The sequence below is a fragment of the Suricata suricatta genome, chromosome 1 (assembly GCF_006229205.1).
Source record: "Suricata suricatta isolate VVHF042 chromosome 1, meerkat_22Aug2017_6uvM2_HiC, whole genome shotgun sequence".
In the NCBI taxonomy this organism is placed as follows: domain Eukaryota; kingdom Metazoa; phylum Chordata; class Mammalia; order Carnivora; family Herpestidae; genus Suricata; species Suricata suricatta.
In genome coordinates this window covers 26,796,009-26,868,097 of record NC_043700.1, presented here as the reverse complement: position 1 = coordinate 26,868,097, position 72,089 = coordinate 26,796,009, and the positions used below count along the sequence as shown (strand labels likewise).

Below are 72,089 nucleotides of genomic sequence, written 5' to 3'. Positions count from 1 at the left end.
GTTTATGTCAGATCTGCAAAAACTTGACCTATCGGACCTGGAAATTAGTAAGTTGAGAAAACCAAAAATGCACCATGTGAGTGCCTTTGTGTATTTTAGTATTTTATTGATAAAGTTTTATTATCTACTTAAACCATGAGATAACATTTGCATGGAAACCTGTATGCCTCAGAACCTTTATTATTGCTCAGATGACATTGAAAAGGTCATTCCTCTATGCTGACATTTAAAGTAAAAGCTCCACTTTACATGTATGAAAATACAGACCAAAAAAATAATAAAATCGGAACTTTCTAGGACAAACTGGTATCCTATGCCAGGGTGGCATAATAGATAAACCCATGCCTAGTCTTAATGGATTTTTAATTCCAGCATCTGCACTAAGAATTGCAGCATTAGGACAAGTAAAGCTGCCAACCTCATGAGGGCAGAGGGCTGTTTCTCCCAAGCCAGAGATAAAGTCAATATTGGGGCAGTGTGCAAATTTGCAAATTTTGCCTAACCCACGCGTAACCTTAAATTTAAAAAGAGAAGATCAAAATAAATGTAGTAAGATGCCTCAAGCAACAACCCTTGATCTCAAATAGAGAATGAGCAAGCCTGTCAATCGTGGGCCTGATGACTGAAGTTACATTCCCATGCCGCTGTAGTTCCTTATTTTACTAAGAGCATACCTCCAGTAATTTTGCCTCAAAGAGTTATTAAATCCTGCCTAACTTCTCCTATCAGAAAATAAAGTTGACGAAATGGAGCTAGTATGAGCGCTAGGCTGGCATCCCCATGACTATCTTAAACAAACACAATATTTACTAAAATCTCCAAAGATATTTCTACTGTGTATTTTTGTAACTACCTTTCCAGGATGCCATTTTATGAAAACTGGCAAATAAATGTGTGGCAAAATAATTCCAGGTCTTCTTTAATCAAAAAAAAAGAGAGAGGGTAGGTAGGTCTATGAATGTTTTAGAGTCTCTTTACTTCTGCGGTAATATTTTGCCTGTTAATTAAGAGAAAAATTAATTCTAATTTTATGAAAGGATAAAGGGTAAATTGCTTTTGGGAAATCTCTGCTTTTTAATCTACATGAAACATCTCTCATTTTTATTCCTACAGCCACCAGATTTATGTATTATTGTTCACCATTATGTTTGTCCCACCTAAAAAAATTATTCTCACAAAATTTATCAAGTTTTTTGTATGAAATTATTTTTAAAACTCAGCCTTAAATAAAATGAATACACTTTGAAAGTTTGGTTCATTTATGAATATAATGTAGTCTCTCCCTCTTTATTATTTAAGCTTTTTTAAAGTTACAAAATTATGTTTGTCTTTAGTTTTAGCAGCATTATTTTGGTGAGTTGTGTTTTCTGTTTCTAAATACTAATTTCCCTTAGAGAGCATAAGCTCAAGGGGTCATCTGTAAACCCATGAATGAAAGACTTCCAATAAAGCTCCATATGTTCTCCATCGAGGAACATCTTTTGAAATAAATTTCATGTACATTAAAAACCTACTCTACTCATCTTAGGGAACTAATTTATCTCATCAGAAAGTGTGTTGAGGGGCACCTGGGTGGTTCAGTTGGTTAAGCCTCCGACTTCGGCTCAGGTCAGATCTCAAGTTCGTGGGTTCCAGCCCCGCGTCAGGCTCTGTGCTGACAGCTAGCTCAGAGCCTGGAGCCTGCTTCCGGTTCTGTGTCTCCTTTTCTCTCTGCCCCTCCGTCTCTCATGCTCTGTCTCTCTCTGTATCAAAAATAAAAATAAAACATTAAAAATATTTTTTTAAAAGTGTGTTGAGTTTGAAAATGACCAATAATAATAACCTTATCCTTATTTTTAAAAGAGTCAATCTAGGGGTGCCTAGGTGGCTCAGTGGGTTGAGCATCCAACTATGGCTCAGGTCGTGATCTTACTGCTCATGGGTTCAAGCCTCACGTTGGGCTCTGTGCTGACAGCTCAGAACCCCTAGGGTACTTCAGATTCTGTGTCTCCCTCTCTCTCTGCCCCTCCTCTGCTCGCACTCTGACTCTGTCTCTCTCTCTCTCAAAAATAAATAAACATTTAAAAAATTCGTAAGCTAATCTATAACCTATATCATTTCAGATTTGTCTTCTTTGTGCCATTTTTTAAACCATTGAAGTAGGTGCATACTGAGTTCACATTAAGACTAAAGTCACTTTTTTTACCCTCCACTTTATACATGGAGAAGTACAAAGACTCCTAGAAAGTAACTAGAAAATAAGTAATACAATTCACACAAAAACAAATGAGTGGTAGTTCATAAGACTGAGTAAACCATATAATGCAGTGAGCAAACATTATACATATTCTCCCCAAATTGGTCTCAGATTCTATGAAGGGTAGCTAAAGCCTACACGTCTTGCAGTGCAAAATGTGTGCCATCATAAAAAACTTAACAGAAGACCAGACCTTGAAAAGAAAAAGGACTCTGAATGAAAGGATTGGCCCTCAGTTTGGGGTATGAAGAAATTCAGTTTTGTTCATTCTGACTAAATACACAAGAGATTCCTTTTAAACAAGGTCATAAAGAAAACATCTTGAGCATAAGGTATCCTGTGAAGAAAATTAATTTATAACTAAAAATAAAGTGTTATCCCCATTGAGTAGGACTGAAATTTTGCTGTAAAATTTTTTTAATGTTTTTATTTATTTTTGAGACAGAGAGAGAGACAGACAGTGTGAGCAGGGGAGGGTCAGAGAGAGAGACACACACAGAATCCATAGACAGGCTCCAGGCTCTGAGCCAGCTGTCAGCACAGAGCCTGATGCAGGACTTGAACCCATGAACCATGAGATCATGACCTGAGCCAAAGTCCAATGGCTACCTGACTAAGCCACCCAGGCACCCCTGAAATTTTGTTTTATACTCTTTAAATTATTTAATGATAAGCATGTATTACTTTATCATTTTAAAAATGATTTTGGGGAGTTCCTGGGTGGCTCAGTCAGATTAAGCGTCTGACTTCCACTCAGGTCATGATCTCATGGTTCATGCGTTGGACCCCTGCGTCGGGCTTTGTGCTGACAGCTCAGAGCTTGGAGCCTGTCTTTGTATTCTGTGTCACCTTCTCTCTCTACCCCTCCCCTGCTCACACTCTGTCTCTCTCTGTCTCTCAAAAATGAATAAATGTTAAAAAAAATTTTAATGATTTTTTTAGGGTCACTTGGGTGGTTCAGTCGGTTGTGGGTCTGACTTTCAATTTTAGCTCTGGCCATGATCCCAGGATTGTGGGATCAAGCCCTGCATCAGGCTCTGTGCTGAGTGTGGGGCTTGCTTAAGAGTTGCGCTCTCTCTTTTTTTCTCTCTCTCTCTCCTGCTCTGTCCCTTTTCCCTGCTTATGTGTGCTATCTCTCTCTTAAAAAAGATGAAATAATAATTAAATAAAAATAAAAATGATTTTTTAGAGGAAGGAAACAAATGCATTTAGCATTTAGAATACCTACAGCAACTGGTTGCATATTCTCTTTCTAGTAGGAAAATCTGCTTATAGAATCTAATTAACGCCAGGGCGTCGCCTGACAAGTATAAGATCTGCTAAAAGGAAATACTAATGAGCATTAATCATGTTATGATGGAGCTCCATAAAGAAACGGAAATAATCACACTAGCTCATCAGAGCAGTCACCCCAAGTCAGAGATGGAGATCACTAACACATCCTTGTGTTTTGTATCTTTTTTTTTCAATTCCATATGACACCATCTTTCAGTGTGAAAATGTTATTGCTTATCAATATAATTAAGCAACATATTTTATTTATATCACTTTGGGTTCCTTAATGATATAATCTCATGTTATCATTATCATTCATCATTAAGCATTATCATTATTTATATATCATGTAGTCATTATGTATTACATCATTATATAAAGTATATCATGATTACTAATGTAGTCATCATTACTAGTAATAATTAGCTATATTTGGCATTATTCATTCATTATCATAATGTCATTCATCGTTAGTGAAAGTTTCATATACAACAGATACTCCTCTGGTTGTGACCTTTCTTGATAGAGATTTTGGAAACATCCCAAATCAGCAGTAGCACTGAATGAAAGGTCAAAACCCTCCTTCCTTGGCCACATGGCAGAACCTGTCCGTAGGTCATGGCATTCTTTCCAGCAGACCACATACATCTCTGGATTCTTTTTCAACTCAGCACCCCCAGGAGCCACTACCAGTTGACTGGGCTTAGCATACAAGGTTGGCATATTTGCCACCCTGCCTTTGATGTCTCACAAACATAAAGAAGCCATCTGTATTTGTCTGGGTTTTCAAGAAGCAGATTCCAAGATAGGATTACATGTGAGGTGCACGGGGGGCTCAGTCAGTTGAGCATCCATCCAACTCTTGATTTTGGCTCAGGTCATGATCCCACAGTTTATGAGTTCGAGCCCCAAGTTGGACTCTGACTTGACAGTGGTGGAGCCTGCTTGGGATTCTCTTTCCCTCTCTCTCTGCCCCTCCCCACACATGTTCACATGCTCTCTCTGTCTCCCCCTGCCCCCAAAATAAAATAAATAAATAAAATTTCAAAGATGAGATTAGATGTAACAATAGATTCATTAGAGGAAATACCACTGAGGGAAAATGGAGGAGTTGGAGGAGCCATCAGACCGTTATGCAGGTCTGCACCCAGGGATGGAGAAGACAGAAGAAACGAGGGACAGAGAGAGGGAGGGAATGAGGGAGGGAGGGAGGGAGAGAGGGAGGAAAGAAGTTACTTCTTAGACTTCAGCACAGTTCTAAGATAATTTCAGCCAAACAGTGGGTCCTTGAGCCAAAGTCACCCTTCAGAGGAAGCCAGCGTCTTACAGGCATGGGCATGCTTACTAGCCTTGCCATGCTTGGTCATCAGGTCATCAGCTGAGAGCCACCTAGGTGAAGCACAACCTTAGTGTAAACATGGTCATGGATTTCAGAGCATGGTGGCTGGTCTGTGGGTCAATTATGCTCGCTGAGGTAGGAAATCTGAGAGAAGCATGTTCAGGGCCACCACAGGCACTGTATGCACTGCACAGACTTATATGTCCACCTAAGTTAGAGGGCCATCCTCTCCATGGTCCCCACAGGCCTCTCTTCCTAAGGAAAAACTCTAGAAAGAGAAGTTAGGGAATAAAGTGATCGCAAGTGGAACTTCTCTTCCTCCTCCACCATCCATTCTAAATTACCCCTTACCTTGACAGGACTCAGTGGTTTGCCCAATGGCATGACTGAGACCTTCATTCCTAAGGAATCTGATTTCTTCAGATTGCTGTGGTTGCTGCATGGGTCCATCAGCAGTTACAGTGATGCAAGGAAGTACCAGGAGGCTGCCTGAGTGGAACATGCACACATACCTTCCTCCCTACATCCATGGTTTATAGCATCATTATCTCCTCCTAACCATCAGGGCTAATCACCCCTGCCCAGTTGGTGACTTCTCTCCTAACCTGCTGATTCCTAAGCATAGGGAGTCCACAGTGTCCTGGCAGCAGCTATAACTTGAAGTTCAATGGATCCTGGCTGTGTCCTTTGCCAAGAATATGCCCCATTTGGGTACTAGAACCTTCAAACTGCGAAGCCCAGAGGTGCAGGGATAGGAGGCCCAAAACCCAGTGGGTCATTAGTATTGATGGTAAGTGAAGCCACTCCTGCTTCTTCCACACCCTTGATTCCCAGTTTTATGTATTGTTCCTACTGAGTGCACAGCACTATATAGAGGCCCCTGATTTAATGCACACACTGCCTCTTGATGGATGGCATCCCATGCTTTCAGAGTATTGCCACACGTTGGCCCTTCTGCTGTGTCTTTAGAAAGCTATTTCTGCATTCCATGAAACTGGCTCTCTCTAGATGGTGTGCTAGTCATGGTTGGATCATAGGCCCACTCTGTCCACCTCCACTGGGAAGTGGTTCTCCTGGTTGAATGCCTCTGTCTTTGCTAAGCGGCTACTCTGTTCATTGTGCTCATTGTGAAGTGGCCAGTGGCAATCTGACTCATGTCGGTTGGCTGAGTCATTTTATCTTCTTGGTTATTCAGGATGCCTTCTGGTGGATATTAACCTGTAAAACAAATCTCTTCACAATTCACGTCCACTCCCATGTGTCCATCCACATGCCTCTACCCCAGACTTTTGTGTTCCAACCTTTCAGTTCTTTGCCTTTTAGGCCCCTGGCCAGAGAGTCAAGCTGATGACCACTGTCCAGGAATTGTAAATATTTTCACCTCAGGCCACTTCTTCCATACAAAGGGGATGACAAAGTGCACTGCCTACAACTCTACCTGCTGGAAAGATTTTCCCCCTCCACTGGTCCTTTCAAGGCCACCCCACCCATTTTCAGCTTGTACCCATATATCTAGCCCTTTCATCCTAAGCCAAACTCAAGCTTTTTCTTTCTCCTTCAGCTGGTTTTATGAGAATCCTCATGTGTCCATAGATGTGAGATGGGAGAGGGATGCTGATGCATCTGTTGAGGGTGCTAAGGATAAGGGATTAAGGATAAGGATAATATTCGTACAATATTCTCATGATCTCCGGTCCTCTGCCAGCTTGATCATACCTATATCATTTCCATCTCTTGATGAACTACTTGAGGCCCATCCAACTTCATGACTTGGAGGGTTCAACAGAACCCAAATAATGAAGGGCAGTTCTGTACCCATAGTTCACAACCATCATCTTCACCAGTACCCTAGCCCTCCAATATATGTTTCTCAAAAAGTATCAAATTTTCTACCAGTTGACCTGGTCTTATTCCAGAATTCCAGGAGCCTGCACTGGGATTCTCCCACGGGGGTTTGCCAAAAGCTCTCTCTCTTCCCACTGCATCCTTCTCAATACTAACACTTCCAAAGCCATAGGATCTGCTGATTTGTATGAACCAAACAAGTATCGGGGCTGCTATACTTGCTACAGAGCATTTTCTGCTCTGAACCCTACTCAAAGCTGGCAGTTTTCCATGCCACACAGTATATGGGCAAGAGCAATATTCTTATGTGTGGAATGTATTGTCTCCAGAGCTCCAAAAAGCTAACCAGGTGCTAAGCCTTCTCTATATTATATGGACAAAAGGTGCACCAATATGTCTTTTAATTTAGAAAAATTATCTTGGCATGCTTTTGATAGTTGGGCCCCCTAAAAACCACCAACGTGGCAGGAGCCTGATTACCCAGAGGGTACATAATGGAGCTCCGACTCTTCCTCATAGCCTCCCTATTCCTTCTGCTGATCATAGGGACCAGTGAGGAATGTGACTTGCACTGCAGCCTGGTCCTGTGGCAGAATCCTTTCCTGAGAGCAACTCAAAAATTTCTGCACTGAATGTTGTCATTATGTTTTCAAGACTTCTAAGAAGTACCTTAGCAGTGAATTTGCCCCTTTCCCTGAGGTTCTTGCCAACATGTAAAACCTTAGATCCTGAGGAAGTTAAATTTCAGTCTCTTTATCAAGCACTCTCAAAATACAGTCCAACATATGCGTCCCTGGATCTTGCTTGTACGTGCTAGATAATTCTTGTAGCTCTTCTGGTGCATAGTCTTTTTCCTCCTTTATCACGCTTAGCATGTACCTATCTAGGCTATGCTGGGACTGATCTTCAGTTATCAGACAGGGCGGAGGTGAGGGCAGCTATGGAGGGGAGCCTGTGTTCCTTGTGAGGAAGAGGTCTCTGCAGCATCTTCTAGTGTGTCTGAAGTGCTGGCTCTTACCAGGGCAGGAGGGGATACCTCTGCAAGCCTAAAGGATCTAGTAGGGTAGGGGTGGAGAAGAGAATCCTGCAGAGACCATATACTCAGGAGCATCCACCTACATGTCCCTCAGAGTCCCAGGTTTCCCCAACCAACACCTTAACGTTAATATAACAGATCTGTCTTGGCTGAACATTCAAACATCTGGAGGTCTTTGCAATTCTCTTTGATTTTCAGTCTGTTCAACTGGGTCTGTTTCCCACCCTAGAGGAGGTAAGAGCCTCTTTGTAATCTACCAAAGAGACCCTCTGGCTCTCACACTTAGCCATTAACTATTTATTAATGGCCATGAGCCTCTCATTCCCCTCCTGCTGGCATCAATATAACTTAGATGTAATCAGCCAACTGCGCTGTCTTTGAGAACATTGTTCTTACCATTGCTTTCAAATGCCTGAATCATCACATCTGCCACAGCTTTCCTCTCAGCCAGGACATTTCCCTAGATCACTATCAATGAAATATTTAGCATTTGAATCATCACTTTATGCTAGGACTGTCCTTACCCCACCTATCAGTCAGGTTAACATCCACTTTGCCCACTGGGAGATTGGTGGGTTGGTCCCAAATTGCAGTCTTTGTTGGATCATTCTTGGTACTCATTGTGTTGGTTCAGGTCAAATGATAAGCAGAAGCTAGCATAGAATTAGATAAGTTTAGGGTCGCCTGGGTGACTCAGTCATTTAAGCGTCTGACTTCGGCTCAGGTCATGATCTCACAGTCTGTGGGATTCTATCTCCCTCCCTTCCTGCCCCTCCCCACTCACTCTCTGTCTCTCTCTCTCTCAACATAAAAAATAAAGACATAAAAAAAGAATTAGATAAGTTTAAGAGATTTATTGGGGCAAATGCTGGTGAAGGAAAACGGGGAGTTGGAGGAAGTTGGGAGATCCTTCAGGCCAATGTTAATTCTGCCCCTTTCCAACAAAGAAGGAAGATCTCAGACTGCAACACTGCTCCAAGGAAGTTTTGGCAAGGCCAACAAGAGTCCTCAAGCCAACGGTGTCCTTCAGAAGAGTCTTGTGTCTTTGAGAAATGAACCTGCCTTTGGAACCCTGCCATGAGCAGTTACTGGGAACATCTCAGGAGAATGCGGCCTTGGCATGGACACAGTGATAAACGTCAGAGCACTGCAGCTGATGCCTTCAGTTAAGTATCCTCCCCGCAGTGGGGGATCTGGGAGGCACTTTCTCATGGCTGCCATGTCCAGTCCTGCCACCCCATGGAGGCATTTGCAATCACAAAGAGTCCATCTCAGCCCTTGTTGAAATGCTGATGCTTTTTTGGCTCAGTTTGAGAGAGGAATAATTTTGGTCCTATCCTAAAAACTATAGGAGAAAGATTAACCTAATTGGAGTCTGAACTGACAATGAGTAATAAATTTAAAAGTAGTATTAAAATATTTATGAATACTCAACCTCAATGGTCGAATGTATACGCAAAAAAACTACTTTAAAAGTTTTTTATAATAGGGGCATCTTGTAACTCAGTTGGTTGAAGGTCTGACTTTGGCTTGGGTCATGGTCTCACAGTTTGTAGGCTTGGGCACCACATCAGGCTGTAGCTGTTGGTGCAGAGCCCCCTTGGTACCCTCTGTTTCCTACTCTCTTTGTCCCTCCCCCACTTGTTCTCTCTCTCTCTCTTTCAAAAATAAATATTTTGGGGGGGCACCTGGGTGGCTCAGTTGGTTAAGTGTCTGACTTCGGCTCAGGTCATGATCTCATGGTCCATGGGTTTGAGCCCTACATTGGGCTCTGTGCTGACAGCTCAGAGCCTGGAGCCTGCTTTGAATTCCCCATCTCCCTCTTTTTGCCCCTCCCCTGCTCATGCCTCCGTCTCTCTCTCTCTCTCTCTCTCAAAAGTAAATAAACATTAAAAAATAAATAAAAATAAATAAACAAATAAATAAAAGAAAAATCTTTCAATACAAAAAAAGCTAAAATTTATACAAAAAGCAAAAAATACAATGATTTTTGTGTAACAAAATATTGTTTTTAAAAGATTTCCTGGGGCATCCGTGTGGCTCAGTCAGTTAAGCATCTGACTCTTGATCTCAGCTCAGATTGTGATCTCAAGGTCATGAGTTAGGACCCCGCACTGGGCTCCCTGTTGGACTGCACACTGGGCACAAAGCCTACTTAAAGAAAACATATAATTTCCTATATGATGTGTTTTTGAAAATTTTTTAAATATTTATTTATTTTTGAGAGACAGAGAGAGGCAGAGCATGAGTGGAAAAGGAGCAGAGAGGGAGACACAGAATTTGAAGCAGGCTCCAAGCTTTGAGCCATCAGCACAGAGCCCAACATGGGACTCAAACTCACAAACTGTATGATCATGACCTGAGCCAAAGCCAGATGCCACTATACAATGTATTTATTTGCAAACTCTGCTAGCATATTTCTTAATCATTTAAAAGTATTTGATTTGGGTGCATCTGGGGGGCACAGTCAGTTAAGCAATGGACTCTTGGCTTTGGCTCAGGTTAGGATCTCATGGTTCATGAGTTTGAGCCCCCAGTCTGGCTCTGCCCTGGCTGTGAGAAATCTGCTTGGAGCCCTGTCTCTCTGCCCCTCCCCTCCTCATGCTCTCTCTTTCTCTCTCTCAAAAATAAATAAATAAACTTTTTAAAAAAATATTTGATTTTACTCAATTACAAGTTATAGATACATTATATAATTTTTAATCAAATAGTACCTAAATGTATTATTTAGAAAGTAAACACCTTCCATAATTTCACTCATCAGAGATAACTATTAACAGTTCAGTGAGTAGTCTCCCAAATTTATTTATATGCATATCTTAACATATGTGTATAATGCTTTAAACAAAAATAGTATTACACTATACTCAACTTCACTCAATATCCAAATTACTTTTTTTTAACATTGCATCTTTAATTTCCTTTAAGTTTAAAAAGAAATTATAATGTTTATTTATTTTTGAGAGACAGAGTGTGAGCAGGGGAGGGGCAGAGAGAGAGGGAGACAGAATCCGAAGCAGGCTCCAGGCTCTGAGCTGTCGGCACAAAGCCCAATGCTGGGCTCGACCTCAGGAAATGTGAGTTCATCACCTGGGCCAAAGTCAGACACTTAACTGACACTTAACTGCTTAAATCTGTGTTTAATTTTTTAAGGACTGTTGCCCAGAATGGTTCTATCTTCCCACCAGCAAGCAAATTACTTTTTATATTTCAAATATCTTAGGCATCTTTCTGTGTATAGAGATTAAAAATTATTTTAATAGCTAGTATTTCACTGCATGAGGCCATCGAAACTTATTTATCTGCTGATAATAGACATTGTATTGTTCTCAGTTTTTTACAATTTCAACTGGTGCTATATTATAGTTTACACATATCTTAACTATTAAAGTTACTTGGTCAAAAGAGATACTTGTTTTACGTCTTTGATTGAGTCATAAGTAACCCACTATACACTGTACACATTCCAAAAGTACAATTGGATAAGTTCTAATTATGTATACAACCATGAAACCCTCACTACAATCAAAATAATGAACATATACATTACCTGCAAAGTTTCCTTCCCTCTCCCACACCTATCCTCACCCTTACCCCATCCCCAGGTAACCGTGGACCTACTTTCCATCAATATAGGTAAGTCTGAATTTTATATAATTGAGTCATACAATATGTATTCATTTTTTTTGGTTCTCTGACTCAGCATAAGTATTTTGCAAGTAATACAAATTGTGTGCATTGTGTTAATTCTTTTATTGCTGAATAGTATTCCATGTATGGATATAGTAGATATTCAAATTTATTAGACTCTTGATGGACATTTGAGTTGTTTTCAGCATCTGGCTACTAAAAATAAGGCTGCTATGGGAGCACATGTACCCCAATGTTCATAGCGGCAATGTCAACAATAGCCAAAACATGGAAAGAGCCTAAATGTTCATCACCTGACGAATGGATCAAGAAGATGTGGTATGTATACACGATGGAGTACTACATGGCAATGAGAGGGAATGACATATGGCCATTTGTAGGAAAGTGGATGGACTTGAGGGTGTCATGCTGTGCGAAGTAAGCCAGGCAGAGAAGGACAGAAACCATATGTTTGCACTCATAAGTCTAGCAGGAAAACAGGAGAGACCTAATGGAGAACCAGGGGGAGCGGAGGAGGGAGAGAGAGTTGGGGAGAGAGAGGGATGCAAAACTTGAGAGACTATTGAATGCTGAGAATGAACTGAGGGTTGAAGGGGAAGGGGGAGAGGGGAAAAGAGGTGGTGGTGATGGTGGAGGACACTTGTGAGGAAGAGCACTGGGTGTTGTATGGAAACCAATCTGACAATAAGATATTATGGGAAAAAAATAAGGCTACTATGAAAAGCTGTGTTCAAGTATTGTTATATACATTTGCTTTCATTTCCTTTTAGTAATGGAATGGGATGACTGGAGCACATGGTGAGTATATGTATAACTTTTTAAGAAACTGCCAAACTGTTCTCCAAAGTGCTTGTTTCATTTCACATTCCTCCTTCTCAATCCTTGGGATGGTCAATCTTTCTCATTTTTACCATTTGAATAAGTATGTAAGGGTGTCTCACGTGGCTTTAATTTGCATTTCCCTAATGCTGAGTGATGTTGTGTATTTTTTCATGTGCTTATCTAATATCACTATATTTTTTTGGTGAAGTTACAAATCTTTCCCTATTTTTGATTTGCCAATTTTGCCTTGTTATAATTTTAAGAGTTCTTTTTTTTTTTTGGATGTTTTTTATTTATTTATGAGAGACAGAGAGAGACAGCACAAGCAGGGGAGGGTCAGAGAGAGAGGGAGACACAGAATCCGAAGCATGCTCCAGGCTCTGAGCTAGCTGTCAGCACAGAGCCCGACCTGGGGCTCGAACCCACGAACCGCGAGATCATGACCTGAGCCGAAGCTGGAAGCCTGACGCTTAACGAACTGAGCCACCCAGGCTCCCCAAGTGTTCTTTATACAAGTCCTTTATCAGCTTTATGACTTACAAACATTTCCTCCCATTCCTTGGCTCATCTTTTTGTTTCCATAGCAGTGTCTTTCAAACAGAAGCTTTTGATTTTGATGAAATCCAAAGTATCAATTTTTTTCTTATAAATTGTGTTTTTGGTACCATTTCAAAAAATTCTATGCCAAACTCAAGGCCACAAAGATTCTCTTCAATGTTTTCTTTCGTGGGTTGTATAATTTTATGTGTTATGTTTAGATCTATAATCCATTCAGAGTGAATTTTTGTACACGCTGTAAGATAGAGATCTAATTTCATTGGGTTTCGGTGGAGTATCTAGTTGTTCCATCACCATTTTTTGCAAAGACTATTCTTTTCCACTGATTTACCATTACATCATTGTTGAAAAATCAATTATCCAATTACATATGTGTCTATTTCTGAACTCTATCCTGTTCCATTGTTATATGTGTCCATCTTGGTGCCAATGCCACACTATTTTAATTAATAAGTCTTGAAATCAGCAATTATTAGTTTCCCAACATTCATATTCTTTATAAAGTGATTTTGGCTATTCTAGATTCTCTGCATTTTCTTTTTTTTTCTTTTTTTTAACATTTATTTATTTTTGAGAGACAGAGACAGATCATGAGCAGGGGAGGGGCAGAGAGAAAAGGACGCACAGAATTGGAAGCAGGCTCCAGGCTCTGAGCTAGCTGTCAGCACAGAGCTTGACATGGGGCTCAAACCCACGAACTGTGAGATCATGACCTGAGCCGAAGTCAGACACTCAACCGACTGAGCCACCCAGGTGCCCCAGTTCTCTGCATTTTCAAATGAATTTCAGATTCAGCTTCTGAATTCTGTAATAAAGCCTACTGGGATTTTGATGGGATTGCATTCAGTTGATACACCAGTTTTGGAAGAAATGACACCTTAACAATCTTGAATCTTCCAACCATTTATTACATTCTTCTTTAAATCTCTCATGAATTATAGTTTTAAATGTATGAGTCTTGTCTACATGTTTTTCAAATTTATTAAGTATTTCATAATTTTATGTTATTATAAATCATGCTATTTAAAAAATATTTTCATGTTTATTTCTGACAGAAAGAGAGGCAGAGTGTGAGCGGCTGAGGGGCAGAGAGAGAGGGGAAAAGAATCTGAAGCAGGTTCCAGGCTCTGAGCTGTCAGCACAGAGCCCGATGTGGGGCTTAAACTCATGAACTGTGAGATCATGACCTGAGCCAAAGTCGAATGCTCAACCAACTGAGCCACCCAGGCGTCCCAAATCATGCTATTTTTGTAATTTAAGTTTCTTATTGTTCATTCCTAGTCTATTAAAATACAACTGATATTTGTATATTTTGTAAACAAATGACTTTTTATATTTAATATTCTGCCAACATCTGTCTCAATATATGTATATGTATTATTGTACTACATATACTTAATAGTTAGCAGGATACCCTAATTTGGTTCCTTGGTTTGTGGGATAAAATATATAAAAATGGGAAAACGCAAATGAAATCTCTGAAACTACCCCCTCAGTCAAGATAGTAAATAAAAAATAATGTATTTCAGGGAGGAATGGCAAGATTAATTCCACCCTTAAAGACGTACATGATGCAAGGATTAGTGGTTCACATCATACATCTATTTAATTCTCCAATCTGGTTTCTACTGAAATTCAGTCATGGAAGATGGCAGTGAGCTACCTCAAACTCAACCAAATAGTAGCCCAAATTGCAACTACAGTGTCAGATGTGTTATCTTTGTTGGAGCATATTAACACTGCCTCTGGTTGAGCTGTTCAACACATTCTTTGTCATCTCTATCAGAAAGTTCACATTGACTTAGGCCAGACAACAGTATATACTTAAGTCTTAATCACAGCACTATGTTAGTGATTTCACTCTCTGTCAAAATACAGCCCAGAGGGAACTGAATTCTCTGGACATTCTGCAATATATTACTTCAGTCCATTATATGGATGACATCACATTCACTGGGTCATATGAACAAGATGTAGCGAGTATATTGGAGGCCTTAGTAAGACACATATTCCAAAGAGTAGGAAATAAACCCAGCAGAGATTCAAGGGCCCACCGTATCAGCAAGAATCCAGGGTCAATGGGCTGAGGCATGCTAGGATATTCCCTCCAAAGTGAAAAGCAAATTAATATGTCTTGCACTTCTCACCAGTAACATGGAAACTTAATATCCAGAAAGGATCTCCAGTTCTTGGAAGCACCATATCCTACACTTAGAAATATGGTTTGGCTCATTTTACCAAATAATAAGGAAGTTTCCCAATTTGAGTAAGGATCAGAGTAGCAAAGGGCTCCAAAGCAAGTCCAGGCTCAAACAGCTCTGTCATTTTGCCATCTGACCCAGCATACTATGGTACTAGAAGTATCTGTGGTAGGAAAAGATGCCTTATGGATTACATAGCAAGTCCCAAAATAAGAATCACAATGCAGACCCTTGGGGTTCTGGAGTATGATCATACCATCTGCAGCAGGTGTTATAAACCATTAGAGGGGCACCGGGCTGGTTCAGTCAGTAGAGCATGCAGCTCTATCTTTGGGTCATGAGTTTGAACACCATTTGAAAAACAGATCCCAGTGTGCTATTAGCTTCCATGGAAAAGACAGAGTACTTGACAAGAGGACATCAAGTGACTATGCAACTAGAAATGCCTATCATGAACTGGGTTCTGTCAGACCCACAAACATAAGGTCAGGTGTGTTCAGCATCACTCCATTCTAAAATGGAAATGATGCATTTGGGATTGAGCACAAGCAAGAGCAAAGGGCAAAAGTAAGCAGCACAAGCAGGTGCCCCAGGCTCCATGTCATCCACTACTATTACCTCATCATCTCTCCCCCAGCTGACACCTATGGGTACATAGCAGGACCTTTGTGAACACAGAGAAGGCAAAAGACAGGGCTTGGTTCATTGATGATTCGGCTCAGTATGTTGGGTACAAGTCAAAAACAGACTGGTGCTATACTATGTAGCCACTCATTGATCGTTCTGAAGACCAAGGGTGAAGGGAAGTCTTCCCCATGGGCATAGCTTTTGTTGGTGCACATCACTGACTTTGTGTGAAGGGAAAGTGGCCTAAGGAAAGACTATACAGACTCATGATCATTGACGTACGGTTTGACTGTTTGCTCAAGAGCTTAAAATCAGGAGGATTGAAGGGTGCATAGGTGGCTCAGTTGGTCAAGCATCCAACTCTTGGTTTCGGCTCAGGCCATGATCTCACAGTTCATGTGTTCAAGCCCCACATGCTCTGTCAGTGCAGAGTCTGTTTAGGATTCTCTCTCTTCTCTCTCTTTCTTTCTGCCCCTCCCCTGCTCCCTGCTCTCCCCACCCCGAAAATAAATACATAAACTTTAAAAATAAATAAATAAATAAAATTTTTTAAATGAGAAGGCTTGGACCAATGAGGAAAGAGAGGTCTAGGGAAGAAGCTTGTGGATGGACATATGGGAACAGGCAAGTCGTGTGGAGATCTTTGTGTTGTTTATTCATATCCACCAGAGAATATTAACCAAGGAAGAGGCACTAAGAAACCAAGTAGCTAGAACAACCCACACACAAATCTTGGAGTCTTTTTCTCAAAGGAACTCCTCTATGGCAAATACACAGTCTCTGGTTCCTTATCTGATTATATTCAGTACCAAAAAGTACATTTTCTCCCAAAATTATAATTTTGATACCATAAGAGTGTCCACATTTTTCATCTGTGTATAGTATGGTACCATTAGCATAAAAAGAGGGAAAATGTATACTCATATTTGCATTCACATACAAAAAATATTCCTGGCAGGGTATATAAGAAACAATGAACAACTTGATAGTTTAGGGAAGCATAACTGGGTGATAGATTGAGAAGGAGATATTTTTACTATACACACTCTGACTTTTTCTGAAACCAAAACTATGAGTTAAAAAATAAATTAGAAGAAATAAATTTGACCAATAAAGAAAATTCCAAGACAGTCATTTATTCAGACAAAATTTCTTTGTGCTTTTTCCTCATCTGTAATTCCATGGTCACTGAAGTTGCCACAAAAACCTTTATCCATCCATCTTCAAGATCTTCAAAATTAGTTTCAGGCAAGCTCCACTTTTCACAAGGTCCTCTTCTCCCTAGCTACTCCCCCTTTCCATATCTATTCTCTGTCGTCTTCTAGTAAAGCCTTCTTTTTCCTGATGAAATCTCACTAATCTCCCCATGCTCTCTAGTCTTTTTGTTTATTGGTTTTTCTCACTTTGACCTTTCCCCTCATGAACTTAGACCAGTAATAACCTAAGCTTTTTCCTCCAGAGCAGTGAGGGGAGAGATTAGAAACAACTATAATCTAATATATTTTACTTCCTCTTCATTACATCTCCTTCTTAGTGTCACTATCAACTTCAATGTCTTGATTTAATAGAGTATCTGCACTACCTAAGACAGAGGCTAGCACATGATTGATGCTTATAATGTATTGAGCTAAATGAAAAAATGGAATGAGTGAATAAACAATACACTCCTGGCTGGAGAAACATGTTGTGAGATGCTTCCCACTATGTGGGTTTTTTTGTTCATTCTGTTTTTGCTTTCCCAGATCATCAGTTTATTATAAAAGAACATAACTTAGGAAAAGCTAGATGGAGGAGATACACAATCTTGGGGCAAGTCTTGGGGATGGGGAGGGGGGGCAGGAGGTGGAGACCTTCCACGCCCTCTATATCCCTCCATCTTCATCTCTATGTGCCCTTTTCTTGCAGAACCTCCACGTGTCCATCAACCCAGAAGCTCTCTGAACCCCATTCTTTTGGGTTTTTATGGAAACTTCATCACAAGGACACAACTGATCAAATCATTAGCCTTTGCTGATTGAACTCCATCTCTAGCCCCTCTCGACAGAGCTAGTTCCCCTGGCAACCAGCCCCCTTCCACAGGGGCTTTCCAAAAGTCAGATCATTAACATAAACTCAGGTGTAGTTAAAAGCAACAAATTATGAATAACCAAAGACACCTTTATCCCTCCTATTACCCTCTTTTCACTTAGGAAATTTCAAGGGTTTTAGGAGCTCCTAGGAGCCAGGAACAGAACAGACAAAGCCCAACACCACGGTGATACTTAATGAAATTGCAGGGATGGCCTGCTGTGCTTCGTGATTTCTCCAAATTCTCTAATCTCTCGGTCTCCCATTACTGTTGCAGTTAAAAGCGTTTTGGCTTGGTGTCTGTGCACTCAACGTCGCTCTCAAATCAGCTTGAAGTCTAGGACTGCTAAATTGGAAAATGTCCTTGTCTCTCAGGACACTGCTTCTATAACTTCTTGATTTGTAGGTCTCAGAGCAGGTGCGTGAACACTTTTAAATTTCCTCCCAGTTCTCACAGGAGACCAGAGAGTCAAAGATTGAAAACACCAACACCCTACCAAACAGATTGGATGTTCTTTCCTCCATGCTAACAAAGTGGAGGTATTCACAACAACAAATAGATCATCTGCTTCCTCTATTCCGGCCTTTCGCCCCTGCCCAATAAGCAAAAGTCTAGGGTGCGTTGGTGGTACAGTGGTGAGCATAGCTGCCTTCCAATAAGCAAAAGTCTAAATACTGAAAATCACTAATTATATTCTGAATCCCTCATAGAGCAGCAGCAATTATGTATTAGTGAAGAGCTTCAAGCTGAAGCCTGCTTTCTATTTAGCAGAAAACACCCTCTCCTACTTATTCAGAAACTACTGTATCATTTATTTATCACATACTCACTATATGCTAGACACTATGTTATTTTCCTTCACATAAGTGACTTCCTTTAATGTATCTCTTTTTGTGTGTGAGCATTTATTCATTCATTACACAACTGGTAGAAGGAGAAAAAAATTCCAACAGGGATTTATCCCTCTTGACTTGCAGGGGTCCTCAAGAATGAGGACAAAGAAAATGAAGGGTTAGTGTAATTGGCTTTTATTTTCTACAGATGGGGCACTGTTATTTAAATATAATTTCTTTCTTTATGTTGTAGTTCCTGGTTTTAAGGATGGTTTCATGCTTGAGCTTAAAACTAGATACACAGCATCAGTCATTTAACTCTCACTTGTTAATTATATGAGAAAACATTGCACCCTGTGTGTGGATTTGAAGTCACTGGGCATCTCCCAGCTTTATGAAACAAACGTTATAAACAGAAGTATGTCTCACCACCCAGTGACTCTAAATGCAACTATGAGTTTGCGATGTCAATACTTAAAGTGATATATACGTCTGCTTGCAAATTTACAGAGGCTTAAAAAGAAAATAAAAGAGGGTGGCTCACAAGCATCCCTACAATCTAATTTTAGGGCGTTTCCCTCCCTCAAAAAAGAAACCCCATGCCCATCCGCCTTCAGTCCCCATTCTCCCCCCACTCTCTTCACTCCCTGGCTCTAGGCAACTACTAACTTACTTTCTGTCTCTATTGATTGCCCTATTCTGGACGTTTCCTGTAAATGGAATCAAGGTTCATCCATGTTGTAGCATGAATCAGTACTTCATTTATAAAGAAGGTTCTTTTAATATCCAAAGATCAAATAAATTCTTTGTGAGATAATGACTAATGTGTATGGAAGATAAACATGTAATTTAGTTATGTACCAAATATCTTGTTTTGACTATGTCAAGGTCAGGATTTTTAATTTGCACATTTTGATAGACAGCTGTGTAAGCTCAGAAAATGATAATTAAAGAGAAAGACTAAAATAAGACATGTTTTATATGTTAAATTTGGTGATATATTTCTCCATTCCTGAAAATTCAGAGATATTATGGAAAGATAATAGTTTAATGCATTCACAAAGGAAAAAATATGGAGGCCAGAAGAAAATGGCTGCCTGGAAACTGGTGAAGAGATTGCTTTTCTTTAATCAAATACCAAACAGAGGTCTGAAAACTCATTTTAGAGTAAGAATATTCAGTTGCCTCATAAATAAAGCAAGGTCATGGGTTTTCCATTGTGTAAAGGGAACATGAACAATATTATGCCTATTGTCAGCTGCCCTTAGGGCACCAGGAAGCAAGAATATCTTTCAGCAATTCACCCCTAACTCTTCTCAATTTTTCATAGTTCTCTTCATGGTTCTTTGATCTAACCTTCCTCTGACTTTCACTTACCTTCTTTCCCGACTCTTGATCTGCTTCCTTATCATCAGATGCATCTTGTGTTGAGAAGGAGAACACAGGTAACCAGGCACAAAAATGACGAAGTGACCTTTTCCTCTCCAGAAGCCTGAAGTGACAACCACATCATTGTGGGCTCACCCAGACTGTGTACTAGGCAAACTAAACCTTGCTTAAGGCTCCAACAAACCAGGATGCCAATCAAGAAGAAACAATAAAACAATCATATGTTTAATATTTTCAAAAATCATCTGATACCTAGCAGCATATACATTTTAAAATAACTGGACTGACTTACACTTATTTAATAGGTTAGTATTGCTTTAATTTTGTACCGCACAATGATGAGGTGTTGCAAACCAATTTCAGCCAATTTAGTATGCACAGCACTTAAGTTCTTTTGGAAAGATGACAGTAGCCACCTAAGAAGTTTGCTTGGAATAAAGATTAGCCTCCCCGACAACCTTGGTGCCTGGCTGTGAAGAAAGGAGCCCTCAGACCACATTCTGCCAACACACACGCATTCACCATCTAACCATTCAGTAAGCAGGCAAACACAAAGGCCCTTCATACAACCTATTCTGAGCTCAAAAGAAATTCCTGCTTGCTTGCTTTTCTTTTCTTCCCTCCCTGCCTTTTTTCCTTCTTTCCTTCCTCTCTGTCTTTTTTCTTTTATCCAGATGCCCTGATGACTCGAGGCAGATATTGCAAAACATAACACAAGAGTGCTCTCAGCATAAGTTACATATCTAAGAAATACATGTTACAGGAATCTGTTGCTTTTTCTTTTCTTTTTTCTTTTTTTGGTTTTAAAAATATTTTATTTTATTTTTGTATATAATTTATTACCAAGTTGGTTTCCATATAACACCCAGTGCTCTTCCCCACAAGTGCCCCCCTATGACCATCACCCCCTTCGCTTTCCCCCCTCCCTCCTCAGCCCTCAGTTTGTGCTCAGCATTCAAAAGTCTCTCATGATTTGCCTCACTCCCTCTGCCTACTCTTTTCCCCCCTTTTCCCCTTCCCATGGTCTCCTATTAGGTTTCTCCTGTTAGACCTATGAGTGACAACATATGGTATCTGTCCTTCTCTGCCTGACTTATTTAGAGAACCCAGAACTGGGCCCACAAATGTACGGCCAATTAGTCTTTGACAAAGCAGGAAAGAGTATCCGATGGAAAAAAGACAGCCTCTTCAACAGGTGGTGCTGGGAGAGCTGGACAGCAACATGCAGAAGAATGAAACTAGACCACTTTCTTACACCATACACAAAAATGAACTCAAAATGGATAAAGGACCTGAATGTGAGACAGGAAACCATCAAAATCCTAGAGGAGAAAGTAGGTAATAGCCTCCTTGACCTCAATGGAATCTGTTGCTTTTTCTATCCTGTTCATGCAAGTGTGGGAATTTCTGTAAAACATTTCACCAACAAGACACCAAAATTACCCACTTCTAACTTTGTGCTAGTTTGCAAGTTACTAAGTTTACCAATGCAATGACCATTTTTGGCATTTCCCCTGCTAAGTAGAGTTACTAGGAGTGGGCCAAGACACGGGCAATCACAGAAACACCATCAGTGTAGGATAGCATCTCTGACTAGAATGCTAGCTGCACTTAGTTGTAACTTAATCAAGTAACAAACACATAGTAACAGTCTATACTGAATTCTTTTATTTATTTTTTGATGCTGAATTTTTTAAATGTTTTTATTTATTCTTGAGAGAGGCAGAGTACAAGTGGGGGAGAGGAAGGGAGAGAGGGAGACACAGACTCTGAAGCAGGCTCCAGGCTCTGAGCCATCTGCACAGAGCCCAATGCAGGGCCCAAACTCATGCCCTAAGATCATGACCTGAGCCAAAGTCAGATGCTTAACCAGCTGAGCCACCCAGGTGCCCCTATGCTGAATTGTTTAAAAGAGATTACTGATTTATTTTGCCTCACATAATACTACTCCAGCTCCACCCAGGTTATTGCAAATGGCAAGACTTCATTCATTTATGGCTAAGTAATATTCCATTATATATATATAATATATATATGTAACATATTATATATATAAATATATATACACACATACACACACACACATACATTCGTCAATCAATGGACACTTGGGTTGTTTCCATAATTTGGCTATTGTAGATAATGCTGCCATAAACATCCATGTGCATGTATCCTTTGAATTAGTGTTTTTGTATTCTTTGGGTAAATACCTAGTGGTGCAATTCCTGGATCATAGGATAGTTCTGTTTTCAACTATTTGAGTACCCTCTGTACTGTTTTCCAGAGTGGCTGCACCAGTTTGCATTTCCACTGATAATACAAAAGTTTCCCCCTTCTCCACATCCTTGCCAATACCCCTTGTTTCTTGTGTTGTTTACTTCAGCCATTCTGACAGGTAGGGGGTGATATCTCACTGTAGTTTTGATTTGCATTTCCTTGATAAGTGACGTTGAGCATCTTTCCATATGTCTATTGGCCATGTGTATGTCTACTTTGAAATAAAGGTCTGTTCATGTGTTCTGCCCACTTTTTAACTGGATTGTTTGTTATTGGGGTGTTGAGTTTTTTAAGTTCTTTATAGATTTTGGATACTAACCCTTTATCTGATATGTCATTTGCAAATGTCTTCTCCTGTTCCATACGTTGCCTTTTGAGTTTGTTGACTGTTTCCTTTACTTGTGCATGAACTTTTTATATTGGTGTAGCCCCAATAGTTTTTCTTTGCTTTTGTTTCCCTTGCCTCAGGAGACCTAACGAGAAAGAAGTTGCTTCAACCAATATCAAAGAGATTACTGATGTTTCCTTCTAGGATTTTTAAAAATTAAAAGAACATTTTTAAATGCTTGTTTATTTTTAGAGAGAAATAGAGAGAGAGAGAGAGTGTGTGTGAGCAGGGGAAGAGCAGAGACACAGAATCCAAAGAAGGCTCCAGGCTCTGAGTTGTCAGTACAGAGCCCAACACGGGGCTCAGACTCATAAGCCAAGCCCTGGGATCATGACCTGAGCCAAAGTCAGGCACCTAACCAAGTGAGCCACCAAGGCACTTGAGACTCTTCTAGGATTTTTACAATTTCAGGTCTCACATGTAGATCTTTAATCCATTTTGAATTTATTTTTGTATATGGTGTAAGAAAGTGGTCCAGTTTAATTCTTTTGCATGTGCTGTCCAGTTTTTTCAAGACCATTTGTTGAAGAGACAGTCTTTTCTGTGTTGGATATTCTTTGCCAAAAGTTAATTGACCATATAATTGGGCGTTCATTTCCAGGTTGTCTATTCTATTCTGTCAATCTATGTGTCTATGTTTATGCCAGTATTTTAATTACTGCAGCTTTGCAATATAACGAAGTCTAGAATTGCAATGCCTCCAGCTTTGCTTTTCTTTCTCAAGATGGCTTTGTCTGTTCAGAGTCTTTTTTTTAAGTAAGCTCTAGGCCCAGTGTGGGACTTGAACTCATGACCCTGAGATCAAAAGTCACACACTCTACTAACTGAGTCAGCCAGGTGTCCCACTAGTTAGAGTCTTTTGTGGTTCCATACAAATTTTAGGGTTGTTTGTTTGAGTTCTGTGAAAAAGGCTGTTGGTGTTTTGATAGAGGTTGCATCTAATGAACAGATTGCTTTGGGTTGTGTAGACATTTTAACAATATTTATTCTGCCAATCCATGAGCATGGAACATGCTTCCATAAGTCTAATTTTAATGAGAACATAAACAAAATGTGTCCAATTGCTCAATAAACATTTATTGAGTGTCTACCAGGTATTAGGCACTGTTCAAAGTGCTAGGGAAGTGGCAATGGATAAATCAGGAAAGTTTCTGCTTTTGTGAAGCTTACATAACCAAACTGTTAATGCATTTCTCCCCTGTTCTTGTATCACTTTGGTTATCACCAACTCATAAAAAAAAAAAAAACTGCTGGAAACTTAGAATCACTTTTCTTAAATCACGTTAAATTTTATAAGTGATATGGAAACAAAATTTGTGTTATGGAAATGTGGATTCAAGCCAGTTTTTGAAAAGGTAGATCCTTTCCTTTCCTATTCTCAATCCTGAACTATCATGAGGACTAACACATTCATTTTTTTAAAAACAATTATTTACTGAGTGTTTATTATGCTCTGGGGATGTAGCAATGAATTGAAGGTCTTGCCTTAGGAGCTTACATTCTAGGGCAGAGAGACAATAAACAAACAAGAATATGTCTGGTTATCAGGTGCTAAGAATGGAAGAAAAATAAAGCAAAATGTGAAGAATAGGGAGTTTGGGGAGAAAGAAGTCCTAACTCTTGGGGAAGGTCTCTCCAATATGTTGAATTTATGGAAAAGCCTGAAAGAAGTGAGGCAATGAGCCCTGTGGGTATCAGAGAGAAGAACGTTACTCAGGGATCAAGAGCAAAGACGTCCAAGCAAGATTGTTCCTGGCTTGTTGAAGGAACAGGAGGGAAGTCGGTGCAGCTGGACAGAGTTAATGAAAGAAAAGAGACGAGATCTGAGCTTTCAGGAGTAAAGGGGGCAAGATCGTGCAGTGGTGGGTAAGCCAGCATAAGGACTTTCATTCTGAATGAGATGAAAAGCTACTGGAGCATTTTAAGCATGTGAGTGTCACGATTTTAATAGAGTGTCATACATTTTAATAGAACCAAATATGCCATAAGAGGGCAAGGTGGAAGCAAAGAAAACTGTTAGGAGGCTTTTGGAGTAACCCAGGTGACAGATGACAGTGGCTTGAATTAGGGTAACAGTGGAGATGGTGAATAGTGGAAAGATTATGTCTTGAAGATAGAGCCAACAGGGTTTGGATAACGTATGCAAGATGTAAGAGAAAGAATGCCCAGTTGTCTAAAAGGTAAATCCCTCCCAAGAAAGGGATAATATGTCTTTAAAAATATAGTGCAGTTGGGGCATCTGGGTGGCTCAGTTAGTTAAGCGTTGGACTTTGGTTCAGGTCATGATCTCATGGTTCATGGGTTCAAGCCCCACATCAGGCTCTGTGCTGACAGCTCGGAGCCTAAAGCCTGCTTCAGATTCTGGGTCTCCCTCTCTCTCTGCCCCTCCCTGCTCACACTGTCACTCTCTCAAAAATAAACACTAAAACATTTTTTAAATAAAAATATAGTACAGTTGTACATGTCATATATGTGAAATACAGCAACATAGTAACTGTGTATTTGACATTGTAATTGCTTCTCATACCTCATCTCCTTTTTCTTCATGTATCTATGTTAGGTAACCCAAGAATCTCTGTTACTATATTTTGTATACATATATATACATATACACATATAAAACACCTCTGCCTACACATATGTAAAATCCCTATGTAATGAACTGGCTTCCTCAAATTAAAAAAAATTTTTTTTAATTTTATTTATTTTTGAGAGACAGAGAGAGACAGCAAGAGCAGGGGAGGGGCAGAGAGAGAAGGAGACACAGAATCTGGAGCAGGCTCCAGGCTCTGAGCTAGCTGTCAGCACAGAGCCTGATGCGGGGCTCGAACCCACAAGCCTGCCCCATGGCTTCCTCAAATTTATGACACATTATTTCTTACTCTCATTCCAAACATTTTCTTTTCATCCCTCTGCCACATCAAATTATCATTCAAAATTATGGTACACATATGGTGAAAGCTTACATGAATGGATGAATACCACTTTCAATTTTTAAGAACTTTCAGACATAAAAAGTGCCTTCTGTAGTGTCTTCAAAATGAGGTGACTTTGTGGTGTAAAAGTTTTTGAAAGATGATTATTCAGGGGAAAAAAGAGTTATTTAAATCTAACGTATTTTTGTCCTGTTATCATGTAATTTTGTTGGCATTTGCAAGTTAAATTTTCACAGGGTTGAGCTCTTTTCTGGCATGTTTTACACATCTTTCAAGCTCATCAACCTGGGTTCATGTTCTGGCTCAGCCGTAATTAGCTGTATGATCTTGGACATTTCCTCACTGTATAATGAGACAGTAAAAGTACCTCCTTCATTAGATTATTGGGGATTAGATGATGTGCAGAATAATGCTTTGTACATGGGAAACCCTCAATAGATAGCATCTTTTACCATCACCACTGCCATCATCATCATCAGGCTGTAGGGTCTGTTAGTTGGTAAATCTTAAAATCTTAAATTGTTTCCACCCAATGCAAAAAAAACCATTCTTTGCAGTCAATTTATTAAAAAATCTAAGCCCTAGTACAGACAAAACACCAGTTGTCCATTAGATTTTTTTTCCCCCGACTGCCTTGCAGCAGATCATTTTGGGCATTACAGAGGAACAGACAACGGAAAGAAACTTCCATTTCCATCTAGCAAGTGTTTCCTCTCTGTGAAAATTGCTGCCAAGAGAAATAGTCACTTTAACAGCAAGGGATGGCTCTTCTCTTTCAGGGAAATCCCTTCTTATCTGGACCTTATCAGCCTGCTGAGTAGGGAGCCCTGGAAACAGGTCAGTGCAAGTGCTTAACATTTGTATTTGAGGCTTTCTCTCTCACTCTCATCACTAAACCGTAGAAAGTTGATGGAGCAAAGCAAATTCATTCATTGCAAAAAAAAAAAAAATCATCAAGCTTGAATTTCTGCCCATTTTTACCTTAAAAGGATGATTCCAAACCAAATTCGCTTTCTCTACAAAGATAAATAAAGGAAATTTATTTTGCCCTTTGCCCTATATGTTCTATTGGTTTCTTACACAAAATCCAAACTATATCTTCCATCTCTCTTTAAAGTTTAAAGAACGCCATCCATCTTGTAAACAATGTTTCACGGTGGGCAGGGGAAATAGGAACCATTCTGAATAACGATGGTTTTAATACCATACATGAGCTTCAGGACAAAAAAAAAAGAAAACCATTCAAATACTTTAAGAAGTATCACCTTAGGTCTTTATTCCTCACTTCTCTGTATCTTTTTCCCAAAAGCAAAATCTCAGGTTGATAAACTTCTCACTTGGAAACTGTTCTTTCACAGTATTTTCAACTCATTTTCAGGTTAAATGTTGACTTCTCACTACTGTATCCCTGGCACCTAACACACAAGTATCCATTACATGAAAATAATAATCCTGAATGATTTCTTTTTTTTTTCATGTTTATTTTATTTTTGAGCAAGAGAGACAAAGACAGAGTGTGAGCAGGGGAGGGTCAGAGAGAGGGAGACACAGAATCTGAAGCAGGCTCCAGGCTCCGAGCTGTCAGCACAGAGCCTGATACGGGGCTGGAACTCGGGAATGGTGAGACCATGGCCTGAGCCTAAGTCGGATGCTTAACCAACTGCTCAGATTTCTTTTCTTTTATTTTTTAAAATACTTGACTGTCTTTTTTACTTTTTTTTTCTCCCAAGTTTTTATTTAAATTCCAGTTAGTTAACATACAGTGTAACATTAGTTTCAGGTGTAGAATTTAGTGATTCATCACTTACATACAACACCCAGGGCTCATCACAAGTGCCTTGCTTACTCATCACCCGTTTAACCCGTCCCCACCCCTTCCCTCCAGAATCCTCATTTGTTTTCTACAGTAAAGAGTTAAGATACGGTTTGGCTCCCTCTTTTTCCTTCTATGTTCATCTGTTTTGTTTCTTAAATTTCACACATGAGTAAAGACATATGATATTTGTCTTTCTCTGATTTATTTTGCTTAACATAATACTCTCTAGTTCCATTTGTTCATTGCAAATGGCAAAATTTCATTATTTTTTGTCGTGTCCGGCCCCGGCCGGCAGGGCGGAAAATCCTCACGGGTTCTTTTCCTGAGGGAGGGAGAGAAAACAGAGCAGGAGAAGGGAGCGCAGAGAGTGAAGACAGCACAGGGTTTCCGATCAAGCCTCTAGCTTCTTTATTCTTCTTCCTCTCCTCCTTTTCCCCCCAGAAAACACTCTTATTTTATATATGGCTTTGGGGAGGGGAACTGCCCCGGCTCGGTTGTCAGGTAACAGAGTCAAAAGAATATCAAAAGAAGCGCCCAGACTTGCCTCTGCAATGCTGGGGAGGGAAAGCTTGACGCTGCATACCCGAATGCAGGTTTGATCTTTTGTGCACCTTGGCCTAATCTACGTCTGGCGCAGCAAGACAGTCGCCAAAATTATTTTGGACCAGGAAATGGCAATCTCCAGCCTCCAGAATGCAAATCTTGTTTTTTGGTTGCTCCCTGGAGAGCGAATATCCTTGCCTGAGGCAGCGAGAAAACTTGGCAGCTCCCGACAATTTTTTTTTTAATTTTTCTTAAAATCCACATCCAAGTTAGTTAGCACATAGTGCAATAACGATCTCAGGAGTAAATTCTTCAATGCCCCTTACCCATTTAACCCATCCCCCCTCCCATGACCCTCCAGTAACCCTCTTTTTTTTTTTGTTCTCCATATTTAAGAGTCTCTTATGTTTCATCCTTCTCCCTGTTTTTATATTATTTTTGCTTCCTTTACCTTATGTTCATTTGTTTTGTACCTTAAAGTTCTCATATGAGTGAAGTCATATCATATTTGTCTTTCTCTGACTAATTTTGCTTAGCATAATGCCCTCCAGTTACATCCACATGGTTGGAAATGGCAAGATTTCATTCTTTTTGATTGTTGAGTAATATTCCATTGTGTGTGTGTGTGTGTGTGTGTGTGTGTGTGTGTGTACCACTTCTTATTTAACCATTCATCCATCGATGTACATTTGGGCTCTTTCCATACTTTAGCTATTGTTGATAGTGCTGCTATAAACATTGGGGTGCATGTGTCTCTTCAAAACAGCACTCCTGCGTCCTTTGGATAAATACCTAGTCGTGCAATTGCTGGGTCATAGCATAGTTCTATTTTTAATTTTTGGAGGAACCTCCATACTGTTTTCCAGAGTGGCTGCACCAGTTTGCATTCCCACCAGCAGTGCAAAAAAGATCCTCTTTCTCTGCATCATCACCAACATCTGTTGTTGCCTGAGGTGTTAATGTTAGCCATTCTGACAGGTGTGAGGTGGTATCCCGGTGTGGTTTTCATTTGTATTTCCTGATGATGAATGAGGTTGAGTATTTTTTCATATGTTGGTTGGCCATCAGGATGTCTTCTTTAAAGAAGTGTCTGTTCATGTCTTTTGCCCATATCCCCACTGAATTTTTTTTTTTGTATAGAGTTTGAGAAGTTCTTTATAGATTTTGGATACTGACCCTTTTTGGATACTGACCCTTTTTGGATACTGACCCATTTGCAAATATCTTCTCTCATTCCATCGGTTGCCTTTTAGTTTTTCTGATTGTTTACTTCACTATGCAGAAGTTTTTTATTTTGATGAGGTCCCAATAGTTTACGTTTGCTTTTGTTTCCTTTCCCTCCAGGGATGTGTTAAGAAGTTGATGCGGCCAAGGTCAGAGAGGTTCTTGCCTGCTTTCTCCTTGAGAATTTTAATGGCTTCCTGTCTTACATTTAGGTCTTTCATCCATTTTGAGTTTATTTTTGTGTATGGTGGAAGAAAGTGGTCCAGGTTCATTTTTCTGCATGTCACTGTCCAATTTTCCCAGCACCACTTGCTGAAGAGACTATCTTAATTCCATTGTATATTCTTTCCTGTTTAGTTACAGATTAGTTGGCCATATGTTTGTGGGTCCATTTCTGAGTTCTCTATTCTGTTCCATTGATCTGAGTGTCTGTTTTTGTGCCAGCTGTCTTAATGATTACAGCTTTGTAATACAGGTTGAAGTCTGGGATTGTGATGCCTCCAGCTTTGGTTTTCTTTTTCAAGATTGCTTTGGCTGTTCGGAATCTTTTCTGGTTTCATGCAAATTTCAGGATTGTTTGTTCTAGCTCTGTGAAGAATGCTGGTATTATTTTGATAGAGATTGCATTGAAAGTGTAGACAGCTTTGTGTAATATAGACATTTTAACAATATATGTGCTTGCAATCCATGAGCATGGAATATTTTTCCATTTCTTTGTGACTTCTTCAATTTCTTTCACAAGTATTCTGTAATTTTCAGGACACAGATCTTTTATCTTTGGTTAGATTTATTCCTAGGGATTTTATGGGGTTGGGTGCAACTATAAATGGGATTGATTCCTTGATTTTTCTGTTGCTTCATTATTGTATGTAGGAATGTAACCGATTTCTGTGCATAGATTTTGTATCCTATGACTTTGCTGAATTCATGGGTCAGTTCTAGCAGTTTTTTGGTGGAATCTTTTGGGTTTTCTATATAGAATATCATGTCATCTGCGAAGAGTGAAAGTTCGACCTCCTGGCCAATTTGGATGTCGTTTATTTCTTTGTGTTTGAAAGCTGAGGCTAAGGCTTCCAATTCAGAGAATAACTGGCAAGAGTGGACATCCCTGTCCCTGCCTTAGGGGGAAAACTCTTAGGTTTTCCCCATTGAGGATGATATTAGCAGTGGGTCTTTCATATATGGCTCTTATGATCTCGAGGTCTGATCTTTCTATCCCTAATTTCTTGAAGGTTTTTATCAAGAAAGAATGCTGTATTTTGTCAAATGCTTTTCTCTGCATCTATTGAGAGGATCATGTGGTTCTTGTCCTTTCTTTTATTGACGTGATGAATCACATGGGTCGTTTTGCAGATATTGAACTAGCCCTGCATCCCAGGTATAAATCCCACTTGGTTGTGGTGAATAAGTTTTTAATTTATTGTTGGATATGATTGGCTAATATCTTGTTGGGGATTTTTGCATCCATGACCATCATGGAAGTTGTTCTATAGTTCTCCTTTTTAGTGGGGTCTTTGTCTGGTTTGGGAATCAAGGTAATGCTGGTTTCATAGAAGAGTTTGGAAGTTTTTCTTCCATTTCTATTTTTTGGAACAGCTTCAAGAGAGTAAGTGTTAAGTCTTCTTTAAAGGTTTGGTGGAAATCTCCTGGAAAGCCTTCTGGCCCTGAACTCTTGTTTTGAGGGAGATTTTTTATTACTAATTCAATTTCTTTACTGGTTATGGGTCTGTTCAAATTTTCTATTTCTTCCTGTTTCAGTTTTGGTAGTTTATATGCTTCTAGGAATTTGTCCATTTCTTCCAGATTGCCCATTTTATTGGTGTATAATTGCTCATAATACCCTCTTATTATTGTTTGTATTTCTGTTGTGATCTTTTACTCTTGATTTTATTTACTTGGGTCCTTTCCTTTTTCTTTTTGATCAAACTTCATAGGGGTTTATCAATTTTGTTAATTCTTTCAAAGAACCAGCTTCTGGTTTCATTGATCTGTTCTACTGTTTTGTTTTGTTTGTTTGGTTTTGGTTTCAATAGCATTAATCTGTTCTGATCTTTATTATTTCCTGTCTACTGCTGGTTTTGTGTTTTATTTGCTGTTCTTTATCCAGCTCTTTAAGGTGTAAGGTTAGGTTGTGTATCTGAGACTGATAGGGAAAATCTGTTGTAAGATGGCCGACAAGATTAATAGGAAACATCTGTCCCTGATTAATGAGGAGTGCCGAAGTAACAGGCTAGAAATTATTCCCTCTGCTAATGCTCTGAGCCCAGAACTCTGGAGAATGATCTCCTCTGAGCCCACTGGTGTAAAATAAACTTCCTCCCTTCCAAGATCTCCGAGTGCTGCTTGGTTCTTCCACCGGGTGATCCAGACCAGATTCCACCACAAGACCTTTCTTCCTTCTTTAGGAAGCCTGGACCTGCTATATACTTCCCTCTTATGACCTCCTTGCTGCAGCCCAGAGCTATCCTTGTTGCTGTAGCATCCATTTGAGATTGCAGCTTAGTTATAGCATTTTTTTATTTCAGCCTGACTAGCTTTTACTTCTTTTACCTCACAGAAAGGGACACTAATCTATTTTCGACCCCAGCTATTATTCTTATTATTGTGATTCTAAATTCTGGCTCAGACATCTTGCTTGTATCTGTGTTGATTAAGTCTCTGGCTGTGGTTTCCTTATGCTCTTTCTTTTCGGAGTGAATTTTTTTGTTTCATCATTTTGAAGGAAGAAAAGGAATTAATAAGGTAGAAAAAAACCTAAAGTTATAAAATTAAAAACAACACACACAAAAATCAGATAAATATGCTGATCCTAGGTGTGTTTTGGTCTAGTTGCTGAAAGGACCTTGATACATTAGAGAAAAACAGGAAAAAAAAAGAAAAAAGAAGGAAAACGTTTGAAATTTTGAAAAAATGAATACAATAAAATAGAATAAAATGAAATGATGGAAGTAAAATAGAGTTTGAAAAATTCACAAAAAACTAAAAAATATAATAGAAAAAAATTAAAGAAAATTTTTTAATAAAAATACATGTTTTTCTTTCTGTATTCAAGAAAAAAAAGAAAAAATATTAAATATATGGACTAGTGAACAGACTGAAATACAATTACCATTATATCATTTTCCTCTAGAAGCCAGACTATGAAGCACTTTATAGTCTTTAAACTAAGCAGACAGAGAGACTTGTGTTCCTGAAGACCGAGGTTGGCCCAGTTCGGCTGGACTTAGTGTAATGGTTCCATTCTCCACTAGATGGCGCTACTTGGCTTACTGGGGTGTGGCCTTGGTAAGTGTGTATGTGCATGCGCGGGAAGGGTGAAAATGGCGTCTCCCAGCTACCCAGCCTCTAGTATCAGAATCTCTTCTCCCTGGTGCACCGTCCTTTGTCTCTGGCTTCAGTCCATTCCCACCTATTACACTGTCTGTGACCAAGCCATCAGGTTGCCAGGCAGCATCTTCCTCCTGAGTTTTATCTCAGATGTGGCTGTGTTTCCGAACCCCTCACTTCTGAGGGACTGTGACTTTGACCTGCTCAGACCTTCTGGGGAAGGGTCTCACTGAGGAATGACCAGGTGCCGGTCATACCCAGGAATGTTTGCAGGACCATGCTGCTGCCAATGCCCAGAGACTGGAGCTGGATGCCAGCCCGCCCCAGAAAAAGTTCACAGGATCGTGTAGCAGCAGCGTTTCAGGGATTATGGTAAATCACAACACACATCTGGCATGAGGCTTCCGCCTTAATGTCCTTGTTCCAGCACCAGAGAATGTGGCTGTTCTCCGGGGTCTGCTGGGAGCTTTGCCTGTGGGGCGGCCACACAGCCTCTACCAAATGTCCTCCAAGCAGGGGAACCGCCTCTCCCCGTGTGGCCCGAGGACCTCACTCTCTGCTCCTGGGGATTCGCCCTTCCCATCAGAGCACCATCAGGTACCAAGCTGTGGAGTTTCCGACTCTGCGCTCCCCTGTTTATAGAGTCTGAATGGAATTCAAACCCTCTCCTTTCTCCTTTCTCCCTTTTTTGTTCAGTCCCTGTGACTGTTTCCACTTTTCCACTTTCTTTCCAGCTGCTTTTGGGGGATTGCTTTTCCTGTACTCGCCCCCCATCTCTGTCCTCTCTCCACAAGCAAAAACTGCTCCCTACCCTCCATGGCTTCTCTCACCCCCTCCCCCCAGTCCACCTCTCTGCACCATGTGTGTAGTTAAGGATGTGCAGATTGTTGTGTTAGTCCTCAAATCAGTTTTCTAGGTGTGCAGGATGATTTAGTGTTGATCTAGCTTTATTTCATGGATGTGAGACACAAAAAAACTTCTGTGCTCAAGATTTCATTCTTTTTGATTGCCGAGTAATATTTCATTGTGTAAATACACCACTTCTTTTTTATCCACTCATCAGTTCATGGACATTTGAGCTCTGTCCATAAGTTGGCTATTGTTGATAATGCTGCTATAAACATCAGGGTCCATGTATCCCTTTGAATCAGTATTTTTGTAGCCTTTGGATAAATACCTAGCAGTGCAACCGCTGGGTTGTAGGGTAGTTCTATTTGTAACTTTCTGAGGAAATCTCCATACCGTTTTCCAGAGTGGCTGCACCGATTTGCATTCCTATCAAAGGTGGAAGAGGGTTCTCCTTTCTCCACATCCTTGCCAATACCTGTTGTTTTCCGTCTTGTTAATTTTAGCCATTCTGACAGGTGTGAGGGGATATCTCATTGTAGTTTTAATTTGTATTTCCCTGATGATTAGTGATGTTAAGCATTGTTTCACATGTCTGTTAGCCATCTGCATATCTTCTTTGGGAAAATGTCTGTTCATGGCTTCTGTCCATTTCTTAACTAGATTATTTGTTTTTTGGGTGTTGAGGTTTTGGGGGAGGTTTTTTTTTTAGGTTTGTTTATTTCTTTAAGTAGGCTCCACGCCAAGTGTGGAACCCAACTTGGGGCTTGAACTCAAGACTGTGTGATTAAGACCTTAGCTGAGATCAAGAGTCTGAAACTTAACCAACTGAATCATCCAGGTGCCCCTGGGTGTTGAGTTTTATAAACTCTTCATGTATTTTAGACGCTAACCCTTTATCTGATATATCATTTGCAAATACCTTCTCCCATTCCAAAGGTTGCATTTTAGTTTTGTTGATTGTTTCCTTCGCTGTGCAAAAGCATTTTATTTTTATTTCTTATATTTTTAACAAAAGTTAGGTACAATGTAGGCATTTAATCAGAATAAGTAGACAATGCGATCTTGCAAATTACTATTCTACTTGCTCAGGCGAACTGGTGATTTATTAAAAATAAATGAAAAATCAATTAGTACTTAGGCTAAGCACTTGGTAAGATCAGAGAAGATACCCTTTTTTGGACTAGGCCTAATTTTGGTTCTTTTAAATAGGAGAAAGTTTTAAAATGCCAAAAGGGGCACCTGGGTGGCTCAGTTGGTTAAGCGTCCAGCTTCGGCTCAGGTCATGATCTCACGGTTCATGGGTTCCAGCCCCGCATTGAGCTCTGTGCTGACAGCTAGCTCAGATTCTGTATCTCCCTGCCTCTCTGACTCTCCCCTGCTTGCGTTGTCTATCTCTGTCTCTCAAAAAAAAAAATTAAAGTGCCAAAAGACTCAGAGACTGGTAAAAAAAATTTTTTAATAAAAAAATGTTTTTAATGTTTATTTTTGAGAGAGACAGACAGATAGACACAGTGTGAGTGGGGGAGGGGCAGAGAGAGAGAGAGAGAGAGAGAGAGAGGGAGACACCAAATCTAAGGCTCCAAGCTGTCAGCACAGAGCCAGACACATGGCTTGAACTCACTAAACTGTGATATCACAGCCTGAGCCAAAACCAAGAGTTGGACACTTAACCAGCTGAGCCACCCAATTGCCCTAAACACAGGTTCTTACCTGCAACTATTTTCCCCTGCTTCAAGGGGAGAAAGCCTCTAGCCCTTTTTAAAACTTCTGATACAGGAACACCAGCCTCGCTTAGTCAGTGAAGCATGTGACTCTTGATTATGGGATCGTGCATTTGAGTCCCACGTTGGGTATAGAGGTTACTTAAAATAATATCTTAGGGCCGCCTGGGTGGCTCAGTCAGTTAAGCATCTGACTTCGACTTAGGTCATGATCTCATAGTTTGTGGGTTCGAGCCCAGTGTTGGGCTCTGTCCTGACAGCTCAGAGCCTGGAATCTGCTTTGGATTCTGCGTCTCCCTCTCTCTCTGCCCCCCCCCCCACTTGCTCTCTCTCTCTCTCTCTCTCTCTCTCAAAAAGGATAAATGTTAAAAAAATTTTTTTAAATAAATAACATAAACATAAAATCTTTAAAAAAATTTCTGATGCTGAAAAAATGGGCCATAATGACATCATATTGTGGTTCTATTATCTTAGTTAAGATGGGTTTGGTAGATGGGTCCATCTCTATTCTTTAGTACAAATATCAGTATTTCTATTATTTCAAATTTTAGCACAATATTAATATAGTACAATTTATACTAATATTAGTACAAATATGAGTAATTTCCCACAGGAGCTTTGCAAACATCACACTTTCTATTTTTGGCGATAATGCACTTGTTTTTCCAAGAAGAGTACACACAGATCTTGATGAGACTTGCTTAAGAAAGCTGGCTAACAATCATAGTTTTGTATTTTTTTTTTCCCAAAAGAGGAGGGGAAATGAATGTATAATGAGTACCAATAAGCTCAGGACTATTAGAAGCAATTTTACCAAAGGTCTTCTGGAATAGAATTCCAACACATAAATAAAATCTTTATATTATATGTAAATTGATTTTACGTAAAGAGATTTACTTTTTCTGTTGCTAGGGTCATTCCTAGTTAAATGGTCTCTGTGGAAAAAAATTTTTTAATCAAAGAATCCTCTTGTGATATGAATATTCATAACTGAAAAACTTGGGTATATACTGAATTTTCTTACTAGAGAATTCATCAATGGGTAAGCGAATTGTGGTTCACTATGGAATGATCTAGTATGCTGAATGGAATACTATTCAGCAACGAAATAGACCAAACTACTGTAACTGAGAAACTGCCTGCCATGGCAGCTGTCCCTCAAAAGACCATTTTGACAATTTGACCACAAAAACCTCTACACACGAACAACCATGGATTCCCAACTTGTTCTAGGAAATGGCTGACCACAGAATACCCTCCACCTAACACCGAAACCTCCTTCCTCTTTTGAAATGTCCCCAAACTTCTCAGTTGCCCCCTTGCAAGTAACCAAGGACTGCCAAGTACCTGAAAACCAATGAGAAAGTCTCCCCACTTCCAAATCCCATGTTAATAGAATACTTGCCAATCAGGGGCTGCCTCAGTATTTCCTCTTTTTCTCCATAAAACTTATTTTCCCTTCCAATGAATCTGAGCCTCTGCTGAAACAAAAGTGATGACAGATGGATTCCCTTGCCAAGAGTAAATGAATAAACAGTTTTTGTTAATTCTGTCTCAGACTTAGTTTTATCTTTGACGTGATAGACACAAGAACATGGATGAATCTCAAAAACATGAAACTGAGTGAAAGAAGCCAGACACTGTAACAGTCTATTTATATAAAATTCTGGAGCAGGCAAAACTGAGCTGCGATGACAGAAATCGGGACAGAGGTCCTTAGGAGTGGAATTGACTGGAAAAGACCAGAGGGAACTTTATGGAATGATGAAAATGTTCTGTATCTTGATTCCGGTGGTGCTGACACTGATATACATGTTTTTCAAAACTCGTTGATCTATACGCTTAAGCCTTGTGTGTTTTATTGGGTGCAGATTGTACCTCAGTTTTGAAAAGTAAGAATGTTTTTGATTTGGAAAAGTCAGAGGTTTCAGTATCCACCGATGACTGACTGAGAAAAACCAAAGCTCATTCTGTGCCCTATAAGGAAAAGCATCATCTCTCTAATAAACCCCCAGCTTTTGTCCCCGAAGCTGGCAATCAAGGAGGAATTCCTAGAATGACAATCATAATCACTACTGTTTCTGGAACTCTTACCATGGTCTTCACATACATTATCTCATTGAATCTCCACATTAACCTTCTGAGGTGGTATTGCTTTCATCCTCGGATAAAAATAAAAGAGAGAGAAAACATAGGCCCAGAGAGATTAACTAATCTTCCCAGTTTACTAGTAAGTTGGAACTAGTAAGTGTAGAAGTCAGTCTGAAACCCAAGCAACTTGATCCTGTCAATTTTATAATTGTGCTATATTGGAGAAGGGCCTGTTGGACACCATAACCTTGGCTTTGATCTCAAAACTCATTTTATTTTGTGGAATTCTCATTAGTCTGCTTGTACAAGACACCAGAAAATAATATGACATTTTAAGACATTTATTTCTATCTCTTATAACAGTCTGAATGATGGTTCAGATTTGTAGGCAAATCTGTCTGCATGATCCTTCAGGGATCCAGGCTGATAGCTGGCCTGCAGTAAAAAAAATGTGTGGTTTCCAAGGTCACTCTGGTCTTCATCTTTCCAGGCAAAAGGAAAGAGAAAAGAATGGTTACCTAAAGTTAGAGATTTTCTCATAAACAAGTGAGATCACTTCTGCTCATCCCACTGGGACACTTTAAGCATAGAGCATACCTAGCTGCAAGGGAAGCTGGGAAACGTAGTTACTAAATATGCAGCTATGGTATAGCATTAGTCTTTTATTATGAAAGAAGCGGAGAATGGATTTTGTTGGACAGTTAGAGTCTCTGCCATACTACTCTAGACATACATACATCATTCTTTATTTTTTAAGTTTTTATTTATTTATTTTGAGAGAGAGAGGAGGGAGAGCACATGAGGGAGGAGAAGAGAGAGAGAGAGAATCCCAAGTAGGTTCTGCACTGACAATGCAGATGTAGAGCTCAAACCCATGAACTGGGAGATCATGGCCTGAGCCAAAGTCAAGAGCCAGATGCTCAGCTGACTGAGCTACCCAGGCACCCCTACCCACATCATTCTTAATTTCCATAGACACACCTAAGACACAGCGGGAATATTAGATAAGATTTTCCTTTTGGGAATAATAAAAGAAGAGGAAGTAGTGCACAGCACACCACAAAATAATGTGCCCTAAGAGATACAATTTGCTTGCTGAAGTCTTTTCAGCAATAGACCTCCTAGTCTATTTCATGAGGTAAGTATTGTCTCAATCCAGGCTTTTTATAGGAGCCAAAGGGAGAAAGAACTACAGTCAAATTTAGCTCAAAAGAAAAGACATGTTTCAGAAAGAACACATGGGCAGTCTAAAAGATATTCTCACGTAGGAAAAAAGGTAGTACTGATTGAACCAACTACTTAGGAAAAAACTAGAAAAAGAAAGTTCTGAATATTATTCATTCATTCAACGAATATTTATCAAACATCTATTATGAGCTGCTGGGCACTGTTTTAAGTGATGTAGATAGAACAGTAAAAAAAAAAAAAAAAAAAATCTCCCTGAACAAACTTTCTTAATCATAAAGTTTACATCATAGTAGTGGAGACAAACAATAAGCAAGTAAGTGAAACATATAGCCTATCACATGATCTTAAACTGTTATGGAGAAAAAGGAAAGAAAATGGAAGTAGAAAATATTAGAATGCTTGTTTGTGATAAAGATTGGTTAGCTGCTACTCAATCTGCTTTTCTCTTCCTCCTGGGAACATAGATAAATTTCATTTCTCAACCCCACTCTATAGTTAGCTGTTGTCAAGTGACTGAGCTCCACTCGATGGGACATGAGTAGATGTGATATTCACCTTCTGAAGGCCTAACCCATAGAAACCACTTATACCCAATCCTCTTCTCTTTGCTTATCTGATCACTGAATGGAGAGCATTTTGAGAACTTATGAAATGGATGGAACCATAAGATCAGATTCTGGGTCCCAGAGTGACCATATGGTTGGCTTTTCTCCAGTCAGAAATCCCAGACAGAACTTTATGTGAACAAGAAGTAGATTACTATTTCATTCAGCCACTGAGGTGAGGATTTATGTTACAGAATATTATTTACTCTATTATAGTAATTGGTATCAAATAATATAAATTATGAGAGAGGATGAATGGGGGAGGTACAGAGAGAGGGAAACACAGAATCCAAAGCAGGCTCCAGGCTCTGAACGTCAGCACAGAGCCTGACGCTGGGCTCAAACCCACAAACCATGAGATCATGACCTGAGCCGAAGTCGGATGCTCAACCAACTGAGCCACCCATGCACCCCTCCAACATTATTTTTTAAAGACTCAGAGGAGAATCTGAGTGGCTGTTGGTTAAGCATTCAACTCTTGCTCTTGGCTCACTAGATCGTGGGTTTGAGCCCCACGTCAGGCCTCAGAGCCTGCTTGGAATTCTCTCTATCCCTCGTTCTCTGCCCCACCCCACCTCCCCCTCATTCCCTCTATTTTTCCTCCACCCCTCTCTCTTTCAAAAATAAGTAAGGGGCACCTGGATGGCTAAGTCGGTTAAGCATCCAACTTCAGCTCAGGTCATGATCTCAGGGTTCATGAGTTTGAACCCCACACCTAGCTCTATTCTGACAGCTTAGAGCCTGGAGCCTGCTTCAGATTCTGTGTCTCCCTCTCTCTCTGCTCCTCCCCTGCTCTCACTCTGACTCTCTTTCAAAAATAAACAAACATTAAACAAATTTAGTTAAAAAATAAATACATAAACTTCTAAGAAAAACACTCAGAAATGTGAGAACACTGCAAATCAGTATCAAGGATGAAGGGTTTTGACTTGCCAGTGGGAATCCCATATAATTTACTCATCTATCAGTGTCTCTGATTTTGAGTCTTAGTCTACTTTCTTACTTAATAAGACTTTTCTTGTACTGGACCTCTCTCTAATTCTAGAATTAGTATTGTAATGTTATAATACTATAATGTATAGACAAACATGTCCTGCCAAAATTCATATGTTGAAACTCTAATCTCCAGTGTGATGGTGTTTGGAGATGAGGCCTTTTGGGAGGTAATTTGGTCAGAAGAGCAGAACCCTCATGCATGGGATTAGTGCCCTTATAAGAAGAGACACAAGAGAAAATCTCTCTCTCTCTCTCTCTCTCTCTCTCTCTCTCTCTCTCTCTCTCTCTCTCTCTCTCTCTCTCTCTCTGACATATGAGGATACAGTGAGAAGTTGGCCATCTGCAAGCCAGGAAGAGAGATCTCACCAAGAACTGAATCAGCCAGCACCTTGATCTTGGACCTCCCAGCCTCCAGAACTGAGAAATAGCTGTTTGTTATTTCAGCCACTTAGACCATGGTATTTTGTCATAGTAGCTCAAACTAAGATAATTAATGTAAGAGGTCCTCAGGGAGCAACAAGATTGTGTCTACTCAATATGAAATTGGGAGAAATAGCCACTTTGTGACTTGTGGATGGCTTATTTCCTGGCCCCCCACAGTATTGCCAGCATACATTAATTTCATTAATGATTTTAATTCAGCATTACTGTGACTGACTTGATCTCTTAGGAAACAGATTATAAAAAAGAAAATTTACCTGAAATATTATCTTCTTTAAAAAGGTTGAGCTAAATGTATAGGGTGATGGTCGTACAATATTATGACTATATTTAATACCACTGAACTGTATGCTTTAAAATGGAAATTTTTATATTGTGTGTATTTTACCACAATAAAAAAGGCTGAGCTTATATTAAAAATAGACAAATGAAATAGAGCAATGGAAAGGAAAAGCCACTAATCAATAAACAGTAATATTAGCCAGAATTCTTTGTTTTCAAGCATAAGAAAGGCAACACAAATTTGCTTATGCAAAAAAAAGTATTTTCTCATGTAACTGAACAGCCAAGGAATAATTTTTTTTAACATTTATTCATTTTTGAGAGATGTAGTTCGAGCAGGGGAGGGACAGAGAGAGAGGGAGACACAGAAAATGAAGCAGGCTCCAGGCTCTGAGCTGTCAACCCAGAGCCTCATGAGGGGCTCAAACTCCTAAAACCATGAGATCATGACCTAAGCTGTAGTCGGACATTCAACCAGCTGAGCCATCCAGATGCCCCTGAAGTAATTTTTTTTTTAATTTCAGTCATTGCTAGTTTGAAGTATTCATTGTCATCATGACTTCTGTCTGCGTCTATTATTGGCTGTGCTTTCCCCTATGTTAGTTTCATTCGTATGCAGGTTCTCCCCAGATAATAGTGAAAGTGACTCCACTTCTCCAGGCTTATATCCTAGCACCTTGGCAACCACCGCAAAAAGAGAGTGATCTCTCCCAAAAGTTCCAATAAAAATTCTGGAGCTAATATCATGGCCTGGCTTGGATCAGGACCATTTCCTGAGCCAAATACCTTGTCTAGGAGGATACAATGCTCTAATTACCTAAGTCTGGGATGTGTTCTCACCTTTCAAGCAGGGAGATAAAATCAGCCCAACCTAAACCACCTGAACTGAGAGGGGGGGCAAGGTGACTCCCTAAGAAAATTAAATCCTATTACCAAATGGGAGAAGAGACATTGGGCAGGCAAAAAACACATATGTCTAGGAAGGGTACAGAAAACATACTGAGACATGTTTGCCAAAAAATATATAAATAAATAAATAAAATCAATGGAATTATTTACAGACTAAAGACAGAGACAAAATTTTCTAACTTCACTTGATAATAACCAAGTTGGATGGTGTTTGCTCCCTTGATTACTTGCTAGTTTTTGACCTTGCATTTCTCTGGAGCTACCACTCTCTCTGTCTACCCGTTCCTTTTTGGCCAAGATTCTTGAAAGACTTTGATATTCCCATTTAGAATTGTTTTCTCAGGATACCTGGGTGGTTCAATTGATTAAGCACCCAATTCTTGATTTCAGCTCAGGTCATGATCTCACGGTTACTGAGATAGAGCCCCATATCAGGCTCCACTCTGAGTGTGGAGCCTGCTTATGATTCTCTCTCTTTCTCTCTCTCCCTCTGCCTCTCTTTCCCACAGTTCTTTCTCTCTAAAATTATTTTTTAAGTAAATAAAAATAAAAAAAGAATTGTTTTCTGAAATAATAAACAAACTGCATCTCCACTCCCCTTCTCCTTTCCAGACACCCGAAAGTTAACATAATGGACTCCCAAATGCTACGAAACTGAGAACACTCAGTGTGTGAGTTATAGATTGAATCTGTGTCTTTGGCCTCGAACTACATCGTCTTCTCAAACTGTTTCTATAGGAGAAAAAGCTGACTTTTGCTGGCTGGAGTTACATAAATATACCTTCTCTGTTTTTTCTTGAGGTTCATGGTCACCTTAGAAGAGAGCTACCAAATCAAATAGAGATAATATTAAACTCTCAGCTCTCAGAGTTCCTCCATGTGGCACTAATAATGCACAATAGCTAGCAGCCTCCAAGCTCATTTGACTTTGCCCTTGCATTATCACTGAATGTACCCACACGCCTCTTAATCTCTGACCTTGACCAGAAAGCACACAGATGGCCAAGAAGATAGATTCACAATGGTAACCATAGTCACTGACCACATAGCCACGTGATTAACAGAAATACAACTCGAATCCTCCCCCACCACCCCCAAATTCCTTTATTTCTCTTCTTCACAAAACTAACTGGAAATACAATCACGTGATTTAAGTACTGAGCAGAACTATCAATTCATCGAGATAAGATACTGCTTTTGCATCCATGTTCAATAGAGAATCTTGTCATCATTATTCCATTAAGCCAAGCAATGGTCAGGAAAAGGAAGCCTGACTCCTAAAGCTTCATTTAAAACCCATAAATGCTGTCTGGGATACATTAGTGAGGCAGAGAAGACAGGGATTGTCTTTTCTCACTAACAGTCTACTAAGCCCAGGAAAAATTCACCTAGCTTCACTTTGGAAAACAGAAAAGAGCAGAAAATTTCAGCATTCCATTAACACATCGGTAAATTTGGAGACCAGAAATTGCCAGAGAGGTGTGGTCATTATGTAGGCAGTGGAAGAGGGAGGAAATGTCCCAAATGAACTCACAGTCGTTGGAAAGAATTTTAAAAGGGAGAATCAGATGGAAATGAGAAAAAAAATAAAGAAGTGAACAGGAAACAAGCAAGTATATTTGTCATTCAATCCAGGAGAGAGAAAAAAGAAACCCAAAGCCAAGAGGGACTTGGATGGCTCAGTCGATTAGGCTTATGACTTCAACCCAGGTCGTGATCTCATGGCTTATGAGTTCGAGTCCTGCGTCAGGCTCTGTGCTGACAGCTCAGAGCCTGGAGCCTGATTCAGATTCCGTGTCTCCCTCTTTCTCTTCTTCTCTACCACTTGAGTTCTGTCTCTCAAAGATAAATAAACACTAAAAAAAATTTTTTTAACCCCACAGCCAAATTAGATATGGTGTCTACTGGAGAAGAAGTAATTGAATCATAGTGAAAGAGGGTTCATAAAACAAGAGAATTCTGCCATGCTCTCACATGAAACTAAAGTCCTGTCACTTAGATGTTGGGAGGAGAAGCAGCAGGCTGGGGAATCACTCCCTCTGTCAAATCAAACTGCATGGAATGCATTAAGGCTGTTCAGTGTTTTTCCATCTCAAGCTTCCAAATTCTTCTGTGTCCCTTGTAGTAGTGTAGCAGCTAGAAGCATATTTGAATTACTGCATGTTGGTTCAAGAGAACGTCATGATCAGAATTTATGTTTCAGAGAGATCACCATATCTTCTTTACATTGCAGCCTTCCACCTGCAAAAGTGGAAGGCACATAGTAGATATTCAATAAATGTTGAATAGTTGAGTATTGTAGCAGATACAGCCACAGCCTTGACCTTGTTGTCTTGGCCCACCCTGTCACCAGAAATCTTGGTATGACATCTCATACTTGCTCAAGGCTTCCATTGTGTGGGTGTTGGTCTTCAGGTAATAATGCTTTGGGCTAGCAATGCCCAAGGTGCTCACCTGGGCCCATCCTACCTGTGACAGCCCCCATGGGAATTTTTTTAATGTTTATTTTTATTTTTGAGACAAAAAGAGAGCACAAGCAGGGGAGGGCAGAGAGAGAGGGAGACACAGGATCTGAAGCAGGCTTCAGGCTCTGAGCTGTCAGCATAGAGCCCAATTTAGGGCATGAACTCACAAACGGTAAGATCATGACCTGGGCGGAAGTTGGAGGCTTAACCGACTGACCCACCCAGGCGCTTCCCCTATCCTCATTCCAGGAATTTCTGACCAGAGTCAGTGTTGTGGCCAGACTGGCCCGTGTGGTTCTCACTATGACTGCAGGAAGAAAGAGTAGCAGCACAGAACTGGGATCAAAGGTAGGGTGCCTAGGGTTTCTCGGGTTCTCTCTTTATTGGCAAATGTAAAACATAAGAGTCAGAATTAGGGTGCAGGAAGGGAGAAGTAGAGGTCCCTCAAGTGGTCAGTTATCCAGGTTACCCAGGGCATTCCTAAAAGGGCAACCTGGTGCGTGGCGGTGGCCTGGTTTCTTATCTGGTTGGTTTGCTACGGTCTGTGTCCTCCAGCTGGCAGTCTGTTTATTCAGATGAGTGTCCTTGAAATGGGTAACTTGGTAATTAAGAGCTTAATGTTAGGTTCTTTCTTTAGCGACAGCTTCCTGGCATTTCTTGCCTGCAGGAGCTGTTCAACCTGGGCACAGAGTAGATCACAAGTACCATCGGAACTATCCTCAAATGAAGAGAGGAAGGAGTTGATGAATGAAAAAACCCCCTTGCTCCTGGGTAACACAAGTCTGAGGTATGGTCTGCAGGGTCTCCCGGTGGGTCCCTCGTGGGCAGAGACCACTGCCACCACTGTAACCTGCTCACTGAGGAACATTTATTGACTTTCCTCTCTGTCTTATTTCTCCAACCTTTTAATATGCTTCCGAGGATACCCTCTGAATAAACTATCTTGCACCCAAATCATTGTCTTAAAATTGCCTTTTGAATGGTTCAAAAACTAAAAACAAAAAACAAAAAACACCCAAATGGCTAATAATCTAGTAAGCCAAGTGACTTTCTCTTATTCTTCCCTTGACCTTGTAATTCCTTTCAGAGTCTGTGACCTCTGGGCTCTAAAGTTATTAGTCAGGGAGAAATGTGGCTTTAAATCCCATGAGACAAATTTTGTTATTCATCAGAGTGAATAAAGACTGAATAATAATCAGATTCTGTTGGTTATAAAGCCAAAGCGAGATATTCATTTATCAGACATTTTTGAGAAATCTGAATACCAAACTGTTGAACCAATCATTTATAACCCATTTCCAAGAGACTTGTATTAATTCTACTATTAATTCCCTACGTAGACCCAACTTATTCTTACCCAAATTACTTACCCCCTCAGCAGCTCCATTTTTCTTATTTGTGGAATGGAGATAATCATGCTCTCCAGCTCCTTCGCAAGGACACTGTGAGGATTAATGAGTTAATGCCAGGAAGCATGCTTCTGCCTTAGATGAATGTTGCTATATAAATGCAAATTATTGCATTACAGCTAGGCTTACATGTGCTAATGCAATAACTTTTAGATCCTAGATTCTTTCATAACACTGAGAAATAATTCTCATCTGCGCTCCCTCAATTTTTTTTTCATTCAAGAGAAAAAGCAATCAGTGTGAAAGGTGGCCAGGAATGATAGAGTTGCTCCTGATACTTTTTCCCAGAGCCTCTCTCCCTGTCTGCTAATTGCTCAGTGATCGTGTGTCTACTCTCTCCTCAGCTGCTGTGCAAGGGATCACCCCTCCCTCACCTGCTGTGTGACCAGGTGTTCCCTTCACTGCTGGAGCCCTTTGAGGCTTATTTAAATGAAATGTCTGCTTCTATTAAAAGAAAATCATCCTATATCTTACTTTTTCAATTCTTACAGAACCCTTCTTTCTCCTAATTCACCTCTTTGAAGCCTGGCTCAGTAGATTCTGGGCAGTGGTCAAAGAGGAGAGGAGTAAAGTCTTTAATATTCCTTTGATCATATTATCCCCCTGAATAATATTTGGGCAACTTTCCATGATCTGCAGGATGACGTCCACACTCCTCAGCTTGGCACTCTGCCTTGTCCATTTGTCCGAAAGGCTCTTTCATCTCTCTCTGTCACTATTATCCTGCACAAAGAGAAAACCTTCCTCTATCCCCCATACAGCTCAGAACACCTGGATTTATTTAGTCATGTTTGGGCCCTTACTACCTGTGTGACTTTGGATAAATTCCTTTTTAGCTTCAATTTTTTTTTAATCAACATATATACATGTGATACAAAATTCAAAAGGAACAAAAAGTGTGAAAGCAAGTCTGATGATCTGCTGTCTGTAAGCTGAAGAGCCAGGAAAGTTGGTGGTGGAATTCATTCCGACACTGCAGGCCTGAGAACTGAGAGGACCACTGAGGGGAGCCCTGGAGTCTGAAGATAAGAGAAGCAGGAACTCCAGTGTTCGAGGATGAGAGAAGATGGACCCCCAGCTCAAGAAGAGAGAGCAGGAATTCACCGTTCTGCTGCCCTTTTGTTCTATTTCAACCCTCAACAGGTTGGGTGAGACCCACCCACATTGGAGGGGGTGGCATCTTCTTTACTTAGTTTACCAACCCAAATGCTAATCTCTTTTGGAAGACACCCTCACAGACACATGAATAAGGTTTTATAAGCTATTTGGAGATTTCTTAGCCAAGTCAAATTTACATATAAAATTAACCATCACAACATATTATACAAATGAAAGGTACTAACATTGTCACCTAGCTGTATCTTGGGTGGATGTGTGTTTCATCTCTACATTGTCACACATATTCTTCCCAAACTCCTCCCTATAAGGACACAAGTCTAAACCAAACTGACTACATGACAGGCTTTAAGTTTCCCCTCTGATTAGAAGGCCTCGGTTTCAGTTCCCCAAAACTAACAGGCAGTTACACATTGCCTAGAGCAAGAGAGACCACCTTTGCAGCACCCAATCAGGAAAGGCCAGCTACCACTCTCCACGTTCCTAAGGGTGAGGCCTGCAGATGGGAACTTTAGATAGGACCCTGTTACCTAATGTTAAAGTTAACCCGATAGTCACTGAACAAGACCCTAGGCTCGCCCTCTAATTGGTTGACTTTAAAGGTACTCTAAATGTTGTAATTGGAACCCGCCAAAAGTAACGGATACTCTAGACAATGTGAATGGTTAAACTCGTGGTCAATAATATTGTATAATAATGATTGGATCACTGTACCTATGTCACAATTTCTTGTAACTCCCCCTTCCCAAGCCCCGTAAAAACCCTGCTCAGCCCTTGTTTGGGGCTCTCAGCACAGATCCACTGCACCGGTGAAGTCTGTGAGCCTGAGCTTATAAGCCCATAATAATCAAGCCCTTTGCTTTTGCATGCGTGGCTCGGTCTCCCTGGCGGTCTCTGGTTTTGGGGGACGATATTGAAATCTTGGGCATAACACTCCCAACTTTCCAGCTTTATCTCAAATGTCCTTTGTCCTTCTTCCCAATGCCAGCCACTTTGAAATTTAAAATTTTTTTAAATGTTTTATTTATTTTTGATACAGAGAGAGACAGAGCATGAGAGGGGAAGGGTCAGAGAGAGAAGGAGACACAGAACCGAAAGCAGGCTTTATGCTCTGAGCTAGCTGTCAGCATAGAGCCTGACGCGGGGCTTGAACCCACGAACATGAGATCTGACCTGAGCCGAAGTTGGAGGCCCAACCAACTGAGCCACCCAGGTGCCTCCACTTTGAAATTTTAATATTTAGTTTTGATTGTGCTGAGCTGTCAGCACAGAGCCTGACAGGGAACTGAACCCACAAACTGTGAGATCATGATCTGAGCCAAAATAGGACACTTAACCCACTGAGCCACCCAGGTGCCCCTATAGTCTTTTTTTAAAGTAGAGAGAGTGGGCAGAATGGGGGAAGGTGATCAAAAGGTACAAAATTCCAGTTGTAAGACAAATAAACCCTAGGGATGTAATGTACAGCATGTGACAATGTCACAATACTGTATGGTACATTTGAAAGTCTCTGAGAAAGTAAATCTTAAAAGTTCACATTACTCACAAAAAAGTCTAACTATACATGATGATGGGTGTTAACTAAATTTTAATAATCATTGCACAACATATACATAACTAAAATTATAAATATAAATACAATGTCAACTACAAATACAAATACAATGTCATATGTCAATTATATATCAATAGAAACAGTATTCTTTTAAGCAAAGTAGCACTGTACCTTTTCAAGACATAAAACAACAGTTCCCAAGTCACTCAACTCACAGTCCTACCCCACTTACAGCTCTTTTGAGTGTGTGTGTGGTATTTGCAGATATTATTATCATAATGCTCTGTTCTTAATTTATTAATTTCAGATATTATCTGTGCATTCCTCATAATGGAAAATAAGGACTTAGCATTCATAAACCATCATTCCTACAATTCTTCTGTGATAATACCACCAATTTAGATATATCACAACTTTAAAAAAGTACTTTGATTTCTTTACTGTGATTATGTAATTACTGTTCACTACTAAACCAAAAGTATAACTTGATTACGTTTTCTTTTCTTTTTAAGTTTATTTATATTGAGAGAGGGAGAGAGAGTACCCATGAGCAGGGGAGGGACACGAAGAAAGGGAGAGAGAGAATCTCAAGCAGGGTCCACACTGTCAGCACAGAGCCCCACATGGTACTCAAGCCCATGACCATGAGATCATGACCCAAGTAGAAATCAAGAGTCAGATGCTTAACCAACTGAGCCACCCAGGTGCCTGATTACATATTCGTTCTGGTCTTATCTGGAGTTAATAGTTGATTCTTCCATTCCTTTGCTTAGAGTAAATGGTATACATAAAATCTTTTCTTCCCAACTTTTCACAGAATTATAAAGCCCACTTAAAGAGTGCCTCGGTGGCTCATTCGGTTAAGTGTCTGATGTCCCCTCAGATCTTGATCTCACAGTTCGTGGTTTGAGCCCTGCATCAGTCTCTGTGCTGATAGCTGGGAGTCTGGGGCCTGCTTCAGGTTCTGTGTCTCTCTCTGCCCTTCCCCCACTCTTACTTTGTCTCTGTCTCCTCAAAAATGAATAAACATTTAAAATAAATAAATAAATAAAGACCCACTTAATAGTATTTTTCATAGCCTCAAATGTGCCAGTGCTGGTGTGCGTACATCTCTGTTTTCTTAGAGCTCACTAGTTGTTGAATCTAACTAGTTGTTCTCTAGGCTTTTATCAAAACTCTTATCCCAGGACTTTCTTTCTTACTTTTTTTTTTAGTCCCAGTACTTTCTTTTGTCATCATCTAGGAAGTTTCTCTCTCTCCCTCTCTCTCTCTCCCTCTCTCTCTCTCTCTCTCTCTCTCTCTCTCTCTCTCTCTCTCTCTCTAAGACTCAACACCCAACATGGGGTTCAAACTCATGACCCGGAGGTAAAAAGTCACACATTCTATAGACTGAGCCAACCTGCCAGGGACCCCTCAGGAGCGCTCTTTATCCCTCTTCCATGTTGTATCTTCTCCTATTTCCTTGATCTCATGTCTATCTCCCTTTTTCTGCAAGGGGGTGGGGGGGGGATGTACTTCAATTCGATGGAATACACCATGCAGAAACTTCTTGACAAAGAGGGCTTAGGAGGTAAATGCTTATGTCTGAGAATTTTTCCGTCACCATTTTTTAAAACTTAAAAACTTTTTTCAGTTTTATTTATTTTTGAAAGAGCACAAGCTGGGGAAAGACAGAGAGAGAGGGAGCCACAGAATCCAAAGCAGGCTCCAGGCTCTGAGCTGTTAGTGCAGAACCCAACGGGGGGCTCCAATCCATAAACCCTGAGATCATGACCTGAACCAAAGTTGGATGTTCAACCGCCTGAGCCACCCACTGCCCCTCCCATCACCATTTTTGAGAGTTTATCCAGGTAGAGAATCCTAAGTTAAAAATATATTTCCCTTAAGATTTTGAAGACTTCTCTTCTCTGCTTTCTTGCTTCCAGTGTTGGTAATACATACAGCATACTTCTAATCCTTGACCTCTGTAAATTTTAGTTTTTTCTTTATTTTAGCAAGGAAGATTCTGGGAAGACAGCAGCAGCAGAAGCATTTTGAATCTCTCCAAATCTTCACATTAAAACAGAGTAATTATAGGGCAAAACTAAACAAAAAAACCTAAGTAATGAGATATCTCCCAAACCCCAAAGAACAGGCAGGTGAGGACAAAGTAGGAGAAGTCAGTCACAGGACTTGTAATGGTATCTACATTTATGAAGGAGAAAAGCAGGGGCAACTAACGGGATTATGACAGACCTGAAAACAGGAGAGCCCCATGGCTAACACGTACTCGTCGGAAAGCACAGCGAGTCCGATTTAGAACAGCATCTGAACATGGAAAAGGTTTTGTCCACTCTAGCAGCGGGTGAGAACAGGAGGTCTCTCCCTTGTAAAAATAAGCTGGACAAAAAAAATATTAAATCTATAAGTCAAGAAACCTTGTCTAAAAAAAGAACAACCAAAAAATGAAAAACCTTAAAATTACATGTTGAAAGAGTGTGCTCATGTCTAATTATATCAACCTGAAAATCACCAACCCAAGACATATTCTAATAAAATTATTGGACTGGAAAGAAAAATTATTTGGGCATCTAGGCACAAATAGCAAATGATATAAAGGCAAGAAAATTAAACTATCACCAAACTTTTGTCAGCAACAGATTATGCCAAAAGAAATGGAATTTCTTTAAGACACTCAAGAGAAAAAAATGTGTAAAGGATTTTATATCCAGCAAAAATGACTTTCAAATAAAAAGGGGCAGAGGCAGACGATTATTAACACACACAAAGTCAGACTTTCTTGTGTGTTGTTCTCATGGGCCCTTCCTGCACGATCAATTAAAGAAGAGCTTTGAACAGCCAAGGTAAGTGGAATACTCACATAAACCGAGGCTATATCTAGCACTTCCAGTAGGTGTTTCTTCATGCCTTATCCTGGGAATTTAAAGGATGGTTTTGATCTTAAAACTTACTTCAGAGAAATGTTCATGTATTATTCAATTGAAAATCCTCTCTCCTAAAAAAGCTTGGGGGAGGGTGTCTGGCTTGCTCAGTAGGTAGAATGGGCAACTCTTGATCTCAAGGTTGTGGGTTTCGAGTCCCACATTGGGTTTAGAGATTAATTAGAAATAAAATATTTTTTGTTTTTTTAAGAAAGAAAGAGAGTGTGATCTGGGGAGAGGAGCAGAGGGAGATAGAAAGAGAATCTTAAGCCAGCTCCACGCTGGCCCTAATGCAGGGCTCGGACCCATGACCTTGGGAATCATGACCTGAGCCAAAATCAAGAGTTCAGATTTTCAACTGAGTGAGCCACTCAGGTGCCCCAAAGTAAAATTTTTAAAAAAGAAAAAAGAAAATGCCCTTGCCTGTATTTTTTATTTTCTCTTTCTAAAACTCCTATACATCAGACTTACTGTATGTTCTGTCTCTTTGCTTTTTTGTTGTACATTTTGAGAGTTTTTGACTTTATCTTCTGCCTCTATACTGAAAGTTTTTATTTTTCTTTTAAAGATTTTATTTTTAAGTAATCTCTATACCCAATGTAAGGCTCAAACTCACAACTCCAAGATCAAGAGTCACATGCTGTATGGACTAATATCCAGCCAGGCACCCCTGAAAGTTTTTACTTCATCTCTCATTTTTAATTTCTAAATGCTCTTCCTTCCATTTAAGAAAATTTTTAAACGTTTTTTTTAAATTTTTTAATGTTTTTATTTATTTTTGAGAGACATAGAGAGACAGTGGGAGCAGGTGAAGGTCAGAAAGAGAAGCAGGCACAGAATCCGAAGCAGGCTCCAGGCTCTGAGCTAGCTGTAAGCACAGAGCCTGATGCGGGGCTCAGACCCACAAACCGTGAGATCATGACCTGAGCCGAAGCCAGACGCTTAACTGACTGAACCACCCAGGTGCCCCAACATTTATTTTTGAGAGAAAGAGAAACAGAGTGTGAGCAAGGGAGAGGCAGAGAGAGAGGGAGACAGAGAATCTGAAGCAGGCTCCAGGCTCTGAGCTATCAGCACAGAGCCCAACATGGGGCTTAAACTCATGAACTGTGAGAACATGACCTGAGCCAAATTCGGATGCTTAAATGACTGAGCCACCCAAGCACCCCTTTTCCTTCCATTTTTTAACAGAATTGGGTATGGTTTCATGGCTAGAGTATCTTCTCTGATTTCTGTGTGGATATTATAGGTACAATGTTTTTCTTCTTTATAGTATTTGTTTCCTCTGGGTCATTTTTCTAGTCTCTGTATTTCATGATACTGTCTTTCCTCCAATGGATGGAGACCCATGATTGTCCTCTCATATGAAATTGGAATATTACAGAGCTGACTAAAGTTCTATGAGCATAGACTGGTTTGACCACTCACTGTAGGGCATTTAGACAAAGACCCTAGTGATTTAAGAGACCTAAAAACATTAATTCTTGTAACTTTTTCCCTCTGGAACCATTCTGTTTCTCTAGAGAAGTGCTTTGTGTGTGGGTATTTTTTCCTACTTAGAAGGCATAAACTTGGTTGCTACCATTCTGGGAGATGGTTGGGTGGAGTAGAAGGTCTACCTTTCAATGTGCAAATTCTTATTTATTTTGTTTTTTTATCAGTCCGGCACTCTCTTTCATACTGCCTGGTGTCCTCAAACATGGAACTTCCCTAATTCAATTTCTCCAGATTATAAATCTCTGCTGTCCTACAGAGGCTAGAGGAAAGGTTGTCATCTAGTTATGGGACATGGGGAAAAAGAACTGGAATCTGTTTTATATACAAATTTTTAGCTGACCATTGGTTTTAGCCCCATCACTTACTCTTACCTTCCATTGCTCCTGTGCCTCCAGGAACTGACTCTTTCTGTGGGTTTTTGGGAAATGGACTTGCTCTTTTTTGTCATCCTCCTTATGCAATCATGTAAGATTTCAGCCTTCTATGTTAAAGTTATTAATCACTTCCCCCTCTGCTTATCTTCTTCCAAAAATTTGTTGACATACTAGTCTATTGTTGTCTCTGTTTTTCTTTATCCTTGTGAGTTCTTATATTTCAAATTCATTTTCTGTCATTCTATTGGGGAGTTGGAAGGAAGCACCTATAAACAAACCTGTTCAATGTATGCTTAAAGGGGAGCCTTCCTTTCTATTGCTTGAATTAAAGTATTGTGTTACTTTCTGTAGCAGGGTTTTCACACATGCTGTTTCCTCTCTGTAAAAGACTCATTGTCCTTCCTTCACTCCAGATTTTCCATTCAACTGATGTAGTGGGTTGAATTGTGTCCCTGCAAAAGATATATCTAAGCCAGTACCTGTGAATGTGACCTTATTTGGAAATAAGATCTTTGCACATATAATTAAGTTAAGGATCTCAAGATGGCATCTTAAGAACTGATTTTCTTATAAGAGAAAACAGAGGGAGATGAGGTTTTAGAATGGTGGGGATTTGGAGCTGATGGCCAAGAAAGAATTCTTGAAGACATGTTTGTTGCAAAAAGGTGATTTTATTAAAACACAGGACTTGTGGGCAGAAAGAGCTGCACAGGGGTTGTGAAGAGTGACTGGATATATACTATGGAGTTGGGGAGGTAAAGGCAAATGAGAGGTCTCCAGAAGGACTTTGATATGCTTATGAGGATTCCTAAAATGCCAGGACCTTGCTATTGTCAAGCTAAGGTTGTTTTTCCTCCAGTAAGACATTAACAAAGCGCAGTAGGGGGTTTCTGGAGAGATGTTATACTCTGTATTTGCCTCAAGTATTTGTCAATGGTCTGCAGGTTATGAGGAAATTTAGTTTTACCTGCCATTTCCTTCTCGCCTTTGTTCTTCATATCACTATGGAGGTGTGATGTTGGGGCTCCAGGAAACTGAGTCTATAGGTTTCTGGAGATCAGGCTATTGATAAGATTGCCTTTTTCTTGTAATTTACTAAGATAGTTATAAGCTGATGGAGACTCATGTCCTGCATGACTGTGATCCCTATCAGTTAACTATGTGTTTTCCCCTTTTTTGTTCTTGGGCATCAGGAGGCCTGAGGAATAGCACACATATCCCACCTGGGAGGGAGAGGGTTGTGTTCTAGTTTGTACTTTGTCCTCAGATTGCCTTATGCTCCCTCATCACACAGACACAGAGAAGAGCCCAAGGGTTCCCTGTGAGGATAGGGGCAGAGAGCTGAGGGCTGCAGCCACAAGCCAGGAACTCCAGGAGACAGGAGAAGCTAGAAGAGGCAAAGAAGTAGTCTCCCTCTGAGGCTTCAGAGTGAGCACGCTCCTGCCAACACCTTGATTTTGGATTTTCAGGCTCAAAAACTGTAAAAGAATAAATCCCTATTGTTTTAGGCCACTAACTTCGTGGTTATATGTTGTGGTGGTTCTAGGACAATAACACTCCTGGATAATTTGAACTCACTCTGCCTAAATGTCACACTAAAATAGGTCTACCACATTCAGTCCCTCATTGCATTCATTTGTAGTATTACAACAGTTTTCATTGTATGATCACTTGTTTACTTTGTTTCTCGTCTACTTCTCAGGAGCAGCAGGACTATATTAGTCTTGTTTACTCATATCCTTCGACACAATGTCTTACACATAATAGATGCTTCATTCGTTCATTCATTCACTCTTCTGCAAAGTCTCCCTTCATTTTTTTCAATTCTACCATTTTGATGGGTATAGCTACAAAGCATTTCCTTATCCCAACTATATTATTGATGACCTAAACTTGAAATATTGTAATTACTTTTTCATGTATACATAATGTGTCTCCCCAGCTCCACTATGAGGTCTTGGCATTCCATTCACTCATTCATTCATTTGTCCACATACATTAATTAAAAATCATCTACACATTAGCTAACAAGTGACACATAACCTCCAAAAATCAAACAATGAATTAGAGAGCTATAAGAAACTGTAATATATAATGTGATAAATGCCAAAGAAGAGGTAAAATGTGCAGGGAAAAATTTAGCTGGAGAAACCAGGAAAGTCTTTGTAAAGGAGGTGATTTTTAGGCTCTCTATCCTCCTAGAAACCACAGCATCTATCATGATGGAAGCAAATAAACATTCGTTTGCAGTGGTCATGATAGCTCCTTTAAGAGTACAACATAATCACTTATTGGACACTGTGGTTACGTTGTCATATCTGCTGTGTCATAATCAAGTCTTCAAGCACTCAGCGGCAGATGCAACATAATACTCCCATCATATCTCTGATTGGGAAAAAAAAATCAGTTTCCTTGTGGGCTTCTATGCTTATAATTTTTAATCACAATTTTGCCAAGGATTCCTGAGATTGGAGCAATGTGTTCTACACCTCTTTTAACCTGTATATACCGTTAGTGTTGTACCCAGCACAACTATGTATTGTAGATGTATGTATTCATATTATGTAACTATATACTTGTGTGCTTCCCCCACTAATTTGAAAGCCCAAGGAGAAACACTGTGACTTATTCATCACTGTATGCCTCTTCCCCTAACAAAATGCCTGGCATACAATAAGGAGAACAGCATATGTTTGCTAATTAAATGAATGTCATTTAGTGAAACTTGTTCTGTCCCTGAAAATTCTCATTTTGGATAATTTCTAAGAGCTGAACTGTTTTTTTATTTTTCACATTCTAGCTCCTCTGAAATTGGAGTATATCTCTTTTTTTAATATTTATTTATGTGTTTTGAGAGAGAAAGAGAGAGTTCAAGAAGTGGAGGGGCAGAGAGAGAAAGAGAGAATTCCAAGCAGGCTCCATGCTATCATCACAGAGCCCAATGCAAGGCTTGATCTCACAAATCTTGAGATTGTGAACTGAGCTGAATTCAAGAATTGGATGATCAACCAACTGAGCCACCCAGGTGCCCCTGAGTTGAAATTTTTTTAATTTAAAAATATTTTATTTATTTTTAGAGAGGGGGGGGGGTGAGAGAGAATCCCACCCAGGCTCCATGCTATAAGCATGGAGTCTGATGTGGAGCTAGAACTCACGAACCATCAGATCATGACCTGGCCAAAATCAAGAGTCAGATTCTTAACCAACAGCCACCCAAGAGCCCTGAGTTGAACTTTTATAAACTATGGTTATATTAGCCGCCATCTAAGATGCCTGTAACTCAGGACTTAGATTGGATGGGTGTCCTTTTAGAGTTCCTGGACCCAATTCCAATGTGTTACGGGGGTGGAGCTTCCCATACATAACACCTAGCAATTTTTTTAAGATTTTATTTTTAAGTAATCTCTACATCCAACAACATGGGTCTCAAACTCACAACCCCAAGATCAAGAGTCCTGTGCTCCATCAACTGAGCCACCCAGGTGCCCAAACATAGCAATGCTTGAACATCAAGAAAGTGTCCAAGAATTCAACTCAATTCTGACACTATCTATCTGGAGATAGAATCAGATTCCACAGGTTAAGGGTTCAATCCTACAAGAAGCCCCTCATAACTCACATTTTAGACACCATTCACAGGCTCCAGCTGTGCCTCTGACCAACAGGCTACAGATTGGAGGTTCCAAGAACCTCCTTCTTAGGTTCAACTAATTTGCTAGAGCGTCTCACAGAACTCAGGGAAATATGCTTACCAGCCTATTAAAGGATATGATAGAGGATATGAATCAACAAACTGGTCACAAGATACATAAGGACAAGATCCTAAATAAAGAAGCTTCTGTCCTCATAGAAGTTGGGCCTGACTCAACAGCACGTGGAAGTGTTATGGTTCCTGAAACTCTCTGAAAGGGACCAAAAAGTTATTCTCTTGAGTTTTTATGGAAGCTTCATTAAATAGTTGTGATTGACTAAGTCACTGGCCATTGGTTGATTCAACCTCCAGCCCCTCTCTCCTTCCCAAAGGTCTGGGAGTGTTGGGACTAAAAATTTAATCATGGGGCACCTGGGCAGCTCAGTTGGTTAAGTGTGTGACTCTTGGTTTTGGCTCAGATCATGGTCTCACAATTCATGGGTTTGAGCTCAACATTGAGCTCTGTGCTGAGAATGTAGAGCCTGCTTAGGATCCTCCCTCTCCCTCTCTCTCTGCCCCTCCCCTGCTATCTCTCTCTCTCTCCCTCTCTCTCTCAAAATAAATAAATAAACTTTTTTTAAAAATTCAAAAGTTTAATCACAACCTTGATCTTTCTTGACTCCATCCTTTAGCCTTGAATGGGGTCCAAAGGTCACCTTCGTTAATAACAACACACCCATTTCACCTTTATGGCTCTGAAGCACTTTCAAGAACTGTAGATGAAGACCAAATATATCTGAAAAATATATTTTGGCCATCTGAATGACTGAATATATGTATTCCATATAAATCATTATATCACAGGTGCTCATTAATTCTCAGATCTACATCCACTATCCTATTCACTTTGTGTTCCTATAAATAGGCATGGTGTAGAAACGTATCCACAGTGAAACAGAGGACAAGAATAGCTACATCCTTCTCTTATACTACTATCACTAATGTGGGCACATTAATCCTGATGACAATTAAATGAGGTCTACAAGCAAATGCCCAGAAGAAACCTGCTAGTTGAGGAATCACAAGGCACGTACATACATACACACAAGAGAGAATTCTCATCTCATCAATTCAATAAATAGTATAAAAGATCTACTGGTTTGGCTCTGGCATTGTTCAAATGCCTGTGGTTTGCTCTCCTCTCTCACCCAGCAGTCAAACTATCCAGGTAACAAGGAAACTCTCTTGGAAGAACTAACAGATATACCTCTATGCCTCTTCGATCAGTGTAGTGGACATTTTGGGGTTTGCACCCAGATTCCATTCAGGTTCCTTGAAAACCTTGAACTCTCTGGTTCTGCAGAAGCAGCCTCGGTGTTCCTGGCTAGGGGATAGCAGCCTGCCCCTTTACCAAAAGACTACAGAAGCCTTCATGGGGCTCCTGGGGGCTCAGTCAGTTAAGTGCCCAACTCTTGATTTCAGCTCAGGTCATGATCTCACAGTTCATGAGTTCAAGCCCCACATCAGGCTCTGAGCTGACAGTGTGGAACCTGCTTGAGATTCTCTCTCTCTCCCTCACTCTGCCCCTCCCCAGCTGAAGTGTGCACTCTCTCACTCTCAAAAATCAAGAAATAAACTTTAAAAAATAAATAATGAAAAATAAAGACTATGTAAGGCTTCAAATGAAGTAGATGCCCTGTGCTCCTTAAGACAAAATTTGCCTTCCTCCTCAAGTGTGGCAGCCCCCTCCCCTCCTGGCCACACTAAACCAGTAACAAGGAACAAATCTCATGGCAGCCTGATTGGAGAGGTGCTGGCCTTGACGCAAAGAATATTTACTGAAGGAGCTTCAAGGCTGGGCTAACATACCTGGGAGTGGATGTAGAGGGTGCTGGACCTGGGGGCGGGGGGTGGTGACAGTATACTAACCTGGATAAGTATACTAACCCGGACAGTACACTAACCTCATACAATATGAGGTACTATTGTATCACTCGGGATTTAATAGCCTGGCATTGGAACCAGTTCTAATGTGCTGTTAGATGGCTTTTAGAAACTTATGGGGAGAAATGGCCCACATTAAAAGAAGTGGAGATGCCAGAAACGCCTTGGCAGTGTGTTAAGGATGGAATTTAAAGGCTCAGAGATAAGAACATGTCAGAATGAATCAATTATTTAAAACTCAAGGACCCACTCTGTTCCTTGTGAGGACCCAAAGGACACTCCTTTCACTTATGCAATGAGGAATGTTCTAGTGAGAGGGACATAGCACTCCTGAGACCTCTCGGTTGTGAGGTCCTTCATTTCAGAGGGCTGATGGTTCCAGATGCTGTTACAGAACCATTCTCCTTAATGACAATGGGGATAGAGGGATTCCAGAATAGAAGAGGTTGCAGTACAGACCTTAACCACCAGAGACTAGGTGAACTTAGTTACTGTAATGGTTGGCCAGGTTGGAATAGTTCATGGGTGGTCAGTTCATTGGAGCAAGCTACAAATGAAATGGGCTGCACTACAGCCCACCCCATGCAAAAGTGTTCTCAAAAGACAGTGGTGAGGAGAAATCCATTTAATGGGCTGAGTTTCAGGTAGTGTGCCTGGTTGTCCACTAGTATGGAGAGAAAGAGGTAAGGATATCATGGTCTCTTGGACAGATACTGTTGGGAAATACCAAGTTGGGGGAAGGAACAGTGGGAGCTCTCCACCCCAGCATGGAGGAGTAGTTTAATACTTACATTGTTTAGAATTGTCACTGCACAGTGACAATAAAAAGTAAATGGAATTTCAGGCATTTTTATTATTGTTTGAAATTGTCTGCCAACAACATACACCCCTCTTGCCTGCACAGTGTAAGGACACAAGTCTAAACCAAACAGACTCCATGACAGGCTTTAAGTTCCCCTCTGATCTAGAATGCCTAAGTCTCAGTTTCCCTGAAACTATCAAGCAAGTTACACATTGCCTAGGGCAGAAGAGACCACCTCGAAACACCCAATCAGGAAAGGCCAGCTACCACTCTCCACATTCCTAAGGGTGAGGCCTGCAGATGGGAACTTTAGATAGGACCCTGTTACCTAATGTTAAAGTTAACCCGATAGTCACTGAAAAAGACCCTAGGCTCGCCCTCTAATTGGTTGATTTTAAAGGTACTCTAAATGTTGTAATTGGATCCCACCAAAAGTAACGAATACTCTAGACAATGTGAATGGTTAAACTCGTGGTCAATAATATTGTATAATAATGGTTGGATCACTGTACCTATGTCACAATTTCTTGTAACTCCCCCTTCCCAAGCCCCATAAAAACCCTGTTCAGCCCTTGTTCGGGGCTCTCAGCATGGATCCACTGCACCGGTGAAGTCTGTGAGCCGAAGCCCAAACCCATAATCAAGCCCTTTGCCTTTGCATGCGTATCTCGGTCTCCCTGGTGGTCTCTGGGCGTTGAGGATATTGCGACTTGGGCATAACAACAGGAGTGGACCGTTTTTTCCACTGTCCCTTTAGGTCACCATTGCTCGTAGGCTGTGGTGAACAGTTTGGTTGGTTGGTCAGAGCTCTGGAAGGAGTAAGACCAGGACTAGACAGCCTGGGGCCTATAGGAGTGAGCCAAAGCGTGATGCCCATCAGAGTGGATCCATTGCAGAAGAAGCATTAAACAGCTAAGGACTTGCCCAAAATGTCTGATTTCTATCACCAGCCACCTGTTACCTGAACAAAGACAGCCAAAATGGAGCCTAGCAGCATAGACTCCCTTTCACCAAGGCTGATTTAGCTATTGCAGCTGCTAAATGTGTCTGACTGATCACTAGCAGGGACAGACACTGAGCCTGCGACATGGTGCTTCCCCTCAGGTGGACAATCAGTGCCATGGTGGCAAGTTCATTACATCAGATCCCTTCCACCCAGGAAGGGGCAGCCACTGCTCTTGACTGGGATTGAAGTGTTTTTCCGAGTCTGATTTCTTGCCTATAATATCTTGGGATCCAGCATAACAAAGCCTAACTCTGCATACAAACGGAACCAATTAACAGCAAAGGGGTCACAGCAAGGACCAATGGCCACAAAATCTATTGTTCCAACCACAGATGGCATCACCTAAGTACAGCTTGCCAGCTAGACAGGTGGAATACTCTTAAAGAGGCAGCAATGGTACCTTAGAGAGGACTCACTTCAAGTTCAGGCCACTGCCCTTCAGGATGTTATTATACCTTCTACTGACAGCCTTGATATGGTGCTGTGCGCTGTCCCCTTACAAATAGAACACAGAGGCACAGAAACTGAGGAGTAGAAATAGAAGTGGCGCTGTTCACTATCACTTCTAGAGATCCGCTTGGAGAATTTATCCTTCTTATCTTTATAAGTCTAGGTTCGTTCAATCTATGTATCCTGGCTGCCAGAGAGGAAATGCTTCTCCCATAGGACACCCTAAGGGTTCTAGTAAACTGTCACATGGTCATTCCAAGTTCATGCCATTTAAACAAACAAAAGGAAAAAAAATGAGTTACTACACTGGCAGGGGCAGGTGACCTTGTTCATCGTGAGGAGATAGAGCTAATGCTATGGAATGGTGCAGAAGAGGTGACCTTGGGACTCAGAGGACCCCCTGGGACAAGGCAGGCTGCCCTCATGCACAGTTTTTCTCAAAATGGGCCAATTGCCACAGAAATGGCGAAGGGCCTGGGAACCAGGGACTGACCTAGCAAGGATGAGGGTCTGGGTCACTGCAGTAGGTAAGGTCTCTGGGACCAGAAGAAATGCTTGCTAAGACAAACTAGGGATGCCTGGGTGGCTCAGTCAGTTAAGCATCCAATGCTTGATCTCAGCTCAGGACATGATCTCATGGTTCATGGGTTTGAGTCCCGTGTCAGGCTCTGTGCTGACAGTGAGGAGCCTGCTTGGGATTCTCTCTCTCCCTCTCCCTCTTGCCCCTTGCCCACTCATGCTCTATTTTTCTCGCAAAATAAGTAAATAAACATTTTAAAAAATGAGACAAACTAGCATAGGTAGAGAAGGGAGATGTTGGGTTTCAGTTATGACCTCCAGACTGACGGTACCAGTGGGGCTTTAGCTCACTTCACCAATGCTCTTTCAGTAAGTTCTGCCCAAGAAATGTGACCAATCACCATCTTGAAGGAGCCAACACAGGATAGAATGATCTTACAGCAAGACTCAAGTAGATCTGGGTGTTAGAGCGAGTGGATGGCAGTGGCCATTGTTGGCACTTTACCAGATCCCCTATAATTCTGTAATTCTTCCTGTGCGCCCCTCTCCCATTTTCTGTGATCTTTTGTTTTTAATGGCTTGCACCTGCAGCTTTCTTTACACAACTGAGAGCTACTGGAGCCTCTGCCTATACTTGTCGGGAGCCCAAAATACCTGGGAGTTTGCACCTCCTAGAGAGAATTTAACCAGCGACCAACTGGTGAGAGAATATGAAAGTCAAGCTTCCTTACCTCAAGTTTCCACAAACTCTGAGAAGTAATTTATACCCCAGAGCTCCCCATGGGATTGTGCTAAGACCAGTAATGTTGCCTGTGGCAGGCAGGATTCTAAGATGGCTGCCAACGACCCACACCCTGTATTGTCCCCTCCCCTCGAGCACATACAGTACCCGTGAGTATGGTGGAATGCAGCTCCCATGGTCATATTGTATTATGTGGCAAGGTGAAGGGATTTTGCAGTTGTAATGAAGGCCCTAAATCAGTAGACCTTGAATTACTTAAAAAGGAGATTGCCTGGGGCGCCTGGGTGGCTCAGTAGGTTGAGTGTCAGCCTTCGGCTCAGGTCATGATCTCACGGTTCTTGGGTTCCAGCCCCGCGTCGGGCTCTGTGCTGACAGCTAGCTCAGAGCCTGGAGCCTGCTTCTGGTTCTGTGTCTCCCTCTCTCTCTGACCCTCCCCTGCTCACGCTGTCTCTCTCTCTCTCTCTCTCTCTCTCTCTCTCATAAATAAATAAATCACATTTTAAAAAATTTTTAAATAGGAAAAAAAAAGGAGATTGCCTGAGGTGGTCCTGATCTAATCAGGTGAGCTTTCATGGAAAGCTTAAGCCTTTCCTGAGAAAGGGAGCCTTAGTGAGGAGGTGACTGCAGTGGTCCAGGCAGGAGTTGATGACAGCTGGGCTAGGGAGCGGGTAAGGGGAAGTACACAGATTACAGATAAACTTTAGAGGCAGAATGATCAGCTTGCTGATGGCTTAGATAGGAATTCTCTCAAAAGCATCCTTATAGATCTTTAGACACCTCTAATTCAACTAACAACTGATAAAACATTCATGTTTTTGGAAAGCTGCAATTAAGAGAACCTTCTTTTCTCGGTGCATTCAGTCATCCTGATAGGACTCTTATTTGGCCTAGCGCCCATGAAATGTAAGCATCTGACAGTTGGCCTTTTTGATTACAATGGAAGTGCCTGACATTAAACATTTGATTGCTGAGGCATCTACTTCTAAGACTGCTTTCTGGGCGCCTGGGTGGCTCAGTTGGTGAAGTGTCCAACTTCACCTCAGGTGATGATCTTGCTGTTCTGAGTTTGAGCCCCGAGTTGGGCTCTGCGCTGACAGCTCAGAGCCTGGCACCTGCTTCGGATCCTGTCTCCCTCTCGCCTGGCCTCTCCCCTGCTTGCGTTCTTTTTCAAAGATAGATAAAACATTAAAAAGAAATTCAAAGACTGCTTTCTCAAATAAACACATTGCTAGCTATAAGCCTGAAGAGCCAGGCACCCCGCCTCTGAAGTTTCCTTTGTTTTAGAGATCTCTGGCTGACTTAGCTGACCATTTGACCACTTGTTTTTCCTTTTCCACTCTTTAATTCTCATGCTTATGTTTAAAATTCACCAGTAAGGACTGGGGCACCTGGGTGGCTCAGTTGGTTAAGTGTCCAACTTCAGCTCAGTTCATGATCTCACAGTTCATGAGTGCAAGCCCCACGCTAGGCTCTGTGCTGACAGCTCAGATCCTTAGCCTGCTTTGGATTCTGTGTCTCCCTATCTCTCTGCCCCTCCCCTTTCTATCAAAAATAAATAAACATTAAACATTTTTTTAATAAAAAATAAAATTCACCAATAAGGAGCAAAATCCTTGGCCCTCAACCCCAATAAAAGCAGAACTCCAGGCCTTTGTGCACTCTGCTCCTTAGACTTTTCTTTGTGACCCTAGGTGTGCCAGGGACCCTCCAGGACCTGTGAGAAATAAACCTTGTTTTTCTCTCCCAAGTTCCCTGATGGTTGATGCTGAGGTGTGTCTTATTATCATAACAAGGGTCACAAAGACCCTTCTGGTCACAACATTGGCTCTGAAAGGGGAAATGTCCAATGCGATCTCACCTCTCCGCCTAGGTGAGTGCCCCCAGGCACTGGCCAAGTATCACCCACCGCTACTTCACACTGTACCCTTGGCAGGCTCAGCCCTACCCATTTTTCAAACCCATGAAAACCTAGTGTGGTAAGAAATGAGAAGCTCTCCCCCAGGGTAAGTAGTGGGGAAACGCAAATCACTGATACACCAAAGGTGAAGAGAGTTCTGGAAGTCTGTAAGCCCTGAGCCGCAGCCTGCCTACAATTTTCACCCCCCAGCAAACAAACATACACTCACAGGCTCACCGCTTCCAAACATAGCCAGTGTGTCTGATTTGTCTACTAGCATTCTCTGACCCCAAACAGCTTCCTCCCAGGAAATAAAGCTTGGCCCCGAATTCCAGCCTGGCAAACCATATCCCAGATTTCTTTCCCCGAATTTATTCTACTGTCTTTCTCTAGAACTCTTGTTATTCTTTGCAATCACTCTACTCCGAGTCTTCCCTGACTTATGATTTGGAAGTGCACGTGCACACCCCTGTTCCCATTGCTCTCAGAATCAGGTTTGCCCTCTTGGAGGGTACTGCTGATTCAGAGCTGCCTGGAGTTCGCCACATCCCCACGAACTTGCTGGTTTGATTGCACACTTTTCCTCAGGCTGAGCTGGTGCCCCTGGGGTTTCTCCACAGCACTGCTGCTCTATGGTCGTTCGCTGATCCTGCTTGTTAGAATGTCCCAGCATGCCATGCAGCTTGGACTGTGAATTATGACAAACGGCTGAAAGAATGTTAGAATTCAAAAGACTCTTACAGATCATCTTGTCCAGTGCCTCTCAAACTTTTCTTTGAACCACACATCTCAGGAAAAAACACAAATAAATAGTAGTGAGTACATTCTCTTTACACACAAGAAAACAAGCTAAGGCCTCACCAAAGGTCTTACAGCCAGTGATGATTAAGAACTAATTACCTGAGGCACCTGGGTGGCTCAGTTGGTTAAACGTCTGACTTTGGCTCAGGCTATGATCTTGCAGTTCATAAGTTTGAGCCTTGTGTCAGTCTCTGTGCTGACAGCTCAGAGCATGGAGCCTGTTTTGGATTCTGTGTCTCCCTTTTTCTCTGCCCCTCCCCCTCTGGTGCTCTGTCTTTCTCTCTCTCTCTAAAAAATACATAAATTAATTAAAAAAAAGAACTAATTACCTGAGGGGCACCTGGTGGCTCAGTCAGTTGAGCATCTGACTCTTGATTTTGGCTCAGGTCATGATCCCAAGGTTGTGAGATCAAGCCCCACATCAGGATCTGCATTAAGCATGAAACCTGCTCAGGATTCTCTCTCTCCCTCCACCCCTCACTCTCACTCTCTCTCTCTAAAATAAAACAAACAACTAATTACCAGAAATGTAGTATATAGCATTTATGTATCATTAAGAGTCACATTGATTTGGATCTTTTTTCTGCCAATTTGGGTTTATCACCAACCTATAAGAACTTTGAGGAGTAGTATGTGCACAGTTAAAATTAACTTTAAAAAAAACCATTGAGGGGCCCCTGAGCGGCTCAGTCGGTTGAGCGTCTGTCTTCGGCTCAGGTCATGATCTCACGATTCATGAGTTCAAGCCCCTCGTCAGGCTCTGTGCTGACAGCTAGCTCAGAGCCTGGAGCCTGTCTTCTCCCGCTTTCTCTGATCCTCCCCTGCGCACACTGTCTCTGTCTCTCTCTCTCAAAAAAAAATAAACATTTAAAAAAAAAAAAACATCCATTGAGGGGTGCGTGGGTGGCTCAGTCGGTTAGTGTCCGACTTTAGCTCAGATCACGGTCTCATGGTCCTGGGCTCCAACTCTGCATAATGGCATGTATATATATATACACACCACATCTTAATGCATTTGTCAGGTGATGGACATTTGGGCTCTTTCTATAATTTGGCTATTGTGGTTGGTTCTGCTATAAACATTGGTATGCATGTACCCCTTCAAGTCAGCAGTTTTGTATCCTTTGAATAAATACCTAGTGTGGTGCAATTGCTGGGTCACAGGGTAGCTCTAGTTTTAATTTTCTGAGGAAACTCCATGTTGTTTTCCATCGTGGCTGTACCAGTTTGCTTTACCATCAATAGAGCAAAAGGGTTCCCCCTTCTCCACATCCTTGCCAGCATTTACTGTTGCCTGAGTTGTTAATTTTAGCCATTCTGACAGGTGTGGGGTAGTATCTCATTGTGGTTTTTGATTTGTATTTCCCTGCTGATGAGTGATATTGAGCATTTTTTCATGTGTTGGTTGGCCATCTGGATGTCTTCTTTGGAGAAGTGTCTGTTCATGTCTTCTGCCCATTTCTCCACTGGATTATTTGTCTTTTGGGTGTTGAGTTTGATAAGTTCTTTATAGATTTTGGGTACTGACCCTTTATCTGATATGCCATTTGCAAATATCTTCTCCCATTCCATCAGTTGCCTTTTAGTTTTATTTACTGTTTCCTTTGCTCTGCAGAAGCTTCTTATCTAGATGAGGTCCCAGTAGTTTGTTTTTGCTTTTATTCCCCTTGCCTCCAGAGACATGCCAAGAAGCTGCTGCGGCCGAGATCAGAAAGGGTGTTGCCTGTGTTCTCCTCCAGGATTTTAATGGTTTCCTGTCTTACATTTAGGTCTTTCATCCACTTTGAGTTTATTTTTGTGTATGGTGTAAGAAAGTAGTCCAGGTTCATTCTTCTGCATGTTGCTGTCCAGTTTTCCCAGCACCATTTGTTGAAGAGACTGTCTTTATTCCATTGGATATTCTTTCCTGCTTTGCCAAAGATTAGTTGGCCATTTGTTTGTGGGTCAATTTCTGGGTTCTCTATTCTGTTCCATTGATCTATGTTTCTATTTTTGTGCCAGTACCATACTGTCTTGATGATTACAGCTTTGTAATACAGCTTGAAGTCTGGAGTTGTGATGCCTCCAGCTTTGGTTTTCTTTTTCAACATTACTTTGGCTGTTCAGGGTCTTTTCTGCTTCCATGCAAATTTTAAGATTGTTTGTCCTAGCTCTGTGAAGAATGCTAGTGTTATTTTGATAGAGATTGTGTTAAATGTATAGATTGCTTTGGGAAGTATAGACATTTTAACAATATTTTTGCTTGCAATCCATGATCATAGAATATTTTTCCATTTCTTTGTGTCTTCTTCAATTACTTTCATGAGTATTCTATAATTTTCAGGATACAGATCTTTTATCTCTTTGGTTGGGTTTATTCATAAGTATTTTATGCATAAAAGAGTCTTAAAGAAGGATGGTAGGCTTTATATTAAGTCTGCCAGGCCAGCCATTAATAGAATATCATAGTCTTGTTGGCTTAAACAACAGAAATATATTTTTTCACAGTTCTGGAGATTAGAAATCGAAGATCAAGGTGCCAGCAAGATTAGTTTTTGCTGAGGCCTCTTTTCTTGGCTTGTGGACAGACACCTTTTCTCTGTGTCCTTGAATGGCCTTTCCTTGGTGTTTTCACACACAGCCAGAGGGAGATCTCTGGTGTTTCTTCCTTTTCTATTTTTTTAAAATGTTTATTTATTGGGGTGCTTGCATGGCTGTCAGTTAAGCATCCAACTTCGGCTCAGGTCATGATCTCACAGCTCATGGGTTCGAGCCCCACGTCAAGCTCTGTGCTGACAGCTGCTTCAGATTCTGTCTCCCTCTCTCTCTGCCCTTCCCCTGCTTGCACTCTCTGTCTTTCTCAAAAAAATAAATAAATATTTTAAAAAACTTTTTAAAATAATAAATGTTTATTTTTGAAAGAAACAGAGAGCACACATGAGTGAGCACATGCTACAGCAGGGGAGGTGCCACGAGAGGGGGAGACAGAGGATCCGAAGCAGGTTCTGTGATGACAGCAACGAGCCACATGTGGGGCTTGAACTCATGACCGCAAGATCATGACCTGGGCCAAAGTTGGATGCTCAACTGAGCCACCCAGGAGCCCCTCTGTTCCCTTTCTTAAAAGGACACCAGTCCTATCAAATTAGGGCCTTACCTTTAAAACCTCATTTAACCTTTGTTACATTCCTAGAGGCTCTATCCCCAATACAGTCACATTAGAGGTTAGGGTTTCATTTGAATTGGGGAAGGACACAATTCATTGATTCCATTAACAGGCACTTCCTCAAGCTTTTCTCAATATTATACACTATGTCACGTCTTTGCTTGAAAGTGATCTCATGTGTTTATAGAAGAGACACAACAAAGAATTAGTGTTTGTCAGGGTAGCAGCCATGCCACTGTGATGCAACGTTTCTTGTGTGAGTAACGGCTTATCAGTCTCCAGAGAGCATGCAATACCTGAATTCACCGCTTATTTGATGTAAATGCAATGCAGAGGATTTGGCCACTCTTCATCTTCCTGTCACAACCCACTCTGCACTGATCAAATCAATTATTAACAACTCCTAGGCTTCCTCTTAATTTTGTTCAGGACTTTGCTGTCACTGGGTAGCTTAGTTTTTTTCTTCTCTGGAAATACTGCCAGTTTTCTCCATATGGTTACAGTGCCAGCATGTATATTAAAGCTAGTTCAGGGGCACCTGGGTGGCTCAGTTGGTTAAGCGTCCGGCTTCCAGCTCAGATCATGATCTCATGGTTCATGGGTTCAAGCCCCGCATCAGGCTCTGTGCTGACAGCTAGCTCAGAGCCTAGAGCCTACTTCAGATTCTGTGTTTCTCTCTTTCTCTGTACCACCCCTGCTTGCACTCTCTCTCTCTGTTTCTCAAAAAAACCCAAACAAACAACAAAAAAAAACTAGTTCAGGGGCACCTGGGTGGCTCAGTTGGTTAAGCATCTGACTTCAGCTCAGGTCATGACCTTGTGGTTCGTGGGTTCCAGCCCCACATCAGGCTCTGTGCTAACAGTTCAGAGCCTGGATCTTGCTTCAGATTCTGTATCTCCCTCTCTCTTTGCCCCTCCCCTGCTTGCACTCTGTCTCCCCCACCCTCAAAATAAATAAACATTACAAAAAAACCTAGTTCAACAAATTGTTGATACCTGATACAGTAGGAAAGGAAAATATTACGAAGGCCATAGGTAAATGCTGGACTTAATCTCCCTTGAATCCTGAAGTTAATAGAGATAATAGTTTTGGTTAATTTTGTTAAACTCTTTAGGTAAAATGCTTCCCTTTATTCTTTATTGTTTAAAATTTTTTTTAATGTTTTTATCATTTTTTAGAGACAGAGAGAGACAGAGAGTTAGTGGGGCATGGGCAGAGAGAGATAGATAATCTGAAGCAGGCTCCAGGCTCTGAGCTGTCAGTACAGAGCTGGACAGGGCTCGAACCCACCAACTGTGAGATCATGGCCTTAGCTGAAGTCAAACACTTAACTGACTGAGCCACCCAGGAACCTTTGTTCCCCCCCCCACACACACACTTATTTTAGTTGCAAAAGCAATACGTGATGTTGTTAAACACACACACACACACCTATCTTATTGTCACCCACTCACTCATTCCCCACCCTAGGGATAATCACCTAGTCTGATATGTTTTTTTCTAGATCTCTTACTAAATACATACACACGTACACACACACACTTGCACATGCACACACACACACACACACACACACACACATACACCTTCTCTTTCTGTATTTTTAAAATAAAAATTGGATGATACTGCATGAATTTTTGCATTTCACTCCTCAAATATATCACGAACAAAGAGAGAGATGAAATGAAAATTGCAGGAGGTTGATAAATGTTGGATCTGGATAATGGATACATGGAGTTACATTATTCTCTTTATTTCTGGGCTAAAAAAATCACAAACATCCATAAATGTGAGTTAAAAAAAAAGAAACCTCATTAAAAAAAGATCAGACATAGCAGACAGGGAGGGGTGGAGGGTGGAAGAATTGGATGAAAGAATTCAAAAGGTGCAAACTTCCAGATAGAAGATAAATTAGTACTGGGAACGTGATGTACCATATGATGACTACAGTTAACAGTGCTGCATGCTGTATTCGCAAGTTAAGAGAATAAAATCTAAGACTTCCCATGATAGGGGGAAACAAAAACATTTTCTTTCTTTCTTTTTGTATCTACATGAGATGATGGATATTTATTAAACTTATTGTGGTAATCATTTCACAATATATGTATGTCAACTCATTATACTGTACACATTAAGTTTATACAATGCTGTGTGTCAATTATATTTCAATAAAACTTGAAAAGTAATGTTCCATTGTATAATATCACTTACAGAAGGAGACTTCTAATGAGAGAATTGAGTTTTCCATATGCTACATCAAATTATCTCTAACATCTCCCTTTTCTGCCACTAACTCCCTACCATGAACCAGGAGACATTTCATCATTAGGGTCAGTTCCAATCTTTGGAAGGCACTACAGAAGTTTGGATCCAAAAATGGTGGACATGATACCATCACCTGTATGCTTTCATTCTTCTGATACGTCGCCTAAACTATAGTGACCAGCATTCTTCTGCCTTGCTGCACATTCCTTAATTCTAATCTTGGTCACCTTTCCAGGCCAGCAATCTTTTTAGGATTGGTGACCTGCGTTCTTCTCAGTTGTTGACTCCAGTGGTTGATCTCTTTAACCACCTATTTTTGTAAGTAGAGTCTATGCCCAACATGGGGTTAAACTCATGACCCAAGATCAAGAGTGGTATGCTCTATCAACTGAACCAGGCAGGCACCCCTCTGGCTACTTTTTTTTGAATCTCTGATGTCCATTGCTTCCAGAATTCACCTTTATTTATTTCACAAACCTCTTTTTTAAAAAATTTTTTAAATGTTTATTTATTATTGAGACAGAGAGAAACAGAGCATGAATGGGGGAGGGGCAGAGAGAGAGGGAGACACAGAATCTGAACCTGAGCTCGAACCCACAAACCGTGAGATCATGACCTGAGCCAAAATCAGACACTTAACCGACTGAGCCACCCAGGTGCCCCTTTCACAAGCCTCTTAAAGCACCCCCTACCTTACTTTTGGACTACCTCGAGATCAACCTTGTTGATTTTCCAGATCTCTCAAAACCTTTGTTCTACCCCTCCCCACCTCCCAGGACATGCTGCCTCTGTTATGCACGGCCTATTCCACTGTGTAGGTCTAGTTCAGGGTCTGCATAATCTCCATGGAGCCGTGAATTGTGCCTATAATAAGACTCGTCAAGTGCTCAAAAGACCATTTTCTACATACCTCAGAAATTTTCAGACATTCCTAGAAATGGAAACAAAGGGTAAACAAAGAGTCATTCTGAAGAGAGAGACGCCAGTAAGAATCAAATTATAACAGTTCAGGTGAAATGGGGAAAGACCTGTACCATGAATAGAGATTACGATAGTGTGAGTAATCTCATGAGGCTGTTTAAGGTTGATTTTTTTTAGAGTAAATGAAATTGCATAGAGATTAAGGGATCGTATTGACAATAAATAATAAATTCTATAAAGTAGAAATCTCTGCCCAAAGTAAAATAAAATATAGAAGCTATCAAGAAAAAGAAAACTTTTAAAAAAATCAATTGCTTGGAAATGTTAAATGAAACCTCTAAATAACCCTGAGGTAAGAAGAAATTAAAACTGAAATTCACAATAAAACTGAAAAAACTTTGAAATTACAGATTATTTAGAATACAACAACTATGTCAAAACTTTTAGAATATAGTTTAAAATTCTTGTCAAGGAAGGACGCCTGCGTGGCTCACTTAGTTAAGCCTCTGACTTTGGCTCAGGTCATGATCTCATGGTTTGTGGGTTCGAGCTCCACGGTAGGCTCTGTGCTGACAGCTCAGAGCCTGGAGACGGCTTCGGATTCTGTGTCTCCCTCCCTCTCTCTGCCCCTCTCCTGTGCAACCGCATGCTCTTTCTCTCTCTCTCAAAATAAAAAATCCTATTCAGAGAATATTCGGTGCTGTTTCATAGTTATATTAATAAGCACAAAACTGATCATTATACATTTACCTCAAGAAGCATAAAAAGGGAGGTGCCTGGCTAGCTCAGTCAGTAAAGCAAGCAATGCTTGATCTCAGGGTTGTGATTTCAAGCCCTATGTTGGGTATAGCGATTACTTAGAAAAAAAAAAAAAGGTAAAATAAAGGAATGTTCTAAGTATTACACTAAAATCAGAAACTGAAGGAAAACATTGACAGGTTTAACTACAACACTTATTTTTAAACTTCTAGGGCAAAATACACCATAAATAACAATAAAATACAAATGACACACTGGGAAAAATACGTGTGACATATGGCAGAAATATATTTAATACATCTAGCATTAGTATATCTTTCAAATCAATAAAAATCAACAAACACTTCAGTAGAACAATGAATAAGGATTCAACAAAATTTGCAGAAACAGAAGC

At 40.6% G+C, this 72,089-nt stretch overlaps 1 long non-coding RNA gene across 1 annotated transcript; it reads right to left on the bottom strand.

Annotated features, from left to right (window-relative positions):
- Nucleotides 1-37,377: 37,377 nt before the first annotated feature.
- LOC115289638 lies at nucleotides 37,378-61,972 on the bottom strand. The gene is made up of 3 exons (XR_003907741.1): nucleotides 61,894-61,972; nucleotides 45,309-45,380; nucleotides 37,378-37,534 (listed from the first exon to the last, which is right to left on the bottom strand). It is a non-coding gene; the product is annotated as an uncharacterized LOC115289638 (long non-coding RNA).
- Between the last annotated feature and the right edge of the window lie 10,117 nt (nucleotides 61,973-72,089).